The sequence below is a fragment of the Cardiocondyla obscurior genome, unplaced genomic scaffold, assembly GCF_019399895.1.
Source record: "Cardiocondyla obscurior isolate alpha-2009 unplaced genomic scaffold, Cobs3.1 scaffold88_0_59476, whole genome shotgun sequence".
Classification (NCBI taxonomy): Eukaryota; Metazoa; Arthropoda; class Insecta; order Hymenoptera; family Formicidae; genus Cardiocondyla; species Cardiocondyla obscurior.
Window position 1 is genome coordinate 1 of NW_027228828.1, and position 59,476 is coordinate 59,476.

The 59,476-nt window shown below is 54.5% G+C and overlaps 4 protein-coding genes across 4 annotated transcripts; all 4 read left to right on the forward strand.

Annotated features, from left to right (window-relative positions):
• Positions 1 to 9,513: 9,513 nt before the first annotated feature.
• Positions 9,514 to 16,188, forward strand: LOC139113001 (uncharacterized). Its single transcript, XM_070673907.1, has 6 exons — positions 9,514 to 10,282; positions 10,446 to 10,745; positions 11,016 to 11,256; positions 11,337 to 12,640; positions 13,982 to 15,377; positions 15,861 to 16,188. The coding sequence occupies exons 1-6, from the start codon at positions 9,514 to 9,516 to the stop codon at positions 16,186 to 16,188; spliced, it is 4,338 nt and encodes a 1,445-aa protein (XP_070530008.1).
• Positions 16,189 to 18,515: 2,327 nt separating this feature from the next.
• On the forward strand, positions 18,516 to 19,241 carry LOC139113002 (uncharacterized). Its single transcript, XM_070673908.1, has one exon. It carries the CDS (start codon positions 18,516 to 18,518, stop codon positions 19,239 to 19,241), a length of 726 nt encoding a protein of 241 aa, XP_070530009.1.
• A 9,382-nt stretch (positions 19,242 to 28,623) lies between these two features.
• LOC139113003 (uncharacterized) lies at positions 28,624 to 37,430 on the forward strand. Its single transcript, XM_070673909.1, has 4 exons — positions 28,624 to 31,365; positions 31,461 to 34,653; positions 36,079 to 36,581; positions 37,137 to 37,430. Exons 1-4 carry the CDS (start codon positions 28,624 to 28,626, stop codon positions 37,428 to 37,430), a joined length of 6,732 nt encoding a protein of 2,243 aa, XP_070530010.1.
• A 12,905-nt stretch (positions 37,431 to 50,335) lies between these two features.
• On the forward strand, positions 50,336 to 52,612 carry LOC139113004 (uncharacterized). Its single transcript, XM_070673910.1, has one exon. It carries the CDS (start codon positions 50,336 to 50,338, stop codon positions 52,610 to 52,612), a length of 2,277 nt encoding a protein of 758 aa, XP_070530011.1.
• The last annotated feature ends 6,864 nt before the right edge of the window (positions 52,613 to 59,476 follow it).

Genomic DNA, 59,476 nt, shown 5'->3' on the forward strand with positions numbered 1-59,476 from the left:
AAAGCCACAGAAGGAAATACACTAAGGTCAGTTGGACCAAAGTAAAAGTCGACTTGCTAGAGTCACGCCCCCTCCAGATGCTATAAGTGCCTGCAGAGGGCACGTAGCAGACAAGTGTCCAGAGACACTTGATAGATCCGGCAGGTGTTATCGCTGTGGAGAGCAAGGACACGTTGCCAAGATGTGCAGGGCCCCTCCAAAATGCCCCATCTGCTCGGACCTCAAGAGGAAGGCCAACCATGTACTTGGTAGCGTGCAATGCACGACCCAAATACGGAAGGGAAGAAGAGACGTCGCAGAAGTGGACAACACCAATCCACCGCCCCTTCCGCAACGTGTCAAGAGACCTTTAGCTGGTAAATCCGGCGAAGGGTCAATGGAGATAGATCCCCCGGAGGAGGGGCAGGCCGGATACCTGTAAATGGCCCTACGCCTTATTCAGGCAAACGTCGGGCGTTCCAAGGGCGCCCAGGACCTGCTCCTGCATACGATGGCGGAGCAGAAGATGATCTTCGCAGTAGTAGCCGAGCCGAACTACGTTCCCAAGAATCACCCCTGCTGGACTGGAGACGAGCTAGGATCGGTGGCTCTCACATGGAGATGGATCCCGGGCACTCCCTCATGTGCCCCGATAGAACGAGGACAACGTTACGTCGCAGCTAGGTGGGGGCCAACTATCATTGTCGGTACCTATCTTCCGCCTTCAGGTACAATTGAGGAGTACCAGAAATGGCTGGACGACATAGCAGTTTGCATCAGGCGTGTCAGGAACTCACCGATCATTGTGGCGGGTGACTTCAATGCGTGGAGTACAACATGGGGCTCGGCACGAACTAACGCGAGAGGCCGCCTTGTTGAGGCTTGGGCCGCAAGTATGGACTTAGTCCTGTTGAACAGAACAACGTCCACATGTGTCCGCCCGCAGGAGAGTCGATCATCGACTTGTCGTGGGTCCCCGGCGGCAGCACGCATAGTGTCTGGTTGGAAGGTGTCTAAGGACATGGAACACCTCTCCGACCATCGGTACATCTTGGTGTCTTTAGCACCTTTAAGATCGATGTCTTATCGATCACGAGAAGGGCGCAGATGGGCGGTACGTAAACTGGATGAGGACGCTTTTCAGGCTTCCATCGCCGCTTCCCTTTTCGCCAGTGACTTGCCACAAGAGGAGGAAGATCCTGAAATCCAGCTTCAATGGGTCACAGAAACTGTCACACGAGCATGTGACATGTCAATGCCGCGAGTCAAGCATCGTTTTCGAAGATCAGCATACTGGTGGTCGGATCAAATAGCGGCGCTACGAAGAGATGCCATTAGGACTAGTAGAAAGGTCACCCGTAGCCGTGACAATCAAGACAGAAGAGCCGAAGCCCTTGCGACTTACAAAGAAGCCAGGAAGACACTGCGGACGGCCATTCGTAAGGCCAAAGAAGAATCGTGGACAGAGTTAATTGAAGCCTTAGACGACGACCCATGGGGTCGAGCGTACAAAATTGTATGCAAGAAACTTAGGCCGATGGCGCCTCCAATTACGGAAGTATTGGCCCCTCAGTTTCTCAAAGAGGTCATTGGAAAACTCTTTCCTCCTGATACCCGCGAAGACGGCCGAGTCCACCTTCAATCATCAGATCTGGACTGGAACGCAGCCCTCGAGATAACTGAAGAAGAGTTCCTCCATGCGGCCAAAAGAGGCCTTAGAGGAAATACTGCGCCGGGCCCGGATGGCCTGACTAAAGCTGTTTGGAGGTTAGCCTTGAAAAGTATCCAAGGCCCAATAATCCAGTTATTTAATAGCTGCCTACGACATGGCGCCTTTCCACTTCCGTGGAAAAAAGCGAAGTTAGTCCTGCTGCGTAAACAGGGCAAACCTGAGGACTCCCCTTCGGCATATCGTCCAATTTGTTTACTGGACGAGGCCGGAAAACTCTTCGAGAGGATCATAGTTAATCGCCTCGTCCAGCATCTTTCGAAAGAAGGTACGAACTTCAGCCGAGCCAATTCGGCTTCAGAGCCGGTATATCAACGGTGAACGCCATCACAGCGGTGAGGAATTTTACGGAGGAGCACACTTCCCAGGGGGGAGTCGTGCTCGCGACATCCATAGACGTCTCAAACGCGTTCAACTCCCTTCCCTGGGAAGTCATCAGAGCGGCCCTTAGCCGTCATCAGGTCCCTCAATACTTAAAGGATATACTGGGAAGTTACCTACATAATAGGTACTTTACTTTTACCGATCATAACGGTAAAGTACAAGAAAGGAGTCTACAACGTGGCGTACCTCAGGGCTCGGTCCTCGGCCCTTTCCTTTGGAACATAGGATATGACGCGGTTTTCTCATCGGCACTTCCTCCCCATAGCAAAGTCGTGTGTTACGCGGACGACACACTCATCTTGTCGGGTGGAAGAGATTGGACAGAAGCAAGAGCGAGAGGGGAGATAGCGGCCAGTTCAGTACTCCGCTCCGTTCAGACTGCCTTTACGTGGCCCACGAAAAGACGGAGGCCATTGTGTTTTCTGGAAAGACCGGTGGTCCTCAGCCTCCACCTTCTTCACAAATCTTGGTGGGTGCGGCCAGAATCCAGATCGCCCAGAACTTAAAGTACTTGGGCCTCATTTTAGACCATAAATGGTCTTTTGGTTTTTTAAAAGAATGGGGAGAGAGTTAGGGAGAAGTCCACCTCTCTGCGTGGGATTCTTCCAAATATCGGAGGCCCAAGCAGCGCAGCGAGGCGTTTATATGCGAACACCGTTCGCTCAATCGCCCTATATGCCGCCCCTGTCTGGGCCGAAGACTTAGCGGCGTGCAAAAAGAGTCAGAAGAACTTGGAGGCTGCCTTTCATCAGGTGGCTATCAGGACCGCACGGGCATATAGGACCGTTGCCCGCCCGGCAGCAGCACTCCTGGCTGGCCTTCCACCTGTGGACATCACCGCTGCGGAGTATCATCAGTATACAGGATCTACAAATCCTCAAATCTGGGGGATCACGCCCACAGCTGGGATGAAGAAACGTCTACGCCGGCGACACAGAGTCATAACTGTGGGCCAGTGGAAGGACAGACTCACCGGCCTTCACAACTTCGGCCAGCGTACGCTGTCCGCCATCCTCCCAGTCATGGAGGACTGGGTGGATCGTTGCGGCTGGAAAGGCGTCACATCTTTCTGGACGACGCAAATAATCACGGGCCACGGATGCTTTTCCTCCTATCTACATAGGATCGGGAAAGAGGCATCCACAGCATGTCATCATTGCGATGACAGTATTGACGACGCCCAGCACACTCTTGAAGTGTGCCCGGCATGGACGGAGGAGAGGCAGGTCTTGAGGAACGTGTTGGGACCGGACTTATCCCTGCCTACCATCATCGAGCTTGCGGTGTACGAGGACAACGTCTGGAGAGCCTTCATGGACTTCTGCAGTGCGGTCATGCGTCGCAAGACAGAAGCAGAGAGGGAAAGAGAGCGGCATCCACAGTCCGCTCCATCAAGAAGCAACGCGGGCGGCAATCATCGTGGGACTGGCCAACCCTCGGCCACAACTTCCTGCATGACTCCCGCCCAGGCATTAACGCCACCTGCGAGTACGCGGGTCTTGAGATCAAGACCGCGCCCAAGAGCGCCCACCAGTCGGGCCATCGGTGGAAGAAGTCCGAGGAATAATCCTCCCTCTTCTCAGCCATCAGCCCAACCGGGCACTCACAACGTGTCCTTGAGCCCTGGCGCGTCTAGACCAAGGGCCAGGACACTAAGTTGACACAGTCGGGGAGGGACAACAACATCCCCCTCCCCGTAAGTAATAGACATTCCACGGAAGTCAAAGGAGATAAACTCCGAATCAAGGAGTAGAGTAAGAGGCGACCCTAGCGAGAAAACAAACTCGCTAAGAAGAAGCATCCGCCGAGATGCAAGTGCGGAGGGGACCGAGAAGTTATACTTCTGTGCATCCTCGGTCTCCCCTCAAGGAAAACGCACTGGGTCAGAGCCCCGACGGGTTTTAGTGGGTAGTGGGCAGGCCTCGACTAGCGAGCCATAAGACCCGACCCCTACCCCCCAGAAAGGGGGATGCGTAAAGTGCATTTCCCGTCGTAAAAAAAAAAAAAAAAAAAAAAAAAAAGGTTAAGTTAGGTTGACTCAGAAGGGCACCGCCCACGCGCCAACCCCACCTCCTCGTGGTGAGAGTCAGTAACTCCGGGGTACTCCCCGGAGGAGGCTGACGAGGCTCTCTGGCGGGGGCGATCCACACAGTGTGGAACTTCGGGCGGCGGATCGGGGCAGTAGTAGGTTATAAGTCGTGGCGGAGGTAACGGCAAAGTACTCTTCGGGTATGGCCGGGGCTTTTAGTCCTTAAGCCGAAGCACGACTTGGCCGAAACTGTCTCTGCTGAAACTGCCACGCGGCGCTTAGAGCGCTGGCGAGGGAGCTTCACTCCCTTGCATCGGGTGGACTGGTGGCGGAGGAACTTGTAGCTGCATGCAGCTGTAAGTCCCAAAGCTATAAGTCTATACCCGTGACATTTTACCCCTCGGGGTAAATTGTCTTCGGGCACGGGTCGGCTGGGAGCTTCGGCGCCCTGGCAGCGTGACGGCTTCTGGCACGGCCCTGTCCGCTTAGGTAGCTTGGCTCCCGTTTGCAGGGAGCCTCGGGTAGGCGTAGGCATGACTCGGGAATCCCGGGTGCACCGAGTCAGCCATCGGGCGTTAGTTCTTCGGGTAGGAGGTTCCGCCACATGAGCCACGGCCATAGAGCGGAGCCAGAGGGGGGTTCGAGTCTGCCCCTCGATAATCCGCAGACTTCGCGTCGCGTTCGGGTTCGTGTACTTATTCGCCTAGTGCCCAGTGGCCAGAGCGAATTCAGGGAGTCGTGCCTGCTCCCTAAATCGCAGGCATCGTTTCTCGCGAGCGGAACACTGGCCGAAGGCTTTTGGCCCGAGGACTAAGACCGCTACAGGGGTCCCATCCTCACCCTGGATAAATAACGGAGGATGGCTAGGGATTAGTTACCCTTGCATGAAAGGGGTCCGGGTAGGAGGACGCATTAATGTCGCGCGGCGCCGGGCGGCCTTCGGGGAGTTAGGCTGGCAATGCGAGGCATCGAACCGTCCACTGTAGGGTTATGTCTGCCCCTCAATAATTCCGCAGACATAGACTTCGGGTAGGGTGCATGTGATCTGACGGTCCGAGGACCTGAAGGTCACATGTGCAAACTGGGGTTCCCTTCCCCACGTATAAAAACACGGAGGCGGGACACGGGAAGGAGACGGTTCATGGCCGACTGTGATACGCCGCTTTGCGGGGGCATAAGTTCGGACATGAAACGTCGAACAGAGGTCCACTTACCCTCTGTATAATAAATCGGAAGTGGGCGGGCCGGGGGTGGTTCGCACTTGGCGAAGCATCTCCGGGAATGGCGTGGCCATCAGTCCGGGGCGCGGTGTCCGTGATCGTCGGGATTCAGCGATGTGGGTATCCCCTGGGGTCTCCCCTCTCGCGCCCCGAACGCACGCGGAGGGTGTCAGGCTCGTAAGGTTGGGCGGTTTACCGTTCCCTTCTGAAAAGAGCCGTGGCGAGTGTGATACCGCGCCTTGGACTCTTGGTGTCCGTCTAGTGAGGGTCCACCTCCCTCACTATAATCAATTCGGAGGCCGGTTATTAGTGGCCCGGCGCAGTTGGGGGGCACGGGATGTAGAGCCGCTGTAGTATGGTGGCAACGAGTGTCTGGGTGCTTGCACCCAACCTCAACCACCCTCGTAGTGCGCCACCTTGTCGTGGTGAGGGCTTAGGGATCGAATCAACGATCCGCTGGGGCAGTACCTGGACTTAGTCGGGAGGCCCGGCAGGGAGGTTCAGTCCTACTAGAGCGCACAGTACCTTCCTGGCATTGCACTCCGAGTACATCACGTACTCGAGCCGGGAGTACACCCTCAGGAACCACAGAGGCCGTCCCTTTATTAGGACGGTGTAGATCTGTGGTTCGGGACTTGGCGTTCCCGAGGGTTCCTGAGCCCGGCGACCACTTCGCCGAGAGGGTGGGTATTATTCCCCCAAGGTGGTAAGGATGGCGACCCGGAATACAAACGCCCGGCTTGTCAGGGTCGTGAGGGGGTCTCTGACTTCCTCCTGGCAACCTCAGGGGCCACAGAGGCCGTCCCTTTTAGGACGGTGTAGATCTGTGGTACGGGACTTGGCGGTCCCGAGGTGCCTGAGCCCGGCGACCACTTCGCCGAGAGGGTGGGTTTTATCCCCCAAGGTGGTAAGGAAGGTAACGGAATGCAAATCCCGGCCGGCTGGGGCCAGGGGTGGTTTCCCGCCATGCCACCGGGGGGTTGGGTGAGGGCCTCCGTTCAAGGGGAGAAGATCCCTTTCTGAGGCATTGCACGCGGGTGCTCCCGCAGCCGAGGTTGGGATTACCTCTACCCGTTTCCGGGGCGTACGTGGTGCGTTCCTGGGGCGGGTACAGTATACGCACCGGGTTGCACACCGGGGTGTGACCCCACGGTCTCCGGGGGCGTAGGGTGTTCCGGCCTGCGGGCTGGGCACCCCAGGGATGACGTAGGGGGTGTTTCGGGCCGCTCGAAAGTCTCCGAGGTGGGCCTGGTCACCCCGGGGAGGAGGTTGCGACCGCCACGAGGCCGCTCGGACGTATTCCGAGGCGGGGCTCGTGGCGCGTCTCTGGAAGAACGAAAGGAGCGGCTAGGTCGGAGTCGGCAGGGCGGGCACCCAATCGGCCTAGGGGAAGGAAAACCCTACAAAAACCATTTTAATGGACAATATGGAAATGGCAGATCAACAGGAATCAGTTTTACCGTCTCAGAGGATTCGGACCCTTAGAGACCGGCGTGGTGGGAGTGCCGTCCCGGCTCCTGCCATGTCGTCATCGAACTACGGGCAATCCAGCGCCTGCTCCGCAGGGGTGCTGGTGGACAATGCGCCTGCGAAGGACAGAGATAGGTCCGATCAAGAGGACCACAACACGCAGTCCCTTCACTCGGATGGAGAAGAGGAATCAAGCAGGAAGGCCGCTCCGCTTACGGACACCGACGGGGAATTTATGAAACTCCCGCGTCTTGTCGACATGAAAGTCGTAAAGAGGGCCAATAAGAAGAAGGCTGGACCAAAAAGCAAGACATCAGCTGGTTCAACGGGTGGAACGAAACGATCACCAGATTTACCCGCTCCTTTCTGCAGCGTTAGACCGCATGCGGGTTCTCCTCCGCCAGCTGAGGCTGGCCTGACAACAGCAACTGAGGATGAATCTCGCTTTACATCTCGACAGATTTCTACAAACTCTATCGAGATACAAGAAGACGACGACACAGACATTGTCAATATAGACTCTTCTGATGCTTCCGATGCCTCTGTGAGAACCACGGCGTCGGGGGCATTCAAGAGAACTAGGAAGAGAAAAGACGACGACACGATTAAGAAGACTCGTCGTACGGCGGATCGCTCTTCTTCTTCCTCCGAGAGAGCATTCTTCGAAAGTGACGGGAAAAAACGAGGACGACCGTATGTGTCCGGAAAAGGTGCGCAGATCCTTAACATCAAGGCGAAGAACCAAGAGCTGCAATCCTTGAAAGAAGAAATTAGAACCATGAGGGAAATAGCTGAAGGAGGATACGATCCTTCAGATTTTAAAGGTCGGCGTCGGACAGTAATGGCCGAGAAACTAGAGCAGGAGGCCATCGGCCTACCTGTTCACGCCATGGCGGCCGAAATTCTGCAGACGGCAAAGAAGATCGAAGAGGTTGCGATTAAATCCAACAATCTTAAAGGCGGTTTTGTCCGCATTCTTAGAGAAGCCGCTCTGAAAATAGAGGTCAACACGGACGCTATGTCCAAGAAGATATCTCCGCAAGAAAGTGGGATTACCCAAGAAGTGGAGCAGCTAAGAGAAGAAGTCAACCGGCTACGAGAAGAGTTAAAACAGGCCCGCAACACTGCAACGCAACCTCCTCCTCTTCTGGCTTCCAAAGAACTGCCAGAAGACATCGCAATGGAGATGGACGCGGAAGTTGAGTCAAACAATAATCCTCAGCCCGTCGTGTTGCCTCCCCGAGAAGAGTGGCCTCCAATTATAAGACCGGCCATCCAGGGGAAGAGGAAGGTTATTGCTGACGACGAGGAAAGGACAGAAAAAAGCATCGTTCTCCCACCCCGCCGTAAATCAACCAGCAAAGACGTAGAGAGCTTAATAGATGGCAAATTGGCGACTTTCGCCAAAGTTTTTCAAGCTCAGATAAGGGACACAATGTCCACCTTAATGGAGCAGTTCATTCCCCGAACCTCCGTCAATGGGGCCCAGAAAAACGCCCCCGTGGCACCGGCCCTAAAGGGCGATACCATGGGACGCCCGGTTCCCAAAGAGAGAAGCAAGGGGAACAAGTCCGAAAAGGCAAGCAAAGCCGAGGGCCAGAGGCTGGAAGCCTCTACCTCTTCTACTCAGCCGTCCGCAACAAAGCGGACAACCGAGACTAAGAGGCCGACGAAAGATGGTCCTCCTTCCACCAAGAGCAATGCTCCCGGAAGATCTGCCCCGCGCCACACTGAGACAGAGACATGGTCTCAAGTCGTGAGACGCGGAACGAAAGAGAAGACCAAACAGTCGCCGAAACCCGCGGCTCCTTCGACTTCTGCAAATAGACAAGATAAGCAGAAGACAAAGAGTGGTGGAAAGCCTACAGCCAGTGTTACCACAACTGGTCATCCTGTGGCCCAATCCAAAGGGTCAGGTAAAAGTAAGAGAAGAAGACGAAGAGTTCCTAGGACATCGGCTGTTGTCCTTTCGGCCCCAGGAGGAGAGTATAATAAGCTGATGGCCGAAGTACGCTCGAAGATCAAGTTGGCGGATTTTGGGATCCAGGAAAAGGTCACTATGCGGACAACAGCCACAGGAGCCCTCCTTATTCAGATCCCAGGATCTGAAAATGAATGCAAGGCCGACGCGCTGGCTAGCGAAATGAAGAAAGTTTTGGCGTACAAGGAAGACGTCAAGATCTCCCGACCTACCATCACGGCGGACGTTCGCATCTGGCCTCTCGAGCCCTCCATCTCAACGAAGGAAGTAATCGAGGCCGTCTCGGACAAGGGGACTTGTCAGCCCAGAGAGATCCACGCTGGCGACAAGAGGCAGTTAGCCAACGGCATGAATAGCCTCTGGCTGAGACTCCCGCTTGCTGCTGCCAAAAAAGCAGCCACGGGAAACACACTCGGCGTTGGGTGGACAAAGGTGAAAATAGCTCTACTTGAGCCTCGTCCACTCAGATGTTACAAGTGTCTGGAGCGAGGCCACACTAAAGAAACCTGCCCGAATTTAATCGACAGGTCGGGCAGATGTTATAGATGTGCCGAATCAGGGCACACAGCAAGAGTGTACATCCGCGCCCCGATGTCCAATATGCATGGACATAGGGAGAAAGGCGGATCATGTCTTGGGTAGCAAAGCGTGCACTACCCAAAGAAAAAAGGGGAATCCGGTAAGCAGGGCCGATAAGTCTGCTTCTACTGGACAGGCAGCAATGGAAGTTGACGTCAATACTTTGGAGTGGTCTCGAGCCCTACGCATCCCAGACAACCACCCGTCCTGGATAGAAGATACCACGAAAACTGTGGCATTGACATGGAGATGGTGGCGAGGCGCACCTCCATGCGCACCGATCAGACGTGGCCGTCGTTACGCGGCGGTACACTGGGGTCCTGTAGCGGTAGTCGGCACGTATTTACCACCATCGGGCACCATAGACGACTACGAGGGATGGCTAGAAGAAATTGGAGTGTGCATCGACGAACTTCAACCGCTCCCCGTTGTGCTTGCCGGGGATTTTAATGCCTGGTCCACAACATGGGGCTCCCAGCGGACCAACGGAAGAGGCAGAGTCCTAGAAGAGTGGGCAGCAACAAAGAACTTGGTGCTGTTAAACCAAGGGAATGTATCCACATGTGTGCGACCGCAGGGAGAGTCTATTATAGACCTAACGTGGGCCACCCCTGCGGCCGCCAACATGGTTCGTAATTGGAAAGTGGCTGAAAACCTTGAGCACCTGTCAGACCACAGGTACATCTTGTTGGAGCTTGGAGTCCAGGCCGCACCTTCAACATTGAAGAAATACCTCTCTTCTGAAAGAAGATGGGCACTCAAGAAGATAAGAGAAGACGTATTCGAAGCCTCCCTAGAAGTATCGTATTGGAGCAGAGAGAGCCAACCTCAAGTTTCTGGATCGAGCATCTCAGGCGAAGTTGATTGGTTGGAGGAGGCGGTTACAAACGCCTGCGAGGCCTCAATGCCGAGTTCGACGGGCGCCGTTCCCTTATTGGTGGAACGAAGATATAGCGGAATTGCGTCGAGAAGCCACCAGACGGCGTAGAATTATTACGCGCTGCCGAGACAACTCGGAAAGAAGGGCTACTGCGCTAGAAGAATATAAAGCGGCCAGAAGAGCTTTGCGTGTAGCAATCAAAGAGTCCAAGGCCAAATCCTGGGAAGAACTTGTCTCCAATCTTGACGAAGACCCGTGGGGCTTGGCATATAAGGTGGTCACAAAAAAGCTAAGGCCGCCAGCTCCGTCCGTTACGGAGACATTGAGTCCGGTTTTTATTAAAGAGGTAGTGGACACGTTGTTTCCCGAGCCTACAATCTCTGAAGCCGGAACAAATAATGTACTTCCTGCTCAAGTTTTTAGTACGGAGGACTCAGAATTTTCTGAGATAGAGGAGGAGGAATTTGCTGTAGCCGCAAAAAGGAGTTTTGGAGGTAACACTGCGCCCGGCCGGACGGGCTGCATAAAAAGTATGGGCTCTTGCCCTTCCAAAATCGGGAGAGCCTTAGAACTCTGCTGAGCAGATGTCTTCGGGAGGGCGTTTTCCAGCTCAATGGAAGAGCGCTAAACTCGTTCTCCTGAAAAGAAGGGGAAGGAAGAAGGTCTGCCGTCTTCTTTTCGGCCAATATGTTTGCTGGATGAGGTCGGAAAGCTTCTGGAAAGGATAATGGTAAACCGCCTCGTCCAGCATTTAAATAGCGTAGGCCCAAACTTGAGCAAGGCTCAATATGGTTTTCGTGAGGGACACTCAACTATAGACGCAATCTTGCACTTGAGGTCCCTTACAGAAGAGACAACGTCCCAGGGGGGAGTAGCTTTGGCCGTGTTAATAGACATCTCAAATGCGTTCAACTCTCTCCCCTGGGAAGCTATTAAGGCGTCATTGCAACGCCATAGAGTGCCAATGTACTTGCAGGTGGCGATAAACGATTATTTTAAAAATAGGTACATTACCTATTTCAACAGAGATAAGCGGTTATGCAAGAAACCGCTGCATTGCGGGGTACCCCAGGGGTCCGTTTTAGGGCCTCTACTTTGGAATCTGGGGTACAACGCGGTACTTTGTACGGCACTACCCCCCTGTTGCCACACCATCTGCTACGCAGACGATACCTTGGTGTTGGCCGGGGAAATAATTATCAAGCGCTCTCGAGAGCCGAAATTGCCGCACAAATTGTCTTTGCGGCAATCCAGAGAATGGGGCTTAAAGCCGCCCCTGATAAGACTGAGGCCTTATGGTTTCCTAGCAAGGCCCAGGGCCCACCACCGCCGGACTGCGTTATACGCATCGATGCTGCCCGCATCGCTCCTAAGCCCACAGTCAAGTACTTGGGACTATACTTGGACGGGCAATGGACTTTTCGGGAGCATTTTGCGAGAATTGCTGAGAGAGTAGCAACTTGTGCCACCGCCCTCAGAGGTATTTTACCTAATTTAGGAGGGCCGAACGGGTCGGCCAGAAGATTATATGCCAACACAGTACGCGCCGTAGCAATGTACGGTGCGCCTGTATGGGCGGAAGATTTAACAACTGCCAGGGGAAGCCGTACTCTTTTAGAAAGAGCCTTCCACCCTGTGGCAGTTAGAACAATACGTGCATATCGCACAGTTTCGCGTGCAGCAGCAGGGGCCTTGGCGGGTATTCCACCGCCTGACCTCATCGCAGCAGAATACTCCCGCATCTTCAAAGCATCGCGGGCCTTTGAACGACGAAGCGGCGCACGTCCTAGCGCAAATGTTAAAGAGCGCATAAGACGCTACTGCCGAAGCAAGACGGCGAAGAAATGGCGAGCGCGATTACGCGCTATAATAGAATCGGAAGGTGGACGTGTACTAATGGCCCTTGAACCGGCACTCGAAGAATGGATCCACCGTGACAAGAGGATGGGACTCTCTTTCCATGCGACGCAACTCTTAACCGGACACGGTTGTTTTGCATCATATCTGCGTCGTATTGGAAAGGAGACTTTAGAGAAGTGTCATCACTGCGGCGCAGCAAGAGATGACGCCCAGCACACGCTGGCGCAATGCCCTGCGTGGAGAGATGAGCGTAATACGCTCATAGGAAAAATAGGCAGAGACCTATCTCTTCCGAAAGTAGTTTCGGAAATCTTGGACAGCGAGGATAAATGGCAAACGTTCCTTGCCTTCAGCAGTCGCATAATGCGACAAAAAGAAGACGCGGAAAGGACAAGAAGAGGACAACCGACGACTAGAACACCGGCTGTACCCCTTGCCTTCCCTGCAACAAGAGGAGCGGCCCGCAGGCCGCCTACAAACACGGGCAGTCAGCCCGCAACAGGCGCTTGTCGTGCGCGCCGGGTTGGAGGTAGGGGACGGGCGCAAGCCTCCCCCCTCCTTCCTGGCCCAAACGGCAGCGCCTCCCAACCAGTGCGTCGGGTTGCGTTTAAACTCCGGTGCCCCGGGTGATTATAAGGCGGGGGACGAGTCTGCCCCCGCCGAGTTATTAACTTAGCGAGGAGGCGTCTCTTTCCCTCGCCTTTCAAGTAGGGCAAACTGGGAAACATTAAGAGGCTGGGGAGCCTCTCCCAGTCTTGCCCATCCGAGAATGTTTTGTCGCAAGAAGAAGCGACTATTTAGAGAAGCCGGCCCGCCACACAAATGCGGGCCCTGCCGTCCTGCGTTCAATGGGCGGCAGCGCGGGGGACCCACCCAAGTCATCGGGTGGGTCGGTGCCGGGGAGGTTGAGAAGTATACGCACGTGATTCCTCAACCTCCCCATCAGTCAACGGCACCATATGCGGGCAAAAGTGGGGGTTTAGTCGGTAGTGGGCAGCCTCGCGGCATAAGACCTGAGCCCGACATACCCCTCTCCCTTCCCCAGGGGAGAGGGTATGTGTAAGAGTGCATTCCCCACTATAAAAAAAAAAAAAAAAAAAAAAAAAAGGTTAGGTTAGGTTCCCTCCCCTCTCGTTGTGCGCCACCTTGTCGTGGTGAGAGGGCTTAAGGGATCGAATCAACGATCCGCTGGGGCAGTACCTGGGACTTAGTCCCGGGAGGCCCGCGGGGAGGTTCGATCCTACTAAGGCGCACAGTACCTCCCTGGCATTGCACTTCGAGTACAGCATGTACTCGAGCCGTGGGAGGTACAAACCTTCAGGGGCCGCGGTGAACAGTCCTTCTCAGGGCTGGGATCCGCGGTACGGGACTTGGCGTTCCCGGAGGTGTTCCCTGAGCCCGGCGACCACTTCGCCGAGAGGGTGGGTATTATTCCCCCCAAGGTGGTAAGGGATGGCGACCCGGAATTCAAACGCCCGGCCCGCCGGGGTCGTTAGGGGATGGTCTAAGACCTCCCTCCGGCAAGGTGTGGAATGGGGGTTATGGGGGAGGGTTTTGGGGGGTTTAAGGGGTTTTTTGTTTTGTTCTATTATGTTTATTTTGTTTTTTGTATTTTTTGTTTTTCTCTTATTCCTTCCTTTCCTTCCTTCCTTCCTTCCTGTTCCTGTGCTCTTCGGAGCTGTGTGGGCGGGCGTGGGGCCGCTCGGACATATTCCGAGGCGGGGCCCACGCGCCGCGTGTTTAAGGAGTCGGCCAGGCCGGGGTCGTCAGGGATGGCACCCAACCGGCCTAGGGGTAAACCCTACACAATCATCTATAAAAAACTATGATGATGAGTTTAGTTAACGAAATGACGGGTGTACCGCCTCAGGGGGATCGGATCCCCAGGGGCCGGCGGGGGAGGTGCCGTCCCGTCTCCCTTCGTCGTCATCGTACGACGGGCTACCCACTGTCTGCACCGCAGAAGCAGTGGCAGAAGATATGCCTGCGAAGAAAGAAGAGAAGAAGGAATACCAGCCTCCGAAGATCATCTCGGATGTACTGGTGAAGTCCGGATCACGCCGTCCCGGACCAAAGAGCAGGAAGACTGAGAACTTTTGCGCCATAAGATCGTGCGCTGGTTCTCCGCCTCCACCTGAGACATCGACACTAGGGGTAGGAGAGTCGAATTCCAGACCAGGCTCTCCACTGTCCAGAACAGAATCACCGTGCGACACTGTCGTTTTGGATAGCTTGGAAGAATCGGCAAGCAGTGACATGTCAATTAGAACGACAGCGTCAGGAAGCGCGAAGAGATATAGGAGACCTCAGACTCCTATCTGTAAAATGAGACGTTGTGAGACGGATGCAACAGAACCGTCCGATGCTGAGGAGTTTAATACTCCTCTTAGGAAAAAGAGAGGGCGGCCGATAGTCACGGGCGACGGAGTTGAAGTCCGGGCTATAAAGGCTAAGAAACTGGAACTTCAAAGGCTAGAAGAAGAAATTCGGACGGCCCAGGAGATTTTAAATAGTGCGTACGATCCGGCCGACTTCAGATCAAAAAAGAGAACGGTCATGGCTCAACGTTTGGAGGAAGAGATGTCGCATCTGCCTCCAAGGGACATTGTGGCGCAGGTGTTACAAGCTGCCCAACAGGCTGATACTGTGGCCGCCAAATCGACAAATCTAAATGGAAGATTTGTTCGAATTTTGCGAGAAGCAGCCTTGAAGATCCAAGTGGGCACAGATGCCTTGATAGGTAAACAGCCCACGAATCTCCACGACACAGAAAAGGAGATAAACACAGAGAATCAAGAGATTCAAAGACTCAAGGATGAAATTTCAGTGCTCCGGGAAGAACTTAAGACACTGAAAAATCAAAAAGAAGCGGGACAAATATCTTCATCAATACAGCAAGAAAATATGGAGATAGAACCATCAGTATGCGAGGAACTCCTTCCTCTTTCCTCTTTCCCTCCACTCCCACAACGTGAGAAGTTACCACCGGCAATTAGACCGGCTTTGAGGGGGGTGAGACGTGTTTTAGAGGATGTAGATGAAAGTATATTAGTCAAGAAACCGACTACTTCTACTGCGGATTCAGCAAAGGATTTAGAGGCCAAATGGGAAAAGAAGTTCTCATCCTTTGCTGAGGAAATGAAAAGTGAAATGAGGCGAATGGTATCTGCCTTTACGCAGCATGCCGCCTCCGCCGACACTGCCACCGGGGCCCAGAAAAACGCCCCCAGCGCTAACGCCACAAAGGCGCTGCAAAGGGACGTCCGGTTCCCGGCGATAGTGTCGGAAAAGACGAAGGAAAAAGAGAGAGACCAAAACTACTCTCTCTCCTTCCTCTGTTGGTAAAGCTCTGGTCAAAAAACAGGAGCATCTACGTCGGCCTCAAAGACTGGGGGCAAACCTACAACCATTCACCGGCCTGAAGAGCAGAAATGGTCGCAAGTGGTTGGGAGAAAGGCAGCGAGGAAGCAGGCACGGCAAACGACAAATAGTTCGGCTGCCCCGGCCTTAAACATTAAAAAGGCTGGAGGGAAAAATCAGCGGGATAATAATGCTGCACAGAAGCAGCAACCCTCCCGCAAAATAGTTCAGTCAGCGGGCGCGGATAATACCCCAAAACAGGGTAAAAAGAAATCCCGCAGGAGAATACCTAGGACGGCGGCAATTGTCCTCAACTGTCCCCCTGACAGAATATCTGCTGTCATGGGGAGGTGAACAATTAAACTGTCAGACGTTGGTATTACTGACAGCGTTAAAACGCGGAATACTATCTCCGGGGCCTTACTAATTGAGGTCTCCGGAGAAAATAAAGAAGCTAAAGCGGATGCTCTGGCTTCTAAAATGAAGGAGGTCCTCAAAAATCAGGAGGACGTAAGTTTGAGTCGGCCCATGAAGACGGCCGAAATTCGAGTCCGGGACTTAGAGCCGTCTATCACGGCTAGTGAAGTTGCCACGACTGTGGCGATCAAGGGAGGTTGCGACCTACGGTCTGTCACACCCGGAGATATCCGTAGATTCCCGGGTGGCCAGGGAAGTCTGTGGCTCAGACTTCCCTTGGCAGCGCGAAGAGGTAACTGAAGGGGGAGCCTTAACATTGGGTGGACTCGTGTTAGAGTCTCACTCTTAGAGGCTCGCCCCTTCGATGTTATAAATGCCTCGAGAAGGGGCATGTAGCGGATAAGTGCCCTAGTCCCGCAGATAGAACTAACAGATGTTACCGATGCGGGACTTCAGGGCACATTGCAAAAATTGTTCGGCTCCCCCAAGTGCCCTGTTTGCACAGATCTGGGAGAAAGCCGAACATGTTATGGGTAGTGCTAAATGCACTACCCAAAATAAAAAGGTAGAAAGGTAGCCGGAAGAGAAATCTCAACCCCGGCAGTTAAATCTTCTGCCCTTGTCAGGGCGGAAAGTATGGAGGTGGAACCATTGGAGGGAATGGGGGCTTAAGAATTACAATGCCCCTGTCCCTCCTTCAGGCAAATTTGTGTCACGCCCGCGGGGCGCAAGATCTCTTTCTTCACACCTCGCGGAGCGACACATCAAGTTGGAGGCCGCCGAGCCCTATAGAATCCCCGAAAAGCATCCTTGCTGGACAGGGGACACATTGAGCTCGGTGGCAATTATGGAGATGGCGGCAAGGACAGCCGACCTGTGCACCCCTCAAACGCGGCGAACGCTTTGTCGCTGTCCGCTGGGGTGCGATAGCAGTAGTGGGAGTTTATTTACCACCATCGGGCACCCTGGCGGACTTTGAGGGGTGGCTGGAAGTAATCGGCGAGTGCGTGCGAGGTCTTCGTCCCCGGCCAGTTCTAGTTGCCGGAGACTTCAACGCATGGTCCCGAACATGGGGATCAGCGTGTACTCGGGCCCGTGGAGAGGCTCTGGAGGAGTGGGCGGCGACGTTAAATCTCACCCTAATTAACAGGGGTGGGATAGCTACGTGTACGCGGCCGCAGGGAGAATCGGTCATAGACCTGACTTGGGCAACTCCTGCGGCCGCTAGGATGATAAAGGGGTGGAGAGTGGAAGAGGACCTCGAGCATTTGTCAGATCATCGTTACATTACAATGGAGCTCGAGGCCTCTTCTCCATCAATACGCGGTCGCCGCCGCCCAGAAAAGAAATGGGCACTCCGGCAACTAGACCAGCAGAAGTTCGAGGCCTCGATCACCGTTTCTCTTTGGTGTAGAGAGCGGGATCGGGGTCTCTGGTACGGGACGAAGACCCGGTGAGAGAGCAGAGTGGCTGGTTGGGGCAGTTACAGATGCTTGTAATACGTCCATGCCTCAAACCAGCCAAGATATTCGTCGGGCCGCCTACTGGTGGTCCGACGAAATAGCTCAATTGCGGCGCGAACTAGTGCGTCGCAGAAGAGCGGTGACAAGATGTCGGGACAACATCGGCCGGCGGGAAAGGGAAATGGAGCCCTTTAGGCAGGCAAGAGAGGCCTTAAAGAAGGCCATTAGGGCGGCTAAGGCCAGAGCATGGAACGAGCTCATCCAGGCCCTCGACGAAGACCCTTGGGGGCGCGCATATAAGATAGTTTCTAAGAAACTAAGACCAAGCGCGCCTCCCATCACGGAAATCTTAGATAAAGGCTTCGTCGAGGAAGTGGTAGATACTCTCTTCCCCGCCGACATCCGCGGGGAAGATGAGTCCCCCGGCGTCTCTATTTTAGATGACGAGTGGTCATCAGACTTAGACGTCGGGGAGGATGAGTTTGCTGAGGTCGTCAAGCGGAGTTGTCGGGGCAATACAGCCCCTGGTCCAGACGGCCTCCGCAAAAAGATATGGGCCTTGGCTGCCCAAGAACTTGGAGGCCTCCTAAGAGAAATGTTCTCTGCCTGCCTCCGACGTGGTGTGTTCCCTCCTTCCTGGAAGGAGGCGAAGTTAATTCTCCTTCGCAAGGAGGGAAAAGACGAGAAGTCCCCGTCGGCCTACCGGCCGATCTGTTTGCTGGACGAGGTGGGTAAAATCTACGAACGTATAATCGTGAATCGCCTCGTCCAGCACTTGTCCCGGCAAGGTCCCAATCTTAACGGGGCCCAGTTCGGGTTTAGGGAAGGCCTGTCCACAGTAGATGCCATTCTCTGTGTACGGGCCTTTACTGAAGAAGTACGGCCCAGGGCGGGGAGTGTTAATATCAATAGATATTTCAAACGCATTTAACTCCCTTCCCTGGGATCGTATTAAGTCGCTCCGACACCACCGAGTACCACAATACTTGGTGCGTGTCGTGAGCGAGTATTTGAAGATAGGTGGATCTCGTACACGGATAGTACGGGATCCACCTGTAAGAGAAGGTTCCGCGGCGTGCCCCAAGGATCTGTGTTAGGTCCACTTTTGTGGAATCTGGGGTACGACGCGGTATAACTACAACTCTTCCCCCGCTGTCGTCTGGTATGTTATGCCGACGATACCTTGATACTAGCCGGGGAGAACATTTGAGAGGCCAGCAGGCGCGGCGAGGTGGCCGTGCAGGCCGTAATGGAGCCATTGGGCGAGCAGATCTAAAGGTGTCGGTGGGGAAAACGGAAGTACTCTTCTTCCGTCAGAAGAAGTCTCCCCCACCGCCGCAAGACGCCAACATCAAAGTTAGTGGGTGTTCCGTCCCGGTCAAGCCTGAGATAAAGTATCTTGGCTTGATCCTGGACGGACATTGGTCCTTCGAGGGCCATGTCAGCGAGGTCGCTCGTCGGGTTCGGGAGAGCAAGTTCGCTACGCGGACTTTCCCGAATCTCGGCGGGCCAAGCGGCGGTGCTAGGCGGTTATATGTTAACACCGTGCGGGCCATTGCTTTGTACGCAGCCCCGGTGTGGGCGGACGCTCTGGCGGCCAACAGAAGGAGTCGGGTGAAGTTAGAATCAGCATTTCACCCGGTGGCCGTTGGGGCGTCGCGGGCCTACCGCACGGTGTCGCGCGCCGCCGCCGCGGTGTTAGCGGGAATAATTCCCGCGGACCTCTTGGCCCTCGAATATGCGAGGACCTTTAGGCGTCTGCGGGCCATCCGTGAGAATAGGGGGACCGTGACTCCAGCCGCTCGCAGCCGTGTTAGGCTCGAGCATAGGGCGGACACGGTTGTGCAGTGGAGTAGGAGACTGAGAGACCCTGGGGATGGCGCACCATAGCGGCTATACAGCCGGTGCTCGCCCAGTGGTTAGATATGTGGGTGCTGGGTGGTGGTCCGTCCTTCCGGGTGACGCAGGTCCTCTCGGGGCATGGTTGCTTCGGGAGGTACTTGTGTCAGATCGGAAGAGAAGTCGATGAGAGATGTCACCATTGCGACTCTCTCGTGGACACCGCCCAGCACACTTTGGAGGTGTGCCCTGCGTGGGCTGTGGAGCGGGAGGAGTTGATCCGGGTGATAGGTCCGGATCTAACTCTCCCGCAGGTTATAGAGTCCGCGGTAGCGGACTTAGAAGGTTGGAAGGCCCTCTCCTTATTCTGCGACAAAGTTATGGCAGAAAAGGAGAGGGCGGAGAGGGAGAGACAGGGGCAGCCGAGTGGGCCGTCCCTGTCACAACAACCCCCGACCGCCGGTAGTGGCGGTCCACCGGCTCCGCCACCTCCTCCCCCAGCCGGGGGTGGAAAGAGAGGGCGGCTTCGAAGACGTCGACCGGACGTTGGGGGGCGAAATAACTCGCCTTCCACGTATGGAGATCGTGGCTCGCCCTCTGAGGGCGGAGCCAGAAGAAGAAGTAGCAGGCTGGCTGCAAAGTCAGCGGCGAGTGGTGGCATGTGTCGGGTTGAGGGTAGGGGACGGGCGCAAGCCTCCCCCCCTCTTCCCGTCCTGTGCTCATCCGCTCATACGCATGGGAGTCCGCTCACAAACTCCCATGCATTAGTATGACGCTCCCGGGAGGGAGACGTCCTGTTAGCTGCGCCACGAAAATAATCTCTCGTGGCTGTGGCCTTTGACGCCTCTCTCCCGAGGAGCAGGTAAAGGCGGCACGGACAACAATGGCTGGGGGCCAAGTCCGTTGCCGCCTACTTGGAAGTAATCAAAGGGCCACGCCAAGCCCTTTGATTTAAAGAGTAGCCGGCCCGCAGCAAACAGCGGGCCCTGCCGCCCTTAGTTCCATGGGCGGCAGCGCGGGGGGCCCACCCAAGTCATCGGGTGGGTCGGTGCCGGGGAAGTTGAGAAGTTATACGTCCGTGTTCCTCAACTTCCCCATCAGTCACGGCACCAAAGCGGGCCAAAGTGGGGGTTTAGTCGGTAGTGGGCAGCCTCGCGGCGTAAGACCTGAGCCCGACATAACCCTCTCCCTTCCCCAAGGGAGAGGGTATGCGTAAAGGCATTCCCCACTATAAAAAAAAAAAAAAAAAAAAAAAAGGTTAGGTTCCTCTCGTTGTGCGCCACCTTGTCGTGGTGAGAGGGCTTAAGGGATCGAATCAACGATCCGCTGGGGCAGTACCTGGGACTTAGTCCCGGGAGGGGCGAGGAGGTTCGGTCCTACTAAGAGCGCACAGTACCTCCCTGGCATTGCACTTCGAGTACAGCATGTACTCGAGCCGTGGGAGGTACAAACCTTCAGGGGCCGCGGTGAACAGCCCTTCTCAGGGCTGGGATCCGCGGTACGGGACCTGCGTTCCCGGAGGTGTTCCCTGAGCCCGGCGACCACTTCGCCGAGAGGGTGGGTATTATTCCCCCAAGGTGGTAAGGATGGCGACCCGGAATTCAAACGCCCGGCCCGCCGGGATCGTTAGGGGATGGTCTAAGACCTCCCTCCGGCAAGGTGTGGGGAATGGGGGTTATGGGGAGGTTTTGGGGGTTTAAGGGGGTTTTTTTTTGTTTTGTTTTATTATGTTTATTTTGTTTTGTATATTTTTTGTTTTTCTCTTATTCCTTCCTTTCCTTCCTTCCTTCCTTCCTGTTCCTGTGCTCTTCGGAGCTGTGGGGCAGGCGTGGGGCCGCTCGGACATATTCCGAGGCGGGGCCCACGCGCCGCGGTTAAGAGAGTCGGCCAGGCCGGGGTCGTCAGGATGGCACCCAACCGGCCTAGGGGAAGGAAAACCCTACACAAACCACTCAATGATACTAGTATGAGATGTCGGCCACTAATAATAATATGTCTCTACCGTCTCAGGGGGATCGGATCCCCAGAGACCGGCGTTGGGAGAGTACCGTCCCGGCTCTTCCCTCGTCGTCATCACATGACGGGCTACCTGCTGCCTGCTCCGCAGGGGCAGTAGAAGAACATGTGCCTGCGAAGAATACTGAAGATAGTAGCAGCATTGTTGCTGCTTTGGACGAAGACGTGATTATGGGAGCATCACTCGCATCAACGTCTAAACCCACAATCAGGGATATGAAGATTATCAAGCCTGGGCCTGTATCATCAAAATTAAGATCAAGGTCTAAAATTAGGTCAAGGTCAAGAGGTTCATCCCCTTCTCCTCCTCCTGGTAACCCGGACTGTCGTATGGACTTGAGAGCGGTGTCACCTTCGCCCTCACTGGCCTCCACAGTAGATATGTCGGACTCGGTGTATCTGTCTGACTCGGACGAATCTGTGCCAACTCTTGGTAATAGAAGAAAAAGAGGTCGGCCTCCAACTTCAGGAGAATATATTGGTTTGGCAAAAGCCAAGATGAGAGTCGTGGAAGCAAACCAGCGTGTGGCTGAATTAGAGGATGAAAAGAACATTCTCAATCCCGCCACCTTACTTCCGGTTAAAATCAGAGACAGAGCAACTGACCTGATTGAAAAATATCGAGAAGAGTTTAAATACTCTTCCAGGCAAGAACTGGCTGCTTGTGTATTTGAAGATATGCAGCAAATACTACGCACTGCGGTTATTTCGAAAAACTTAAAGGGTACTGTCAGCAAGGCTCTTAAAGAATGTGCGTGTCGTACACAAGCCATTATCACAAATATGGCTGTGGATTCTTCTGGCATAAGTGCCAACAACGATGACAGTGGTCTTAGACAGCTTTTGGAACAACAAACAAAAGAATTGTCTAAACAAACAATAGAGTTAGTAGAAGCCCGGAAACAAATCCGTGAAATGAGAGAGGAAATAAATAAATTGAAGAGAGATAGCGCATACAGGTCGGCAGCGAGTGAGAAGAAGGCTTCTTCTCTCTCTTATCTCTCTCCAGTTATTGAGGCTAATGTGGAGATTCCCTCAACGTCTGACGAAATGATAATCGTCAATGAGGCCGATAATGTGCCTGAGAAATCTCCTCAACATAAGGTGCTCCTTCCGCCGAAGGAAAATTGGCCTAAAGCCATCAGACCATCAATCCAAGGTCGCACCAAGGTTTTGTCGGATCCTCCTACCTCAGATGATGAAAATGAGAATCCTCTTTTCCGGAAATTAGACGTTCTTTTTAATAAATGGTGTAAAAAAAGATGGGGAGATAAAGCTCCCCCAGAGAAGCCTTCCTCAAACGCCCAAAAACCGAAATCCTCTCGGGAGACTAGGTCAAAAACTGCGTCTGAGAATAAAAACTTAAAATCTAAAAAGGAGGTTAAAAGTGACAAAGTTCGCAAAGAAGGTGAAAGTGTTAATAGGCTTGTGAAGCCTTCTCTACTTCCTCCTACTTCGGTAGTTAATAAGGTTTCTAATAAACCTAGTAATAACCAGCCTAAACAGGCTGAGAAATGGTCGGAAGTGGTACGGAGAAATAAAAATAAATCATCCGTGGCTCAAGGAGATAAGACCTCTTATGGTCCAAAAATCTCTCCTAAAAATAAAGGCGGAAGTAGTAACAAGGCCTCTTCTCAAAACGCAGGCAAGAAAGGATCTTCTAAATTAACGAAGAGAAAGGTTCCCAAACGTGCGGCGGTCACAGTAACGTGTCCGGAAAACAAATATGCTGAAACTCTTAGATTAGTTAAAAGTAAAATTGATCTAAATAATCTAGGTATCACTTCAGTCAATACTCGCAGGGCCCTTACAGGGGCCATCATTTATGAGATAACTGGAGAGAACGGGACGAATAAAGCAGAAGCTCTTGCTAGAGAAATGAGCAAAGTGTTGTCCAGTGACAAGGATGTTAAAATCACTCGACCAATTAAGATGGCTGAAATTCGTCTAAGGGGATTAGATGAAGCAATTACTCGTGAGGAGATAACTGAAGCGGTCATACAACTAACTGATTGTTGTCTTTTAGATGTTAAAGTTGGTGTCATTAGACCGTCCAATGATGGTTTATATACAGTTTTAGTTCGCTGTCCTGTTGCTGCTGCTAATAAACTTGCGGCCGGGAAGCGAATAAAAATCGGATGGATATCCGTAAGAGTGGAAATTCTTGCCCAACGCCCCCTGCAGTGCTTTAAATGCCTGCAGGGTGGCCATGTACGCAGTAAATGCCCTGTAGCAGAGGACCGAAGCAATTTATGCTTCCGATGTGGTGAACCTGGCCACAAAATCGCAGAATGCGTGTCAGCTCCGAGTTGCCCGGCTTGTAAGAAAGCCGGACGAAACTCGGGACATAAAATGGGTGGTCCCTCGTGTTCTGCGAAACTTAAGCAGACGCGAAATAATAATCAGGCAGTAACAAATAGTGCAAGATCTGCTTCTTCTACTGTTGGTCCATCTATTCCCTCCACAGGTTTGTGTGAAATGGAGATAGATGAGACTCAAGAGGTTCAGAAACAGCTTGCTGTTTCTGCAGGAAAAGTTAATGTGGGCCTGGAGGAGCCCTTGCCTCAGCGACCAACTAATGGCCGTTAAGCTCCTTCAGGCAAATTTAAATCACGCCTGCCAGGCACAAGACTTGTTCGTCCATACCCTGGCAGAGCGTGGTTGTAGTATTGGAATCGCATCGGAGCCCTATCGTGTTCCTGCAAAACACCCTTGCTGGAGTGTTGATAAGTTGGGCTCTGTTGCCATCACTTGGTCGCCAAATATCCGTTCCTGTTCCCCACTTTACTCCGGGGAAGGTTGGGTATGTATTAAATGGGGGGAATTTACTATCATCGGTGTGTACATATCTCCAGCCTTAAATTTGGCTGAGTTTGACAGTAGATTGGAGAGTATTGCAGACTGTGTCAAGCAATGTTTGCCGCGCTCGGTGTTGGTCGCGGGAGACTTTAATGCTAAATCGGCGGTCTGGGGCTCCCTGCGGCCGGATCGGCGTGGTGACGCTGTAGTTGATTGGGCGGCCGAGCTTGGCCTTCTCTTAATTAATGAAGGTGCTGAAAGCACGTGTATTGCGTGGAGAGGGAGTCCATTGTGGATCTCACGGGCCTCCCCTCTGCGAGTCGGCGGATCCGAGAATGGAGTGTGCTGACTGATTGTGACACTTTGTCCGATCATCAGTATATTGAAATGACTATTGGTAATGTCACCCGTTGTCGGCGCTCCTATAACCAACACAGGAGGCGTAAGGAGAGGAGATGGGCCCTCAAATCTCTTAACGAGGACCTTCTTTTAACTTCGTTTGAGGCAGCCACTTGGGCTGAAGAACCCGAGGATCAAAATGCCTCTGAGCGAGTCGACTGGCTACAGAATACACTAGCCAATGCGTGTGACACGGCCATGCGTCGTGCAAATGTTAAGGCTGACAATCGAGATAAAGCCTACTGGTGGTCAGAGGATATTGCGCAACTTAGGCGCAACTCTGTACAAGCCCAAAGGCAATTTACTCGTTCAAGGAGAAAACGCCGTAAAAATGCAGAGGAAATAGCTGCTAAGTATGAGGTTTATCGCGAGGCGCGTAAACTTCTTAGGGTGGCTATCAGAGAAGCCAAGAAGAAAGCATGGGAGGATCTTCTTGCCACTCTAGATGAGGATCCATGGGGCCGCCCTTATCGTTTGGTAACAGGACGCTGGCGTCCTAGGGCCCCACCTGTAGTCGAGACTCTAGAGCCTCATCTTGCGGACAGAGTAGTTAAAACTCTGTTCCCTCCGGAAATGGGCACTCGTATCCGCCAAATCGAGGCGCCTTCTGTTTGGTGTGAAGAGTTTAAAGTGACGGATGAAGAACTCAATAGAGTGGCGCGTAAACTCCGAGGCATTAAGGCTCCTGGGCCTGACGGAGTCCCCGGCAGAGTTCTTTCCTTGGCCTTAGGGATTATTGGGAAGCGAGTCATACGACTTTTTAATCAGCTTCTTGAGGAAGGGATATTTCCTCATGTGTGGAAAGAAGCTAATTTAGTTCTTATCCCGAAACAGGGTAGGCCTCCAGGAGAATCGTCCTCCTACAGGCCTATTTGTTTGCTGGATGAGACGGGGAAATTATTTGAGCGTATCATTGCTGGCCGTCTCATCCAGCATCTTTCGCAGGGTGATACATCGCTCCATGAAGAGCAATATGGCTTCCGGGAAGGTCGCTCGACACTTGACGCCATCGCCAGAGTCAGAGCCCTTGCGGAGGCAGCAGTAGAGCAGGGCGAAGTGTTATTGGCAGTATCTATCGACATTAAAAACGCTTTTAACACTCTGCCTTGGAAAGTTATAGGAGAAGCGCTCGAGCGTCTTCGTGTTCCCTTATATCTTCGCCGGATAGTGCATGCTTACCTTAGTGATAGAAGGTTGTCATACGTGGACTGCAATGGACTTCACGTTAAGAAGTTAGTTGAGCGTGGCGTTCCGCAAGGATCGGTTCTTGGTCCGCTTCTGTGGAACGTCGCGTTCGATATAGTGTAGAGAGTTGCTCTGCCCCGGGAGCACAGTTATCTGCTACGCAGACGACACGCTAGTGCTCTCCCGGGGGATGATTGGAAAGAAGCTTTGGGGGTTGCGGAGGTCTCTGTTGCCTCTGTGGTTCGAGCTATCCGCGGTCTTGGTCTAGAAGTGGCAGCAAGTAAATCAGAGGCCATATTCTTTCATGATCCCTCTGTAGTGGGCAATCCGCCTCCCACGGTTATTACAATGGATGGAGTTCCCGTTCAGGTGGGCCAGGTAATTAAATACTTAGGCCTCACTCTGGACGGGAACTGGAGTTGGAGCAAACATTTTTCTGGTCTTGCTCCACGTTTAGAGAAAGTGGCCACCGGTTTAGGCCGAATTATGCCCAACATTGGGGGCCCGGAAGCAAAGGTTCGTCGGCTGTATGCTTCAGTCGTACAGTCTGTTGCACTTTACGGCTCGCCCATTTGGGCGAGAGATCTAGACAAGGCTGTTACACAAAAGCCTTGGCGCCTGTTAGCGCATTTGGCGATGGATTGCCACAAGGTTACACGTGCTTATCGCACTACAGCATATGACGCAGCGACCTTGATGGCGGGTATACCTCCTTTGGAGATATCGGCGCGTGCTCGCGCCTATACATACCAGAAGATGGTGGAAATTCGGCGGAGAAATGTCGCAATTACCCCGCTGATTAAAAATAAACTTAGGCTGAGGACCCAAAAATGGGTCATAGGAATTGAGCAGAGTTGGCGCGTAGACTTACGCCAAACTCTCCTGGTTGTCGGGTGGTGGAGGCGATACTTCCATGCCTGGATGATTGGTTGGTGTATAGGCGTGGATATGTCACATTCCATTCTGCGCAGGTGATCTCTGGGCACGGCTGCTTTGGAGATTACCTGTGCAGAATTGGTAAGGAAAGGACAACAAAATGTCATGAATGCGGAGCTGGGAGAGATAGTGCACAGCACACAATCTCAGTATGTGCCGCATGGAGTGATGAAGAGGATTGTGCTGCGGAGTTAGGAAATAATCTGACCTGACGGCAATAATAGATGCAGTCGTCGCAGATGACGATAAATGGGAGATTTTCTCCTCCTTTGCGATCACGTTATGACGCTAAAGGAGGAAATGAAAAAAGTTAGGCGTGAGAAGTCTCTCAGCCTATCTTAAGGATTGGAACTCCTGTTCCTCTCAGGGGCAGAAGAAGAGTGTTGGCGCATCTACGCCCACCATAAAATGTCATGGGAGTGTTAATCTCCCATGTGTATAGGCAGGAGAAATAGCCCTTTTAAGGGCTATTTGTTGTGTTGCTATTTTGGAAGTCCTTTCAGGACTTCCAAACATAGAAGGCTCTTTGGCCTCACGGTCTTTCAAGACCCTGAGTACTTGTGCAGTCGGAGTGGGGTGGCCCAATAGCTCCCTTTATGGGTGAGGGTCTTCTCCTTCTTCGACTGTACAACTGGTGTGGGAGAAGGCGGCATCACAGGCGGCTGGGAACCGCCTGCTGCCTTCTCGCCCTTGGGAGGGCGTTGGTGGAAGGGCATTGGCCCCCTTCTACCAAGTAACAGGATGGTGGCCCGGTCAAGTCTAAGGACCGGGCGCTGAAGGGGCCTTCTTAGCATACAAGAAGGTACCCCGGCCGGCAGTGACCCCTCTGACAAGGGGTCTCGGCGGTGGATGGGCGGTGCGGCATTGTAATGTGTTCGCGCCTCCCGTGCCGCCCATCTATCACTGCCTGCGCTAGGCCAATCGTGAGGTTTTAGTGGGTAGTAGGCAGCACGTTTGCATAAGTCCTGAGCCCCACATAACCCAGGCTTCCCAAGCCGGGGTATGCGTAAAGGCATTTCCTCACGTTAAAAAAAAAAAAAAAAAAAAAAAAAAAAAAAAGGTTAGGTTAGGTTGGGACAGTGCCTTGGATGGAGCAGCTTGGCTCTGTGAGGTAATTAGTGGAGCATGTGAGGTGGCTATGCCTCGTTCTGGTCCCCGTATTAACTACGGGCTTATTGGTGGTCAGGAAAATCGCCACACTGGCGGTTCTCCGTCCAAACTCCAGAGGCGGTACACGCATAAAGGCGTCGCCATGGGACTGTGGAGGATACAACGGCGGCCTACGAGGCCTACCGTGACGCGCGACGGGCCCTACGCTTGGCTATCAAGCAGGCCAAGACCCAAGCCTGGGATGAGTTGCTTCAATCCATCGATGAGGACCCTTGGGGCGTCCCGGATAGTTACCGGTCGCCTGCGTCCCGACTCCTCCTGCAACCGAGTTTGGGCCGCATACGGCTGCGTTTGTGACAAATGAATTATTCCCACCCGATACTGGTGGCGCGACATACCTCTCCCTTCGGACCTTCTCTGAATTGGATTCATGGGGTGTGTGACGACTGAGGAGAAGAGTTAACCGCCATGGTTGAAAATACGCTTAAATAGGCCCCCTGGGCCTGATGGGGTACCAGGAGGAGCCCTTGCACTAGCTCTCGACCGTTTGGCGCCGCGGGCAGGCAGGATCTTTACTTCCTGCTGCGCGACGGGTATTTCCACCTGAATAGCGCCGTGCCAACCTGGAGGATTAATTCTTACCCGTTTCCGGGGCGTACGTGGTGCGTTCCCGCGGGTACGAGTATACGCACCGGAGTTGCACACTGGGGTGTGACCCCACGGTCCCGGCGTAGGTTCCGGCCTGCGGGCTGGGCACCCCAGGGATGACGTAGGGGGTGTCTCTGGCCGCTCGGAAGTCTCCGAGGTGGGCCTGGTCACCCCGGGGAGGTTTAGACCGCCACGGGGCCGCTCGGACGTATTCCGAGGCGGGGCTCGTGGTGGGTCTCGATAGGTAGGAGTTTCGGCTAGATCGGGGTCGTCAGGGCGGGTACCCAACCGGTCTAGGGGAGTTAACCCCAAACAAATCGCTCTTTGATTTTTATGGGTCATGTCGCAGAAAGAAGTTCAGTCTCTACCGTCTCAGGGGGGTCGGATCCTCAGAGACCGGCGTGGTGGGAGTGCCGTCCCGGCTCCTGCCATGTCGTCATCGAACTACGGGCAATCCAGCGCCTGCTCCGCAGGGGTGCTGGTGGACAATGCGCCTGCGATGAATGAAGCTCGATCTGACCAGGAAGATCGAGGTCCTTCTTCTCTCTTAGAGGAAGAAATGGACAAGAGGGCCGCTCCACACACGGACACCGATGGAGAATACTTGAAACTTCCCAGACTTATCGGAATGGAAGTTGTCAAAAAAGCAAGGAAGAAGGGGGGCCCTAAAAGTAGGACACGACCCAACGCGGCAAGAAAGACGAATCAGCCGTCGACATCAGCGGTTCTTTTCGGCACCGTTCGACCGGTTGCAGGTTCTCCTCCACCGAACGCGCCGACGGAAACTTGCCCAACGACAGCAACAGAAGATGACGCCCGAAGCGCGCCGCAGCAAACGTCAGCGGACGACGCAAACTTGGACGAAGACAGGGATACGGACATCATTAACCTGGACTCATCTGACGCTACGGACGTCTCCATACGCACTACGGCATCTGGAGCGTCCAAAAGATCAAGAAGAAGGAATCGCGAAAGTGACGCTAAAGCCCGCCGCGTGATGGCGCGCGCGGATCGCTCTCTCTCTTCTTCGGAAGAAAACTTCTTCGAAAACATTTTCGAGGAAAAGAAGAAGAAACGTGGACGCCCAATAATAACTGGGAAAGGCGTTGAAGTATTAGCCATCAAGGAAAAGACCAAGGAGCTTCAGTCTATCAAGGACGAGATCAAGCTCATGAAACAGATTGCGGAGGGCGGATACGACCCATCCGATTATAAAGGGAAACGTCGCTCCCAAATGGCAGAGAGGATAGAGCAGGAATCTGCCGGTTTGCCAGTACAGGCCATGGCGGCAGAGATCTTGCAAACAGCAAAGAAAATAGAGGAGGTTGCTGTGAAATCTAGCAACTTAAAGGGCGGCTTTGTACGTATCCTGAGGGAAGCCGCCCTTAAGATAGAAATAAACGCGGATGCAATGACGCGTAAGGTGTTGCCGATGCAAAGCACGGATGCTCAAGAGGTCGAGCAGTTAAGGGCTGAGGTTAAGCAACTACGCGAAGAATTAGACAGAGTCCGCTCTACTGCGATGAAGTCTTCTGTATCTGGAAATAATCAAGTTAGGGACGAGCCTATGGAGATGGACACTGGAGCTGAATCAAGCCATGTTCCAGCCCCTCCGTCTGTTACGCTTCCACCCCGGGAGGAGTGGCCACCGGCGATTAGACCGCCAGTACAAGGCAAATCGCGGATACTTACCGACGACGACGAAGAAACTTTAAAAAGCAAGAATACAGCTCTTCGTCGCAAAACGGCCAACAAGGATAAAGGCTTAGAAGATCTTATTGATGGCAAGCTAGCGGTGTTTGCCAAAATGATGCAGACCCAAATGAGGGACATGATGTCCACAATTACGGAGCAGCTTGCTCCCAGGACCTCTTCTGACGGGGCCCGGAAAAACGCCCCCGTGGCACCGGCCCCGAAGAGCGGTGATCAGGGACGCCCGGTTCCCGACAAAGGAGATAAGAGAGAGAAGGCTGCTAGGAAGGAAAAGACCGAAAACCATAGGTCTAAGACCTTTACCTCCACTGAGCGGCCGCCTATCAATAAACAGGCGACTTCAGGGGGAAAGCCGACAAATGCTGGTCCCTCGTCTCGAGAAAGCAAAGTCCCCGAGAAACTCGCATCCCGCTCCACAGATAAAGAGACTTGGTCTCAGGTAGTGGGACGTAAAGCGAGAAAAAAGGCCAAACAGATGCCAAAGCCCACGGCTGTTCCTTCATCTGCATCTACCAACGCGTTGCAGAAGAAGAAAGAGAAGAAGAATGCTCCTGGGATTCGATCTAATAAACCTGGAAAGAAAAAGAGGAGAAGAATTCCTAGAACTTCGGCAGTTGTCCTCTCCGCGCCAAGTGGAGACTATGATAAATTAATGGCCGAAGTCAGGTCAAAAATCAAGTTAGCCGAAGTAGGAATACAAGAAAAGGTGACTATTCGCGCTACGGCGACTGGCGCCTTGTTAATACAAATTTCAGGGTCTGAAAATGATTGCAAAGCCGATGCCCTGGCTGCTTCAATGAAGCAAGTCCTTGCTAACAAGGAGAATGTAAAAATCTCTCGTCCCATCATAACGGGAGAACTACGAATATGGCCTCTGGAGCCATCCATCACAAAAGAGGAGGTCATCGAAGAAGTGGCGAGCAAAGGAGCCTGCCAGCCTAAAGATATACAGACTGGAGCTCTGCGACAGTTAGCTGGTAACATGGGCAGCCTTTGGTTGAAGCTCCCACTGGCAGCTGCCAAAAAAGTAGCCACGGGAGGCACTCTAAGCGTGGGATGGACAAGGGTTAAAGTGATTCTTCTTGACCCACGACCTATTAGGTGTTTCAAGTGCCTGGAAAGAGGCCACACCCGCGAGACTTGTCCGAGCCCCACAGACAGATCGAACAAGTGTTATAGATGTGGTGGCGACGGACATGTAGCTAGAGTCTGCAAGGCTTCCCCGCGATGTCCCATTTGTGCCGACATAGGCAGAAAAAATGATCACGTTTTGGGCAGTAAAGCTTGTACCACCCAAAAACGAAAAGGGAAACCGGTGGATAGGACTAGAGAATCTTGTCCTGCCGGACAGGCAGCAATGGAGGTCGAGGTACAACCTCCCCCAGACGCACTGCCTCAGAGGAACCGTTCCCGGGAGGAGGGAAATAGACTTCCGGCTATCTAATGGCCCTTTCTCTATTGCAGGCCAATTTATGTCACTCCCGTGCAGCGCAAGATCTCTTCTTGCACACGCTCGCGGAGAGTGGATGCACACTTGGGGTAATTTCAGAGCCCCATCGTATTCCGGAAAACCATCCTTCCTGGATAGAAGATTATACGGGGACAGCCGCAATAACGTGGCGATGGTGGCGAGGAGCTCCGCCTTGCGCACCAATTGGCCGAGGTCGACGTTTTGTTGCGGTGCATTGGGGCCCGGTCGCGGTAATCGGCACATACTTACCCCCGTCGGGATCCTTGCAGGAGTACGAAGAATGGTTGGAAGAAATCGGAATCTTCCTGGACGGACTTCGACCACTCCCCATCATCTTAGCAGGCGATTTCAACGCCTGGTCGAGAGTCTGGGGCTCTCGCCAGACAAATAGAAGAGGCCAAATCCTCGAAGAATGGGCGGCGGCAAAAGACCTTGTACTGCTCAACAAGGGAAGAGTTCCGACATGTGTGCGGCCGCAGGGAGAGTCTATTATAGACTTAACGTGGGCCACCCCTGCGGCCGCAAGTATGGTCCGAAAATGGGAAGTGGCCACGGACCTCGAGCATCTCTCGGATCACAGATATATTTTGTTAAAGCTCGGGGCCCGTGGTGACTCGTCTGTAAGAGCAAACACGTGCTCCATCGAAAAAAGATGGGCTTATAAGAAGATCAAGGAAGACATTTTCAAGGCCTCTCTAGAGACCTCCTGCTGGAGCAAAGAGAGCTCCGATGACTTTGCCCTGTCTAATGTTCAGGGGCAGACGAAGTGGCTGATAGAGGCTGTGACAGATGCCTGCAATGCATCTATGCCAATAGTGCGAAGAAATCCTCGTCGTTCCGCCTATTGGTGGGACGACAACATAGCGGAACTACGTAAGGAAGCTACACGGCGACGCAGGATTGTAACGCGTAGTCGCAAGAATTCACCAGATAGAGCGTCCGCTTTGAGTAATTATAAGGAGGCAAGAGCTGTCCTTCGTGTAGCCATCCGCAAGGCTAAAGCGGAGGCCTGGGAGAAGCTGATCTCCGATTTAGATCAAGACCCATGGGGCTTGGCGTATAAAATTGTGACCAAAAAACTTAGGCCACCAGCCCCATCGGTCACGGAGACACTAGATCCAAGTTTCGTTCGAGAGATAGTTGACGCTCTGTTTCCCAAAGCCTCTTTGGATACAGGGGCAAGCGACTTTGTCCCAAATCCGTCGCTCAGTGAAGACAGCGAAGTAATACAGGCAATTGAGGAAGATGAGTTTCTTCTTGCGGTGAAAAAATGCACAAAGGGCAACACTGCACCCGGTCCTGATGGACTGCTGAAAAAAGTCTGGGCCCTGGCTTTGCAGGTGATCGGAAGCGACCTTAGAGGTCTTTTGAATAGATGCTTGCAGGAGAGTGTCTTTCCCAGACAGTGGAAGAGGGCAAAACTCGTTTTATTAAAGAAGAAGGGCAAGGAAGACGGATCTCCATCCTCTTACCGTCCAATTTGCCTGCTGGACGAAGCGGGAAAACTCTTGGAGAGGATAATTGTCAACCGTCTTGTTCAGCACTTGTCGGAAACGGGCCCCAATCTAAGCCCCGTGCAGTACGGCTTTCGGGAAGGACTTTCAACTGTCGACGCTATATTACGCGTAAAATCCCTCTCAGAAGATATAACTTCCCAGGGGGGGGTAGCTCTTACTATATCAATTGACATTTCCAACGCGTTCAACTCCCTCCCCTGGGAGGCCATCATGCGGTCACTTCAACGCCACGGAGTACCGGAGTACTTGCGGACTTTAATAGGCAGGTACTTTGAGGACAGGAGTATCTCGTATATAAATCGAGAAGGGCGGCTCATCAGAAGGCCGTTATATCGCGGAGTGCCTCAAGGCTCCGTCCTGGGTCCACTCCTTTGGAATTTAGGATATAATGCAGTACTAAACACAGCGTTACCCCCCGGCTGTCACTTAGTTTGCTACGCAGACGACACTTTGATTATAGCCGGGGGATGTGATTGGTCAGAGGCGCGCAACAGAGCCGAGATTGCGGCTCAAGCCATCTTTATGGCCATTAAGAAGATTGGTCTTAAGGCAGCGCCTGAAAAAACTGAAGCCATTTGGTTCCATGGCAAAAGTAAAGAGATTGGTAATCCGCCAAATTATGTTATTCGCGTTGATACGGCGTTTATAACTCCGGGGCCCACCGTCAAATACTTAGGATTATTTTTAGATGGACAATGGGCCTTCCGGGAACACTTTGCAGTAATTGCAGAGCGAGTAAAGTCCAGTGCGACCGCTCTCAGAGGAATTCTCCCAAACTTGGGAGGACCTGGCGGAGCAGCCAGGCGTTTATATATTAACACGGTGCGTGCGGTGGCTATGTACGGTGCGCCCGTGTGGGCGGAAAATCTATCTGTAAGTAGGGGAGGCCGTATTCTCTTTGAAAAGGCTTTTCACCCTGCCACCGTCAGGGCCTCACGGGCCTATCGAACTGTTTCGCGGGCGTCGGCTGCGGTACTTGCAGGTGCCCCGCCCTTGGATTTAACGGCCCTAGAGCACCACCGCGTATTTACCGGACTCCGGAAATATGAGCAACGTTTCGGTGTACGCCCAACTTTAGCGATTAAGAAGAGATTTAGGCAGATAAACCATGCCAAGACAATTCAAGCATGGCGTGCACGTTTGCGTCTACAATTCAAGACGGAAGGAGGTAGAGTTATCGGCGCCATAGAGCCGGTCTTAAGTGAATGGATGGAGAGAAAGCATAAAGAGCTCTCTTTCCATGCGACACAGTTACTGTCAGGACACGGATGCTTTGCATCGTACTTATGTCGCATCGGTAAGGAGAATTCTGAGAGGTGTCACCACTGCGGGGCACCTAAAGACGATGCCCAACACACGTTGGAACGATGCCCCGCGTGGAATGATGAGCGGAATTCGCTCGTAAGACAGACAGGTGCAGACTTGTCTCTAGCTGCAATAATGCCTAAAATATTAGAATCCGACGAAGCATGGCAAGCATTAATTGCCTTCTGCAGTCGCATAATGCGACAAAAAGAAGATGCAGAGAGAGCAAGAAGAGGGCAGCCGACGGCTGGAACATCAACTGTACCCTCTGCCTCTCTAATTACAAGAGGAGCGGCCCTTAGGCCGTCTACAAACACGGGCAGCCAGCCCGTCACAGGCGCCTGTCGTGCGCGCCGGGTTGGAGGTAGGGGACGGGCGCAAGCCTCCCCCCTCCTTCCTGGCCCAAACGGCAGCGCCTCTCAACCGGTGCGTCGGAGTTCGCGTCTGAACTCCGGCGCCCCGAGGTGACTGTAAGGCGGGGGACGAGTCTGCCCCCCGCCGAGTTATTAACTTAGCGGGGAGGCGTCTTTTTCCCTCGCCTTTCAAGTAGGGCAAACTGAGAAACATTAAGAGGCTGGGGAGCCTCTCCCAGTCTTGCCCATCCGAGAGTGTTTAGTCGCAAGCCAGAAGCGACTATTAAGAGAAGCCGGCCCGCCACACAAATGCGGGCCCTGCCGTCCTAAGTCCAATGGGCGGCAGCGCGGGGGACCCACCCGAGTCATCGGGTGGGTCAGCGGGGAGGTTGAGAAGTATACGCAATGACTCAACCTCCCCAGTCAACGGCACCATATGCGGGCCAAAGTGGGGTTTAGTCGGTAGTGGGCAGCCTCGCGGCATAAGACCTGAGCCCGACATACCCCTCTCCCTTCCCCAGGGGAGGGTATGTGCTGCATTCCCCTTAGGTTAGGTTAGGTTAGGTTAGGTTAGGTTAAAAAAAAGTTAGGTTAGGTTAGGTTTCAGGGGCCACAGATGCCGACCCTTTATTAGGTCGGTGTAGGTCTGTGGTACGGGACTTGGCGGTCCCGAGGTACCCGAGCCCGGCAACCACTTTGCCGAGAGGGTGGGTTTTATTCCCCAAGGTAAGGGATGGCGACCCGGAATTCAAACGCCCGGCCTGCCGGGGCCGTTAGGGGGATTTGTTCCCTTCCGGCGGGTGGTGTGGGGTTGGGGGTTAGGGGTTGGGGGTGTTTTCCTTTCCTTTCCTTTCCCTTCCTTCCCTGTCCCGCTCATTTTTGAGCGGTGTACGGCGTGAGGCCGCTCGGACGTATTCCCGAGGCGGGGCTCACGCGCCGTGGTTTGAGTTGGTGACCGTTCGGGGCCGCTCGAACATATTTCGAGGCGGGGCCCGACGGTCGGTGTTGGTATCGGGCAGGCCGGGTCGTCAGGTTGGCACCCAACCGGCCTAAGGGAAGGAAAACCTGAGACAAACCAAATTTCAATGATTTAATTATGGCAGAGCACAGTAAAAGACGACGAATTTACCGTCTCAGGGGGTCGGATCCCCAGAGACCGGCGAGAGGTGGTGCTGTCCCAGCCCTCCCGTCGTCATCCAACGATGGGCCACCTACCGTTTTATCCCGCAGGGGCGGTAGGGGAAGCAGCGACTGCGAAGGGGCCCGATAGACCAGGCCCCGCGTCCTTCAAGCAAATGAGGGCAAGGTCGGGGGCCATCACCTTCCCCTCACCTTTAATGGGACGGCACCAATCTAGGAGGTGTCACCGTCGCCGTCGGTCGCGTCAAACACAACGGCCGATATTTACACGGACGACGTGTTTGTGTCTGGTGCAGAGGACTCAGACGTCTCGTTAGACATGTCCGGATCGTCTAAATCCGGATCGCGAAAAAGAGGGCGTCCCCCTACAACCGGGGATTATGTTGGCTTGGCGGCTGCCAAGCTAAGAGTAGTGGAGGCGGATCGGAGACTGGCGGATCTCGAGGAGAAAAGGAATATCCTCGACCCCTGCACGCCCTTGCCGCCCAAAATTAGAGAGACGGCGGAGGAAACGGTGGAGCATTATTTAGAAGAGCTCAAAAATGCTCCAACCGGGGACATTTTGTCCCAAGCGTTCCAAGACGTGGAACAAGTCTTGAGGGTCTCCAGCGTCTCCAAAGGACTCAAGGGAACGCTGGCGAAGGCCCTCAAGACATCGGCCTGTCGCGTCCGCGCTGGAGTGACCATCCTCTCCACGCGGAATATAACAACAGCCGGAGAGGGACAAGGATCCGAGCTCCTTATATTATCCAAGGAGCTCGAACAAGCGCGCAGGGAGATTAAAAACCTGCGCGAGGAGGTAAAAGCGTTAAGAGGGAGGGCATCGGAGTTGCCAACCTCCAGAACATCCCCTCCTATTTCCCGGTTGTATCAGGAAGAGGGGAAGTCCCCCCTAATAGTAGAGGCAGGACAATGCCACTGCAGGGTCACCAAAGGAAGACATCGCGGGAAAAGAAATTCTCCCCCGCGATCGGAATATTCCCCGGCGGTGAGGCCGCAAATTCAAGGGAAGTCGAGAATTATTCCCGACTCACCGCCGAGAAGTGAGGGAGCCGAGGAGGCGATGATGAGCCGTCTCGACTCTCTCTTTGAGAGATGGCTGAGGAGAAAGTTTGGGGACTCTGCCCCCCTCCCTCCTCAAGCCAAAGGTAAAAGTAGGATCCTCCGCATCAAAGAAGGGGGCGGAAAAAAGGGCTGAAGTTCAAACTTCAAAAAAGAGGAAGCCCAAAGGCGGGAAACAAAGTAAGGCGAACAAAGGGGAGACCGACACGGACGTGTCTCTAATGCCTCCCCCCTCAACGCCATTACCGCCCAGGAAATCGAGGAGGACAGCCTCCCAAAGCTCTGCGTCTAGAGCCACTTCCGCCCCAGCCGAAGCGTGGGCCAAAGTGGTTGGACGCAAAGAGAGGAGAGAGGCCAGGTCTTTGGCCAATCCCACGTCGCGACCTCCACCCAAGAAGAGCGGAGGTACGCCAAAAGCCCCCTAAGAGGGACCTTCAGGACGCGGGAGAGACCGCCAACCGGCGCAACCGCCTCCAACGGCGAAGAAGAGGAAGGGGAAGAAGAGGAAGCCGCCGAACACCGCGGCCATTACTGTCACCTGCCCTGCGGGCAGATACACGGAGGTCCTCAAGCTCGCCAAGTCTAAGATAGACTTGTCTGGGGATCTCGAACCCGATCCCGTCGTGGTTTGACGGGGTCGATAGTGACGAGGTAGGAGGGGAGAAGGTAATTCGGCCAAGGCGGATGCCTTGGCCGAGGCAACGAGGAAAGCGCTGGAGGGACAAGAAGGTGTCAGAGTCCAGCGCCCCTCCAAGATGGCGGACATAAGAATCCGCGACCTCGACGACTCCGCTACTACGGAGGAGGTCGCGGACGCTGTGGTGAAGGCCGCAGCCATTGACAGGAAGGAGATTAAAGTTGGGCCGCTGCGGGGGTCGTATAGTGGATTGTACACAACAGTAGTGCGTTGCCCCCTTGCAGCGGCCAACTTATTGGCGTCGAAGAAACGCCTCAAAGTAGGGTGGATCTCCACCAAGGTGGAAATCTTAACAGAGCGCCCCCTGCAATGTTATAAATGTTTGCAGGAGGGCATGTGAGGAGAGATTGCCATTGACCGCAGCAAATGCTGTTTCAGATGCGGAGCGGAGGGGCACCAGGTGGCCACTTGTGAGGAGCCACCTAAATGTGTGGTGTGTGAGAAGGCGGGTCGACCGTCTTCTCACAAAATGGGCGGAAACTCCTGCCCCGCACAGGTTAGACAAGTGCGGGGCAGTGGAGCCATAAGAAGTAGTAAGGAGAAGCGGGCGCGGTCTAAATCTGGAGCAAAGACCGCGCCCGCCACTGTTGCCTCTCAAGAGGCAGATAGGAGTGGCCCCGAAGCGATGGAGATCGCGGAGAGTGACCCAAAGAGCAACGCGCTAAGCGTACCGAGGGGGGCGGATAAGGGGGCGGAGTGTCTGGAGGAGACCGTACCTGGTTCTTCCAATGGCTAGTACGGCCATCCTCCAGACGAACTTGAATCACGCCCGCCAGGCACAAGACCTTTTCATCCATAGCCTGGCGGAGCGTAAGGGTATTGGGATCGCCGGAGCCATACTTCATCCCCCCAACATCCAGGTTGGGCTGGGGACACTCTAGGCTCCGTAGCGATCACGTGGACGTCGCACACTCACCCATGTTCCCCACTGTCATCCGGGAATGGGTGGGTGGCCGTTCAATGGGTTAGACCCGTGATAATCGGGGTATATCTGTCCCCGTCCCTCGATCTCGCCACTTACGAGGCGAGACTCGAGGAGATCGGGGACTTTGTAAGGGCCCGGCATCCTCAGCCGGTTCTCCTGGGGGGGGATTTCAACGCTAAGTCCCCAGACTGGGGTTGCCCCCAGCGAGACCGGCGAGGGGAGTTGGTAGAGGAGTGGGCGGCCGCACTCGGCCTCCTCATTGTCAACGAGGGGGCCGAGAGTACCTGTGTGGCGTGGCGGGGCGAGTCCATTGTGGATTTGACGTGGGCAAGTTCATCTGCCCAGGGACTCGTCGGGCATTGGAGGGTGCTGACGGGCTGCGAGACATTATCAGACCATGTATACATCGGCATGAGTCTGTCCGCAGCCCAGTCGCGCCCTCCCGATCTCCCGTCTTCCAGGGAGACGTGTCGTAGGAGGCGGTGGGCAATACGTCATCTCAACAGGGACCTCCTCACCGCAGCATTGGAGGGGGTCACCTGGCCCACCGACCTGCCCAGAAGTAACGCGCTGGAAGACGTGGAGAGTCTCTGCAGCGCCCTGTCAGATGCATGCGACACCGCCATGCCACGGGCAACAGGTCACCCCTATAATGGGGCGTATTGGTGGACGGAGGAGATAGCGACGTTACGCCACTCCTCTGTCCAAGCCCGGCGGGCGTTCCTTCGCGCCAGACGGCGCCGGAACGAACCCGCCGAGGCAGTTGCGGCCGCCTACGCCTCTTACAGTGAGGCGCGCCGGGCCCTTAAGGCGGCAATAAGAGCCGCCAAAGGAGCCGCGTGGGACGCACTGATGGCGTCAGTGGAAGAGGACCCCTGGGGGCGCCCGTACAAGATCGTCACTGGACGATTGCGCCCCAGAGGTCCTCCAGCGACAGAGTCCCTCGACCCCGCTGTGGTCGAGGAGATAGTAGCGTCGCTCTTCCCCCAGGAAACGGGGGAACGAATTCGGCAGGGGCCCGTGCCTATGGGTGTTCCCTGTCCGGAGTGGAGCGACGCCGACCACAGTGTGGTCGAGGAGGAGTTGGCCCAGGCCATTAAGAGAGTCCGGAGGAACAAGGCCCCGGGACCAGATGGAGTCCCGGGTGAAGTCCTCAGCCTTTCCTCCGGGGTACTGGGTCAAAGACTCTGTCGCGTGTACACGCGGCTCCTTCGGGAGGGTATCTTCCCCCTGTGGGAGGACGGCCTCCCTTGTCCTTATTCCCAAGGACGGGAAGCCTGTTGGAGAGCCGTCCTCATATCGGCCGATATGTCTCCTGGACGAGGCGGGTAAGCTCTTCGAGCGAATTATCGCCGGCCGCCTTGTCCGGGAGATAACACAGGGGGGAATAGCGCTGCAGGAAGCGCAGTTTGGATTCCGCGAGGGAAGATCGACAATAGATGCTATAGCATCACTTAGATCCCTCGCGGAATCCACCAGGGAGGAGGGGAGGGTGTTGTTGGCGGTATCGTTGGACATTGCGAACGCCTTCAACACCCTCCCGTGGAGGGAGATTGGGGAGGCCCTGGAACACTTCCAGGTCTCCCCGTACCTGCGTCGGGTGGTGGGCCAATATTTGGATAAGCGGCGCCTGTCCTATGTCAACCGGGACAGGCGCCCTGTTGTGATGGAGGTCGAGCGCGGGGTTCCGCAGGGGTCAGTGTTAGGCCCCCTGCTGTGGAACCTCGCGTTCGACAAGGTATTGAGGGCGGCACTTCCCCCGGGCTGCGGGGTCATCTGCTACGCAGATGACACCCTGATAACAGCCCGGGGAGTAGATTGGAACGAGGCCCACGCCCTGGCGCAGGTAGGGACGGACATCGTTGTGTCAGTGATATCCGGGCTGGGGTTGAAGGTAGCGCCCCACAAGACAGAGGCCATGTACTTCTACGATGCCTCTTGGGGGCGCCCTCCCCCAGCCCGAATCATGATAAGTGGAGTCCCCGTCCAGGTGGGGCCAAACATTAAGTACTTGGGCCTCACGCTGGACGGGAAATGGGTGTTTGGGGACCACTTTGCTAATGTGGTCCCCAGAATGGGCAGGGCGGCCATGACACTTGGCCGCCTTATGCCCAACTTGGGTGGTCCCCTCCTGGGCGTCAGGAGATTATACGCGGCAGTCGTCCGCTCCATTGTACTGTATGGAGCCCCTATCTGGGCGGACGACTTGCCGCGTAACAAGAAGGCGCTGGCCAGTGTTAAGCAGGCGGAGCGTAAAGTGGCGGTGCGGGTTGCCCGCCTGTATAGAACTACCGCCGCAGACGCGGCGGCCGTTATGGCGGGCATCCCGCCACTTGATATTGAGGCCAAGTCCTACGCCGAGCGTTACCGGCGTAGGACTGAAATGGCCAGGCGGGGGATCAAGCCCCCCGCTTCAGCGCTGGCCAAGCTCCGTCTGCTTTGCCGGCGCCGGGTCATGAGCCAATGGGGCAGTCGCCTCATGGAACTCCTGACGCCCATGGTTTTCGAGTTATCGGCGCCGTCCGTCCACACTTTCAACAGTGGATGGACGGCGTCATGGTTGGGATCACCTTAGCGGCACAGGTGGTCACCGGACATGGTGCGTTCGGTGACTACCTGTGCCGCATAGGAGTCGCACTCCCAAATGTTGGGAGTGCGACAATAGCCGGGACTCGGCCGATCACACTTGGCCGAGTGCCCGGCGTTTGTAGAGGAGAGGCCGCTCTAGAGCGGCGATAGAGGGATTCCTCTCCCGGCTGTCATCAAAGCCATCACGGAGGAGAGGCGGAGAAGGAGCGTTCCTTCTGCGAGCTGTTATCTCGCAGAAGGAGGAGAACGAGAGGGTTCGGCGCGGAGAGGTCGCGCCGGGCCCTCTGGTGGGGACCGGTGCGACAAACTTGTCGTACTCGCCGGTGTTAGGGCGCATTTGCGCCGAGTTAAGAGTTATGGGGGGACCGTGGGGACTCACCCCACAGGATTCCACTAAAAATCGGCCCTTCTTAGGGCCAAGGTAGGTGGGCCGCGCTGCCGGTGATAGCCTCCGGGAGGCGGGGGACCCAATAGCTCCCGAAAGGGTGAGGGTTTCTCCGTCTCCTCAGCTTGAACCGGCCGCGGCCTTGAGCAGAGAGGGTGGCAACATAGACGGCTGGGAACCGTCTGCCGCCCTCGCCCAGGAGTTGGGCGTCGGTGAGAGTGTGGTGGTCCCCTCTCACCGAGAAGTTATCAACATCAGGAAGTGGCCCGGTCTAGTCAACATGACCGGGCGCCGGGGCTCCTCCGCCAAAGAGGGGATGTCCCTGGCCAGGCAGAGGCCCCTTAGTCAACTGGGGCCCGGCGATGCGCGGGCGGTGCGGAGTTTGCAATACATCCGTAGTTCCCGTGCCGCCCGCAAATCATTGCCTGCGCGAGGCCACCCGTGTGGTTTTAGTGGGTATTAGGCAGCACGTTTGCATAAGACCTGAGTCCCACATAACCCCCGGAGTTCCCAAGCCGGGGGTATCCGTAAAAGGATTTCCACACGTTAAAAAAAAAAAAAAAAAAAAAAAGGTTAGGTTAGGTTCCCTCGTAGTGCGCCACCTTGTCGTGGTGAGGGCTTAAGGGATCGAATCAACGATCCGCTGGGGCAGTACCTGGGACTTAGTCCCGGGAGGGCCCGGCGGGGAGGTTCGATCCTACTAAGAGCGCACAGTACCTTCCTGGCATTGCACTCCGAGTACATCACGTACTCGAGCCGGGGGAGGTACACCCTCAGGGGCCACAGAGGCCGTCCCTTTATTAGGACGGTGTAGATCTGTGGTACGGGACTTGGCGGTCCCGAGGTGCCTGAGCCCGGCGACCACTTCGCCGAGAGGGTGGGTTTTATTCCCCCCAAGGTGGTAAGGGAAGGTAACCCGGAATGCAAATCCCGGCCGGCTGGGGCCGCAGGGGAATTGGTTTCCCGCCATGCCACCCGGGGTAGGGGGCCTCCCGTTCAAGGGGAGAAGATCCCTTTCTGAGGCATTGCACGCGGGTGCTCCCGCAGCCGAGGTTAGGGATTACCTCTACCCGTTTCCGGGGCGTACGTGGTGCGTTCCTGGGGCGGGTACGAGTATACGCACCGGAGTTGCACACCGGGGGTGTGACCCCACGGTCTCCGGGGGCGTAGGGTGTTCCGGCCTGCGGGCTGGGCACCCCAGGATGACGTAGGGGTGTTTCGGGCCGCTCGGAAGTCTCCGAGGTGGGCCTGGTCACCCTGGGAGGAGGTTGCGACCGCCACGAGGCCGCTCGGACGTATTCCGAGGCGGGGCTCGTGGCGCGTCTCTGGAAAGAAGAAGGAAGCGGCTAGGTCGGAGTCGGCAGGGCGGGCACCCAATCGGCCTAAGGGAGAAAACCCCAACCAAATCATCATGATACAACATGGGAATGACGTCCAATCAGAAGCAGGTTTTACCGTCTCAGGGGGGTCGGATCCTCAGAGACCGGCGTGGTGGGAGTACCGTCCCGGCTCCCGCCATGTCGTCATCCAACGACGGGCAATCCAGCGCTTGCTCCGCAGGGGCGCTGGTGGCTACAGCGTCTGCGATGTTTTCGCATGAAGATCGGTCCGACGGAGAGGACCATCAATCCAGGCTATCTTCAGGAGAAGATACGCGAAGAGTGGCCGCCCCTTTTACGGATACAGACGGGGAATATATGAAACTTCCCCGGATAGTCGACATGAAGGTGGTAAAGAAGGCCAGAGCTAATAAACTTGGCCCGAAGAGAAAGGCGCGCGCCAAAGTTAATCGCAAGACGAACCAACCGTCTGACGAAGAGGTGTTGTTCAGCGCTGTGAGACCAAATGCTGGCTCGCCTCCGCCGGCGACAGCGCTTACGGAAACCGGCGCAACCACGGCCACGGAAGAGGACGACAAACGGTTATCCCGCCCAATGGAAGCAGATGACATAGAGGAGAACGCGGACACCGACGTGATAAACATCGAGTCGTCGGACGCATCAGATGCTTCCATACGAACTACCGCATCAGGAGCAGCCAAGAGAACTCGGAGAAGAAACAACCGCGACATCAAGACGAAGACTCGTCGTATGGCATCGAATTCTTCTTCATCGGAAGATAATCCCTTCAAGGAGGACCAGAGAGAGAAACGAGGAAGACCCGTCGTTACCGGCAAAGGCGTCCGCATCTTGGCAATTCAAGAGAAGACCAAGGAGTTGCAATCTCTCAAAGACGAAATAAGAACCATGAGAGAAATTGCCGAAGGTGGATATGACCCTTCCGACTTTAAGGGCAAACGCCGCACTCAAATGGCTGAGAAGATAGAGCAGGAGTCTACCGGCCTGCCCATTCAGGCACTTGCGGCTGACATTTTACAAACAGCCAAAAAGATAGAGGGAGTTGCGGTCAAGTCCGGCAATCTGAAAGGCGGATTTGTTCGCATACTTAGAGAGGCAGCACTCAGGATTGAGATAAGTGCAGATGCCATGTCCCGCAAGGTACTTCCTGCGGAGACCACGGACGTCGGAACAATCGATCAGCTGAGGGCTGAAGTACTTCAGTTGCGAGAAGAACTGAAGCAAGCTCGCGAGGCCGCGATAATTCGTCCCCCAACTTCATCACCGACAACAAGAGAGGAAAACGCGGACGACATCGCAATGGAGGTAGAAGCTGGTGAGGTGGCTGAGTCGTCTACCGCTCCGCCTCCTCCATCTGTAGTTTTGCCACCTAAGAAGGAGTGGCCACCAGCAATGAGGCCGCCATTAAAAGGACACAGTAAAGTCCTTTCTGACAGCGAAGACGCTGGACCTTCAGTTTTGCTCCCTCGGCGTAAAACGCCCAGCAAGGACATAGAGGGCATCATAGACAACAAGTTAGCTGCCTTCTTCAAGGTCGTCCAAACCCAGATGCGGGACATGGCGACCACACTAATGGAGCGACTGGATCCTCGAGTCTCTTCCAGCGGAGCCCGAGAAAACACCTCTACGGTATCCGTCCCCAAGGACAATACCAAGAAGCGCCCGGTTCCCGAGGAAGATCCCAAGAAGATCAAGTCCAAGAAGGAAGATCCCAAGAAGATAGGAAAAGACGAGGGCCAGAGATCTAAGATCTCTACCTCCTCCAAGCAACCGTCTGTCTCTAAACAGACGGCCACGAGCAGAAGGCCGACGAGTGCCGGTCCCACCTCTCGGAAGGAGAATGTTCCCGAGAAGCCTGTCCCACGCTCCACAGACAAAGAGACATGGTCTCAAGTCGTGGGACGCAAGGCCAGAAAAGGGACCAAACAACCGCCGAGACCCACAGCTTCCTCTTCTTCGGCGCCCGCTAATGCGCGACAGAAGGGAGGAAAGAAGAAAGGTGATAAACCTGCCACCAATTCTTCTAACAAAATTCCTGCGGCGAAGCCCAAGGGAAAGAAGAAGACGAGAAGAAGAGCTCCAAGAACTTCTGCAGTCGTCCTGTCAGCTCCCGGCGCGGAGTATGACAAACTTATGGCAGAGGTCAGAGCAAAGATAAAGTTATCCGAGGTGGGCATCAGCGAAAAAGTCTCAATGCGCACAACGGCGACTGGCGCTCTGCTGATCCAAATACCCGGATCAGAGAGCGATTGCAAGGCTGATGCTTTAGCCGGCCTAATGAAGGAGGTGTTGGCAAACAGAGAGGACGTCAAGATCTCTCGCCCAACTATAACTGCGGAGCTGCGTGTCTGGCCGCTGGAGCCTTCCATAACTAAGGAGGAGGTCATCGAGGCTGTGACAAGTAAAGGTCTATGTCAGCCAAAAGACGTACAGGCTGGAGACATGCGACAGATTGCCGGCAGCATGAATAGTCTGTGGCTCAGGCTGCCACTCACTGCCGCAAAGAAGGCCTCGGAAGGAGGCAAACTCGCCATAGGCTGGACAAGGGTCAAGGTGGCCCTTCTGGATCCCCGCCCAATGAGATGCTTCAAGTGTTTGGAGCGGGGCCATACAAGAGAGAGATGCCCGAACAAGGTGGATAGGTCGGGCAAATGCTACCGTTGCGGAAACACGGGACATGTGGCGAGAGTATGCACGGCCACTCCCAGATGCCCAATCTGCGCTGACATCGGAAGAAGAGCCGACCACATCTTGGGTGGTAAACAATGTACCACCCGAAACAGAAGAGGAAGCCCACCGAGCGGAGGAAACAAACTTCGCACCAGTGAAGAGACAGCGATGGAAGTGGACATCCCGCCTCCTGCCGACGCACTGCCTCAACGAAGAAGGCCCCTGGAGGAGGGAAGACAACCTGCCGTTATCTAATGGCCCTTTCGCTTCTTCAGGCAAACATTGGCCACTCTCGCCCTGCGCAAGATCTGTTCTTGCATACGATGGCCGAGACTGGCAGCACACTAGGAGTGATCTCGGAGCCACACCGCATCCCCGAGAACCACCCATCCTGGATAGAGGACGAGACGAAGACGGTGGCGCTGACGTGGAGGTGGTGGCAAGGAGCACCCCCCTGCGCTCCCATCGGCCGTGGTCGGCATTTCGCCGCGGTACATTGGGGCCCGTTTGCTGTAGTTGGCACATACTTGCCACCATCGGGCTCTTCTACGGAGTACGAAGAATGGTTGGAGGAGATCGGCGTGTGCATCGGCGGACTTCGGCCACTTCCCGTGGTGTTGGCCGGGGACTTCAATGCCTGGTCTACGGCTTGGGGTTCCCGGCTAACAAACAAACGAGGGAAAATCCTCGAGGAATGGGCGGCTTCGTGGGATCTTGTCCTGCTAAATAAAGGCAAGGTCTCGACGTGTATTCGGGCACAGGGGGAGTCTGTGATAGATCTCACATGGGCTTCCCCTGCGGCCGCGAACTTAGTGCGGCAATGGAGGGTGGCTACAGAGCTTGAACATTTGTCAGATCATAGATACATATCTGTAAAGTTCGGGCTTCAAGCCACACCTGCAAGAAATAGAAGACGTCCTTCCGAGTCAAGATGGGCGTCCAAGAAAATCAGAGAGGATGTCTTCAGAGCCTCTCTCGAGGTTTCATGCTGGAGTAGAGAGAGCCAGAACACCCGCTCCGTTACATCAGTCCAGAGCGAGGCTGATTGGTTCATGGAAGAGATCACCAATGCTTGCAACGCTTCCATGCCGAAAGTCCGACGTAACCCTCGGCGCTCCGCCTACTGGTGGAATGAAAACATCGCGGAGTTGCGTCGAGAAGCTACACAGAAGAGGAGAGAAGTCACGCGCTGCCGCGACAAACCTGGCAGACTTGCGGCTTTAGACATTTATAAGGCGGCAAGGAAAGACTTGCGTACGGCAATCCGGAAGGCCAAAACTGAGGCCTGGGAAAGCCTTCTTCAAGACTTAGACGACGACCCGTGGGGGTTGGCGTATAAGATAGTGACGAAGAAGCTAAGAACGCCGGCCCCCTCGGTTACTGAAACTTTGGACCCGACTCTCATCCGTGAAGTGGTGAACTCTTTGTTCCCGGACGCTCCCCGGGGACCAAGGCCCGAAGACTTTACTACTGGCCGGTTTATCAGTCAACGCGAGGAAATTCCGTCACTGGAAGAAGAGGAGTTTGGTGTAGCGGTAAGAAGAAGTCTCAAGGGCAATACTGCGCCAGGCCCTGATGGCATACAAAAGAAGATTCTGTCCCTTGCTCTACCATTAATAGGAGACAAACTCAAGCATCTTCTGGATAGATGCTTAAAAGAACAAGCCTTTCCACAACAGTGGAAGTGCGCTAGACTGGTTCTTCTTAAGAAGAAGGGCAAAGAAGACAACGCACCGTCTTCCTTTCGCCCTATTTGTTTGCTGGACGAGGCAGGGAAACTCTTGGAAAGAGTAATAGCAAACCGCCTCGTTCAGCACTTAAAAGAGGTAGGCCCAAATCTGAGCGCCTCTCAATATGGCTTTCGAGAGGGACTGTCGACAGTAGACGCAATCCTGCGGCTGAGATCTCTCTCAGAGGAAATAACTTCCCAGGGGGAGTCGCCATGGGCATCTTGATAGACATTTCAAATGCTTTTAACTCCCTCCCTGGGAGGCAATAATGGAGGCCCTCCGGCGGCACAGGATTCCAACATATTTACAAGCCGCCGTGAGAGAGTATTTCGTAAACAGGTCCATCACGTACAAGGACCGTGATGGCAACACACGAGAGAAGTTACTGCGCCGCGGGGTACCCCAAGGGTCTGTTCTAGGACCTTTACTATGGAACCTGGGGTACAACGCGGTACTTCACGTCGCTCTACCTCCCGGCTGTCACACTTTATGTTACGCCGATGACACCATAGTGTTAGCCGGAGGAGATAATTGGCAGGAGGCCCGTGCTAGGGCTCAGGTAGCAACTCAAGCTGTTCTAACGGCCATCAGGAAACTTGGCCTAGAGGTGGCGATGAATAAAACGGAGGCCCTGTGGTTCTACAACAAAGCTCAGGGCCCTCCGCCATACAATAAAGTATTCCTGGACTCGGCGGAAGTCATCGTAACACCCACCGTCAAGTATCTAGGACTCCTCATCGATGGACAGTGGGCGTTTCGTGAGCACATCACCACAATTGCTGCAAAGGCCGCATCCAGCGCAACGGCCTTGAGAGGCATTCTCCCTAACTTAGGGGGGCCCAGTGGAGCAGCAAGACAACTATATGCGAACACGGTGCGGTCTATTGTAATGTATGGAGCGCCGGTGTGGGCGAATGACCTGGCATTGTCCAGAAGTGGTCGTACGGCTTTAGAGAAAGCCTTCCATCTGGTCAATGTCAGGTCGGCGCGAGTATACCGCACCGTGTCGCGAGCAGCGGCTGCGGTATTAGCAGGAGTTCCACCATTGGACCTGACAGCGACGGAGCACTCCCGAGTATACGAGGGACTTAGGAAGTTCGAGAGAAAGCACGGTGTACGGCCGACCCCGATCATCAAAAATCGGGTTAGGTTGTATTACCGTGCTAAGACACTTAAGGCGTGGAAAGCGCGTTTACGCGCCCAAGTAAGGGTAGAAGGAGGCCGAGTAGTTGGCGCAGTAGAGCCAATTTTGGAAGAGTGGCTTGCCGTAAAGCGAAGACTCTCCTTCCATGCAGCGCAGGTGGTGTCGGGGCACGGCTGCTTCGCCTCCTACCTGCGTCGTATTGGTAAGGAGGAATCTGTAAGGTGTCATCACTGTGAGGCACCCCGAGACGACGCGCAGCACACCCTAGAAGGATGTCTTGCGTGGCAAGAAGAGAGAGCTGACCTTATCCGGAAGACAGGATGCAACTTATCCCTTCCGGCTATAATGAAGAAGATGGTGGACGACGAGGAGGCATACAAGGCCTTCCATACATTCGCGGGGCGTGTCATGAGTGCCAAGGAGGACGCTGAACGCCAAAGAAGAGGACAGCCGGTGAACTCCACTCCAGGCGTAGGACAGACATCGTCGCAGGGCAATCATGCCCCAACAGGCGTCCATCGTGCGCGCCGGGTTGGAGGTAGGGACGGGCGCAAGCCTCCCCTCCTTCCTGGCCCAAACGGTGGCGCCACTCAACTTGTGCGTCGGAGTTCGCGTCTGAACTCCAACAGCACACAGAGATGACAGTAAGGCGGGGACGAGTCTTCCCCCGCCAAGTTATAACTCAGCGGGAGGGCGTCTCTCCCTCGCCTCAAGAAGAGCGAGGCCAGGAAATATTAAGAGGCTGGGAGCTCTCCCAGTCTCGCCTTCAAAGAAGATAGTTAGTCGCAAGCCAGACGCGACTATTTTAGAGAAGCCGGCCCGCCACACAAATGCGGGCCCTGCCGCTCTAAGTCCAATGAGCGGCAGCGCGGGGGACCCACCCAAGTCATCGGGTGGGTCGGTGCCGGGGAGGTTGAGAAGTATACGCACGTGATTCCTCAACCTCCCCATCAGTCACGGCACCATATGCGGGCAAAAGTGGGGGTTTAGTCGGTAGTGGGCAGCCTCGCGGCATAAGACCTGAGCCCGACATACCCCTCTCCCTTCCCCAGGGAGAGGGTATGTGTAAAGAGTGCATTCCCCCACTATAAAAAAAAAAAAAAAAAAAAAAAAAGGTTAGGTTAGGTTCCCTCTCGTTGTGCGCCACCTTGTCGTGGTGAGAGGGCTTAAGGGATCGAATCAACGATCCGCTGGGGCAGTACCTGGGACTTAGTCCCGGGGAGGGCCCGGCGGGGAGGTTCGGTCCTACTAAGAGCGCACAGTACCTCCCTGGCATTGCACTTCGAGTACAGCATGTACTCGAGCCGTGGGAGGTACAAACCTTCAGGGGCCGCGGTGAACAGTCCTTCTCAGGGCTGGGATCCGCGGTACGGGACTTGGCGTTCCCGGAGGTGTTCCCTGAGCCCGGCGACCACTTCGCCGAGAGGGTGGGTATTATTCCCCCCAAGGTGGTAAGGGATGGCGACCCGGAATTCAAACGCCCGGCCCGCCGGGGTCGTTAGGATGGTCTAAGACCTCCTCCGGCAAGGTGTGGGGAACGGGGGTTATGGGGGAGGGTTTTGGGGGTTTAGGGGTTTTTGTTTTGTGTTATTATGTTTGTTTTGTTTTTTGTATTTTTGTTTATCTCTTATTCCTTCCTTTCCTTCCTTCCTTCCTTCCTGTTCCTGTGCTCTTCGGAGCTGTGTGGGCGGGCGTGGGGCCGCTCGGACTTATTCCGAGGCGGGGCCCACGCGCCGCGAGTTTAGGGAGTCGGCCAGGCCGGGGTCGTTAGGGATGGCACCCAACCGGCCTAGGGGAGCAAACCTTATACAAACCACCTTATTTTGAACTATGAAAATGTCGGCCCAAAATAAGAAAGACTTACCACTCCAGGGGGACCGGACCCTCAGGAGTCGGCGCGAGGGAGTGCTGTCCCAGCTCCCTCCCGTCGTCATCACATGATGGGCCATCTGTTGCTTGCTCCGCAGGGGCAACAGAGGAAATAGCGTCTGCGATGATAGATGGTGCGATGATAGGTGGTTCGAGCCTTGGAAAGGCCAAGAGGCCTGGTCCAGCGAGCAAAAAGAGGGATGCGATGAGGACGTCACCTTATTTAGCTCCCTTAGTCGAGAGGTTGAGAACGTCAAGGGCAAGTTCACCCACGCCCTCTATAATGTCCAATGCCACGACGGACATACAATCCGACACGATATGTGTTACGGATGTTGAAGACGACTCCTCGGTGGACTTTGATTTGTCCACCATGAGTACTCGTAAAAGGGGACGTCCTCCCACTACGGGAGAATACGTAGGATTGGCGTCCGCCAAGCTACGTCTAGTGGAGGCTGAGAAGAAGATGTCTGACCTCGAGGAAACCAAGAGGATACTTGACCCTTCTAGCTCGTTGCCGGAAAAAATCCGTGTATCTACGGATAACATGATCGAGCGGTATATGGAGGACCTTAGAGAAGCTCCTCTTGAAGATTTAACTGCGAGGGCCTTTGAGGCCATGAATCAAGTGATAAAGGTGGCATGTGTCTCCAAAGGCCTTAAGGGCACTCTTATAAAAGAGTTGAAGACTGCAGCCTGCAAGACAAGTGCTAGTCTTGCCATTATGGCTTCTAAATCGGCCAGGAGGCCTGCACAAGAAGTTGTTTCGGAGTCTTTTACATTAGTAAAAGAGCTGGATGAAGCCAAGAAGGAAATCCGAAATCTCAAGGAAGAGATTCGAAGCCTTAGGTCAAGAGCAGCGGAGCTTCCAGCCCAGGACTTGCGTGATGTGCCGAGTACATCACGAACTCTCAGATCGAGAGCAACGAGGAATTCTTCTCCAACAATGGAGGAGGCTGAAGAAGCGTTACTTAAGCGCTTTGACGGCCTATTTAATAAATGGTGCGAGAAGAAATTTGGCTCATTAGTTCCAAACTTTGGTACTTCGAATCCAGACTTTGACGGTATGGAAGCCGAGACAGAGATCTCTGCTGTTCCCCTCTCCTCTGGAAGGCAAAAGCCTTCTAAAGGCGGTACTAAGAAGAGTTCCGTATTAGCTCCGCAACCTGCGGCGGAGAAGTCAGGAAAGAAGAGTGGCTCTACAGCTGCCACAAGTGGGAAGGTAGACCGAGATAAAGATAGGTCCCGGATGCCTCCGCCAGTACCTCTTTCTAGGAAGAAGACATCAGGCGTAAGCGCGGAAACCAGCGCTGTTACTCGATCAACCGAGTCATGGACTGCGGTGGTCGGTAGGAAAACGAGGAAGAAGACGACCATCTCTTCTTCCGTGGAAGATAAAAAGAAGACTTTGAAGGCCAGGAAATCTTCAAGGACACCTGTGGGACGGAAACAGGGGAATTCCAACGCCCCTGTTAAATCTGCTGGAAAGAAGAAGGCAGCGAACAAGCGGAAACCTCCGCGGGCAGCGGCGGTTGTAATAAACTGCCCTCCAGACAAAAGCGGCGATGTCCTTAGATTGGCCAAAAGCAAAATTGATCTGGCCAGTCTGGGAATTAGTCAGGTAAGGCCTAGAAGGGCTGCAACTGGGGCCCAAATGTATGAGGTCTCTGGCCCCGAAGGTTCGCAGAAGGCGGATGTATTGGCTCAAGAATTATCTAAGGCCCTGGAAGGATTAGAGGGGGTCACAATCCAGCGACCCGTTAAGATGGCGGAGATTAGAATACGCGGGTTAGATGACTCCGCTACTGTACAGGAGGTGATGGATGCGTTGGCTGGTGCTACGTCTTGCCAGCCTACGCAATTTAAGTTAGGCGTACTTCGCCTCTCAGGTGACGGTCTTAGAACCGTCTGGGTTCAGTGCCCGCTTCACGCTGCCAACAAATTGGCTTTTGAAGGTCGGGTACAGGTTGGCTGGACTAAGGCCAGAGTTGAGTTGTTAGCGGCGCGCCCGCTGCAATGCTTTAGGTGTTTGCAGTCGGGCCACGTACGCCAGAGATGCCCTTGTAAAGAAGATCGCAGTGGAAATTGTTTCCGCTGTGGTTCTTCCGGGCATAAGGTAGCTGATTGCAAGTCCCCCGCAGTCTGCCCTGTTTGTAAGAAGGTGGGGAGACCTTCAAACCACAGATTGGGCGGACGTGCATGTCCTGCGAAGTCCAAAGCAGGCAAGATAGTGTTTCCGGACAAAAGTCCGAATATAAGGACTTCCTCTGTTACCACTGCCATGGAGGTAGACGGACAAGTTCCAATGGAACAGAGTAGCAAAGAGCCAATGGTTATTACATTGGCCGAAGGAAGTAACAGCCTGGAGGAGGCTGCAACGGCCCCGCCTTCACCGCCATAATCCTCCAGGCCAATCTGAACCATGCCCGCCGTGCTCAGGACTTGTTTGTCCATAGCGTGGCGGCCCGTGGCTCATGTATTGGTGTAGCTGCGGAGCCACACTCCGTTCCGCCCGGTCACTCCCGCTGGGTGGGTGATAATTGCGGCTTGGTTGCCATTACATGGCATAACATCTCTCCTCTCTGTACTTTATGGGGAAAAGGAGATGGATACGTAGGGGTTAAGTGGGGAAAGTTTACCATCGTTGGTGTCTACATCTCCCCCTCACTGTCCTTTTCTGATTTTGAGGATCGATTAGAGATCTTAGGCTCGGTCCTGAGGCCCTGTTTATCTGGGCAAGTGTTAATAGCGGGGGACTTTAATGCGAAACACGTCGCATGGGGTTCCCCGAGGTCTGATCGTCGGGGTGAAGCCCTGGTTAATTGGGCGGCAGCATTGGGGCTCCTTCTTGCCAATGAGGGAGCTGCTAGTACTTGCGTTGCGTGGAGGGGTGAATCGATAGTTGATCTGACTTGGATATCTCCCTCCGCGCGCGCATTGGTGTCAGGTTGGCAGGTGGTGGACGAGGAGACGCTTTCGGATCACTTATACATCCAAATGTCTCTCGGCACCACTCTGCGGAATGTAAGAGCCCGACGGTTCGTCAACAGGGGACGACCAAGATGGGCTCTCAAGAAATTGGAGTGTGGCCACTTGGAGGCCGCACTGGAAGCTGCGACTTGGTCGCAAAATCCGGCGGGGTTATCGGCGCAGGAAGGAGTTGAGTGGCTTAGACGTACACTTACTGACGCTTGTGAGGCGTCTATGCCTAGGGCCACTCCCTCTAAACCCCATCGTGCTGCATATTGGTGGACGGAGGAAATCGCCGAACTTAGACGTGCCTCCGTCCACAATAGACGTGGCTTTACACGCGCGCGTTCTCGAGGACGGTCTCCCGAGATCATAGCCAGCAGGTATGCTGACTACAGGGAGGCTTGCGGCAGACTTAAGGCTGCCATTGCGGCTGCCAAGGCCAAGGCTTGGGACGAACTCCTTCAAACATTGGAAGAGGATCCATGGGGGCGCCCATACAAAATAGTTTTGGGCAAGCTTCGATCCTGGGCGCCTCCCGTGACAGAGCAGTTAGCCCCCTCAGTTTTAAAGGGGGTGGTGGATACTTTATTTCCACCAAATGAGGGACCTGTTATTCCCCAAGCCGAAGGGGACTTTCAATGGCAGGAAGAGTGGGAGGTTTCAGAGGAGGAGTTGATCGGCGCCGTCAGGAGACTTAAGGCTAATAAAGCACCGGGTCCTGACGGCGTCCCTGGTAAAGTTGTGGCCTTGGCGGCCGGAAAAGTACTGCCCAAACAGGTTGGGCAAGTATTTAATGCATGTTTGCGGGAGGGAGTCTTTCCCCGGGCTTGGAAAAAAGCTCTTCTCACCTTGATTCCTAAACCCGGCAAGCCCGGGGGTACTCCCTCCTCGTACCGACCAATCTGCTTGTTGGACGAGGTCGGGAAGTTATTGGAGCGAATTATCGCTGCCCGCCTCGTCCAGCATCTGGCAGGTCGGGAGAATGGACTCCACGAGGAGCAATACGGCTTCCGTCCGGGGCGTTCAACGATTGACGCGATTTCACGCGTTAGAGCCCTGGCGGAAGCTGCTACGAGGGATGGCGGGGTGTTGTTAGCGGTGTCATTGGATGTGACAAATGCTTTCAACACCCTGCCGTGGAGGGTGATCGGGGAAGCGTTAGATTACTTCCAGGTCCCCGATCACCTCCAACGAGTTATGCGTTCTTACCTTGATGGTAGGACGCTGGAGTACAGGGACCGCCAGGGTAGGCGGGTCTCCAGAATGGTAGATCGCGGGTCCCACAGGGTCTGTGCTTGGCCCCTGCTTTGGGACCTCGCGTACGACAGAGTCCTTAGGACTGCGCTTCCCCGGGTTGCAGCGCAGTGTGTTACGCCGATGACACACTTGTGCTGGCCCGGGGTGACAACTGGTGGGAGGCCCGGGCTATGGGCGAAGTGGCTGTGGCGGCAGTAGTCGGGGCGGTTCAGAGAATGGGACTAAGGGTGGCCCCGGAGAAAACGGAGGCACTAGTGTTTTGCGGTGCCTCTGCGAACTCCCTTCCCCCTCCTCATTCCTCCATCTTGGTGAGTGGTTCGGCTGTTCAGGTGAGTCCCCATATTAAATATCTGGGGCTCATTCTGGACAGCAAATGGAAATTCGGCGAGCACTTCGCTCAACTTGCCCCCAGATTGGGCAAGATTTCAGCGGCACTTGGCCGTCTAATGCCCAATCTTGGGGGCCCATCAGGAAGGGTGCGGCGTCTTTATGCGACGACCGTACAGTCGGTGGCTATGTACGGCGCACCGATCTTTGCGGGCGACTTAGCGCACTGTCATCGCGCCACAACTGCCACTCTGCGCCGCACCATGCGCGGAGTGGCCATACGAGTCGCCCGCTGCTACCGTACGGTGTCGCATGACGCCGCTACGGTGCTTGCGGGACTCCCACCGCTGGAGTTGCTCGCTCGGGAGCGCGCTCAGATATATGAGCGTGTCTCCCGTATGAAGAGGAGGGGACTCTGCCCCACAGCCGCCATTATGGCGCGCCTAAGGAAGCAGGCGAGAAATGATATGCTGGGCTGGTGGCGCGCAAGTCTTAGCGCGTCAGGTGCACCAGCCCGCCGCACATTAGGGGCATTAGCCCCGGTGTTAGGGGAGTGGATAAGTGGGGCGTGTTATCGCCTCACCTTCAGGTCGGCACAGATGGTCTCCGGACATGGGTGTTTCGGGGATTATCTGTGCCGAATTGGTCGTGAGCCCACGTCGTGCTGCCACCAGTGCGGGGCTAGTCAAGACTCGGCGCAACATACTCTGGCGGAGTGTCCAACCTTCGCCGAAGAGCGCCGAGCCTTGACCACTAAGTTTGGGAACGATCTTTCCCTTGAGGCCTTAATCCCTAAGGTTCTCGAGGGAAAGGAAGATTGGGAGATATTTACCTCCTTTTGCGACATAGTTTTGTCGCAAAAGGAGGAAGAAGAGAGAGTCCGGAGAGGCGAAGTTGCCCCTCTGGATTCACTAGGAGACGGAGGAGGTGTCCCTCCTCGTTTGAGGAGAAGGACAAAACCTTTGGCCCATTTAAGGCCTAGATAGGACTAAGGGGGAGAAGTGAAAACATTCTCTTCTCCCCCTTCTGTACTTGGAGAGTAGGAGGGCCCATAAGGGCCGTGCGGCAAATGCCGCGGGTTTTCTAGCCCTTTCAGGGCTATAAACTAACCAGTTCTTTTCAGAACTTGAGTGGGAATCTCCTTGGGGAGGGAGAAGAGTTCGGGGCCCCAATAGCTCGCTTCGGCGTGAGGGGTCTTCGTCTTCTCTTCTTCCCTTTAGGACTTAGTGAGGGGCAGCGGTTGGTGTTCAATCCAGCCGCTGACATCCTCTTACGTAAGAGGTACGGCTGCAGAGGTGGTAGCCCCTCTGTAGCCGAGTAGATAGGAGGGCAGCCCAGCCATGTCATCGGCTGGGCGCCGTGTCTTTCCCGCTAAATAGGGAAGGGCGCGGCCAGGACTGGGACCTTGGGTCAAGGCGGGGGACGGCTAAGGAAGTTATGTTAGCGTACCCGAGCCGTTCCCAAACGCCGAGTAGTCCCAGCCTGTGCAAACAGGCTCCCGACGGGTTTTAGTGGGTAGTGGGCAGGCTCGAGTTAGCGAGCCGTAAGACCTGAGCCCCACATACCCCCCCTAGTCAAACAGGGGGGGATGCGTAAAGGCATTTCCCGTCGTAAAAAAAAAAAAAAAAAGGTTAGGTTAGGTTCCCTCCCCTCCCCCTCGTAGTGCGCCACCTTGTCGTGGTGAGGGGGCTTAAGGGATCGAATCAACGATCCGCTGGGGCAGTACCTGGGACTTAGTCCCGGGGAGGGCCCGGCGGGGAGGTTCGATCCTACTAAGAGCGCACAGTACCTTCCTGGCATTGCACTCCGAGTACATCACGTACTCGAGCCGGGGAAGGTACACCCTCAGGGGCCACAGAGGCCGTCCCTTTATTAGGACGGTGTAGATCTGTGGTACGGGACTTGGCGGTCCCGAGGTGCCTGAGCCCGGCGACCACTTCGCCGAGAGGGTGGGTTTTATTCCCCCCAAGGTGGTAAGGGAAGGTAACCCGGAATGCAAATCCCGGCCGGCTGGGGCCGCAGGGGAATTGGTTTCCCCGCCATGCCACCCGGGGGGTTGGGTAGGGGGCCTCCCGCTCAAGGGGAGAAGATCCCTTTCTGAGGCATTGCACGCGGGTGCTCCCGCAGCCGAGGTTAGGGATTACCTCTACCCGTTTCCGGGGCGTACGTGGTGCGTTCCTGGGGCGGGTACGAGTATACGCACCGGAGTTGCACACCGGGGGTGTGACCCCACGGTCTCCGGGGGCGTAGGGTGTTCCGGCCTGCGGGCTGGGCACCCCAGGGAAGACGTAGGGGGTGTTTCGGGCCGCTCGGAAGTCTCCGAGGTGGGCCTGGTCACCCCGGGGAGGTTTTGACTGCCGCGGGGCCGCTCGGGCATACTCCGAGGCGGGGCCTGTGGTGTGTCGTTGGAAGGAGTCAGGAGTATGGAGGCGGCTAGGTCGGAGTCGGCAGGGTGGGCACCCAATCGGCCTATGGGACGGAAACCCTACAAAAACCAACATGATACGGAATGACAATGTCGGCCCATAATAATGCAGCTTTACCGTCTCAGGGGATTCGGACCCCCAGAGACCGGCGTTGGGAGAGTGCCGTCCCGGCTCTCTCTTCGTCGTCATCACACGACGGGCGATCCAGTGCTTGCTCCGCAGGGGCTCTGGTGGATAATGCATCTGCGACGAAGGAAGAAGAAGACCACGACCTCACCATCATTGAAGTTCAAGAGGGGACTCATACGTGTGAGGACGCAGCCGTTTCGGAAGAAACAGAAAAGAAGAAGTCACGGATTATTTCTGTGGAGACCGTGCCTCCCGGAAAATATGTATGTGGACCTAAATCCGTGAAAGAAAAAGGGAAATATCTCCCTATCAAGGCCAACGCGAAGTCTCCTCCTCCCAGGAAAAGGAGCTTCACAGAAGAAGAGCTCGTCTCGGTATCCAGAGGCAACTCATCGGACGCGGACACCGCATCAATAGCAGGAGATTCGGACCTCACCGACGCATCTGTAAGGACGGCAGCATCTGGAGCATCCAAGCGCTCGAAGAGAAGTTGCGCTACACCTAAGAAGAAAGGAAAGGTAGCCAACAAAAGTCCGAGAATAGAGATTTCATCCGATGATGAAAACTTATTCGACGTCATGCGGTCGAAAGCTGTCCCTATGAAGAAAAGGGGACGCCCAGTCACTACAGGTGAAGGAGTAGGAATCTCAGCAAGGGAAGCTGCAACAAAAACCTTGAATTTCCTCAAGGAAGAAATTAAGACGCACCAGGAGATACTGGAAAATGCGTATGACCCTGCAGAATTTAAAGGCAAGAGAAAATCAGTTCTTGCAAATAGAATAGAGGAAGAAACACAAAATCTTCCAGAGAGGGATATCGTCTCCAGCATTCTAGAAGCTGCTCAGCGGATAGATGGTGTTGCCACAAAGTCTACCAACCTCAAAGGAGGTTTCGTTAAAATACTGCGTGAGTCGGCGCTTAAAATCGCAATTGGAGTGGATGCAATTACACACAAATCCTCTCCAAGAGTAAATGAAGATGCGGAAGAAATTCGCAGACTGCGAGAAGAGGTACAGGATCTAAAGAAAGAACTAGTTACCTTAAAGTCACAACGGGACGTTAACTTAATGCCTCCTCCTCTACCCTGTGCTGGTGGAACGGAAGAAAATCAAGAGGCAAACCAGATGGAAGTTGAGGAGCTTGTAAACGAATCATCGGTCTTACCGCTTCCTCCAAGAGAACAGTGGCCCAAAGCCATCAGGCCAGCTGTTGGTGGCCGTCGTAAAATTCTCAGCGAAGACGACTATAAGGAAATCAGGGTGCCCCCCGTCTCTAAAAATACTGGTGCGACTTCTGCTCTTCAAAGAGAAGACGTAGAAAAAATTATCGACAAGAAGCTGACAGCCTTTATGTACATAATGAAGGAAGAAATGAGAAGTCTTCTAACTTCCGTCAAACAGTCAGACTCTGTTCCTTCTACTTCTCGCGAAGTCCGATCTACTAATAGTAAGACAACGGCTGCTAAAAGTATATCTAAAGGAAATGTTCCTGGAAATCTTAAAAATAATAAAAACCAGGACAAGGGCCGGATAACACAAAAGTCCACTGCCAAAGTTCCCCCCGATAACGGTGGGAAAGATACAAAACAGCTTGATAGGAAAGCTCAGCCTGTCTCTGCCAAAACACTTTCTTCTACAACAACATCAAAAGAAAAGGATCCCTTGGAAGAAACATCGTGGTCACGTGTAGTTGGAAGAAAAGAAGCTAAGCAGGCGAAGAAGACGCAAGATCCAAAGAACTCTGGAAGTAAAACCCAAGCGACTCCTCAAGTTCGCAGTGGGGCCAAGAAAAAGAAAAATAAAAGAAGAAGAGTTCCACGAACAGCGGCTATCGTGTTATATGGTCCCCAAGATCAGATTCCGGACATAATGAAGGATATAAGAAAGGAAATAAAACTTTCTGAAGTAGGAATAAACAACAAGGTCACCACTCGTAACACGATTACTGGTGCCTTGCTGTTAAATATCTCTGGACCGGATAGTGAGCCAAAAGCCGATGCTTTGGCTGCATGCATGAAAAACGTCCTAAAAAATCGTAAAGACGTTAAAGTAGACAGGCCGTGTAAAACGGCAGAAATCAGAGTTCGTGGTTTAGAACCATCGATCTCCGTACAAGAAGTAGTGGAAGCGGTAGCGGAAAGGCGGATGTCAAAC

Coding starts and splice junctions, on each gene's coding strand:
- LOC139113004 (XM_070673910.1), top strand. CDS start 50,336: ATGATAGATGGTGCGATGATAGGTGGTTCGAGCCTTGGAAAGGCCAAG.
- LOC139113001 (XM_070673907.1), top strand. CDS start 9,514: ATGGAAGTTGACGTCAATACTTTGGAGTGGTCTCGAGCCCTACGCATC. Junction 10,283..10,445: donor CTGCGAGGCCTCAATGCCGA/GTTCGACGGGCG, acceptor CTTTGCGTGTAG/CAATCAAAGAGTCCAAGGCC. Junction 11,257..11,336: donor AACGATTATTTTAAAAATAG/GTACATTACCTA, acceptor GGTCCGTTTTAG/GGCCTCTACTTTGGAATCTG.
- LOC139113002 (XM_070673908.1), top strand. CDS start 18,516: ATGTTATGCCGACGATACCTTGATACTAGCCGGGGAGAACATTTGAGA.
- LOC139113003 (XM_070673909.1), top strand. CDS start 28,624: ATGTCGCAGAAAGAAGTTCAGTCTCTACCGTCTCAGGGGGGTCGGATC. Junction 34,654..36,078: donor TCGTGCGCGCCGGGTTGGAG/GTAGGGGACGGG, acceptor TGTCTGGTGCAG/AGGACTCAGACGTCTCGTTA. Junction 36,582..37,136: donor TTAAAAACCTGCGCGAGGAG/GTAAAAGCGTTA, acceptor CTCTGCGTCTAG/AGCCACTTCCGCCCCAGCCG.